Source organism: Alligator mississippiensis, chromosome 5 (genome assembly GCF_030867095.1).
Source record: "Alligator mississippiensis isolate rAllMis1 chromosome 5, rAllMis1, whole genome shotgun sequence".
NCBI lineage: Eukaryota > Metazoa > Chordata > Crocodylia > Alligatoridae > Alligator > Alligator mississippiensis.
In genome coordinates this window covers 97818363-97890451 of record NC_081828.1, presented here as the reverse complement: position 1 = coordinate 97890451, position 72089 = coordinate 97818363, and the positions used below count along the sequence as shown (strand labels likewise).

Below are 72089 nucleotides of genomic sequence, written 5' to 3'. Positions count from 1 at the left end.
CCATCACAGTGAACATGAGAGGGCTCATTCTCAACAACACAGTACAGAAAAAAAAATCAGTCTATTGTTCTCTAATTTCTTCCTCATTGCTCTGAAAAAAACCCATAATCCCAGGTGTCTCATTCTCCATACAAGCAGATGTGGAGGCTCATAAACTTAATTGCAACCTGAAGAAATGAGTTGCTCTGAGAGCTTTCTGTTGCCAGGGAAACTACATCTTTAGTCTGTGTATGTTTATGAGAGCTTTCTCCATAGCTGTCTGAATCTTATATTGTACCATTTGAAAGAAGAATACACAGATAAAGAAAGAAAAAGAATAAAATATATCTACTTAATGCAAACCTTGGTTCCTTGAGCAATGCTTAGACAAAGGTAAGAGCCATTCTTTCTTTTCTAATACAAGCATAATGTATAGGTTAGTGCAATGTAAGTGACAGTTACAGCCATATGATGAACTGCAAAGTTGCCTGATAAAATGTGTTTACTTTGCATCTTTGACCATCTTTCCTATACTCTGCTCCCTATTCCAATTCTTTTGGAAGACTCTTGCTAACATCTTCAATATCAGTTCGATGAAAACACTGCCATAAAAATCTTGTCTCCTTTTCTTCCTGAATATAGTATTTTCTGCCCACATATTCTGGTTTGTAAAGCACAATGTGGAATTCTCCACCCTCAGTCACTGACAGGTTTACGGTCAAATAGTTTATGAAAGAACAAAGCTAAAAGCAAGAAGTCTGTATCTCTCATGACAGAATCTGTGACCCTCTTTCTGATGGAACAGAATGGACATATCTAACATTGCTTGAACACAAGATACTAGACCATACAAATGTAATAATATGTATGGCATAACTATTTCAATTGTTAGAATTGTGTGGAGCAGCCCCAGCTGGCCCCAGGTCAAGATGATGTGGAGGGGCTAGCTGTGGCATGGAGGTGCTTCAGTGAGGGCTAGCTGGCAGACAGCCCATTCACTGAAGTACCCTTGTGCCCAATGAGCATCTACAAGTGCCAGCCCAATGAGCATCTACGTGTGTTGTGGTGCGCTAAATAATGCCACTGTACGACAGTATTTGTATTGGGCAGTACTATCCTACAGTGACATTTTTTCATTTACTGCAGCCTATTAGGGCCATACTTGTAGATGCTGACATTTTATTGTGAAGCTAATTAAACAAATGTGCTGTAAATGTCTCATGTAGATGTGCCTAGTGAGGACCTGATTGGAGTAAGACTTTACATTTGAGCAAGAATAGAGAGCTTTTTCCCTTAATTTGTTTTGTAGAGATTGCAGGGCTTTTCTTTACATCATTCACAAGTTAGGCCGACCATTTGTAAACAATGCCATGTGGAGTAAGAAAAACCTTAAGTATCTAAATATATCCGTCGTGGGCCAGTAGGGGGTTGTGGCAGGGCACTGTTTGTGCCTGCCACTTTAAAATCAGAGCCAAACAGCCAGCAGGTGCTTGATTGCAGCAGCCATTTTAGATCCTTGGCTGCCTATATAAAAAGTTCAGTTTCCTGCTGTCAGGCCAGGCAGCAATGTTGCCTGGCTGTAAGGCTTCTTGGAACACCCTGGAGGTAAGGGAGGAGCTGTAGGGGATGGTTAGGAGGCTCCTGGTCCTGAGAATGACCTAAAACTGCACCCTGCCAGGAGTGGGTGGTCTGGTGGGCTCTCAGTGGTGTGGGAACCCCCAGGCCAGTTACCATCCTGGTAAAAGGTGGGTTGGGGTGCCTTACCCCCAGCTCCCGCAACCAGGTGGGTCACCTCATGGTAGGGTCCTGAGGGCGGACCCCAGGAGTGAGAGTGGGGTTAGAGGCTCAGAGGCCTGACAGAGTACTAGGGCTTAGGACCAGGATGGTCAAAAGAGCCAGGGCCCCACTGCAAGGGATGGCCAGAGCTAGGAGGGCCTGGATTTTCCAACTGGCCTTGGAGATGAGGCCAGGGCCTGTATGACCAAAGGTCCTGGGGGGGGGACCACACCCAAAAGGAGAAAATAGTTTCAGGGAGCTAGTTAGCTTGAATGAAGGTGGGGTAGGCCGCCTGATTGGAGGGGTCCTGATAGGAGGATTCTGGGGCCCAGTGTGGGGCTGGTGAGAGTAACAGCTGGATGCCATCTGTGCGGCATGGGCTGTGGTGTACAGAGCCGCAGATAATGTCCCCTGGCATCAGGGCAAGAAATGGGCAGCCTCCTACCTAGTTAAGATCTTCAATTAATTAACAATAAGGCATGGCAGGAAAGAAGGCGGGTGGTTGGCCTAGAAAACAGGTAGGTGGGGCTTTGGCAAATCGGCCCTGAGAAGACCCCTGTTACAAGGGTACTCCTGCACTAAGCCACCCACCTAACTGCATCCAACCACCTACCAAGATCTGAATGCCTCCCTGAGGCCACCTCTTGTCTGGCCAACCCCCTTCCTAGAGAACACCCACAAGCCTGGGGGTACCACCATCACCCAGGGGATCTGCTCTGTTTTCAGCCCTGTGCCCCCTGGGGTACACAGGCCTTCTAGACCTTGAGGGTGCTTAACCCCACGAAAAAACTTGGGGTGCTTCCTTTAGCCTGAAGCACAAAAAATAGCCTCCCTTAGTCAGCTGGGCCAAGGGGGCACCAAGGCATAACTGGTCCCTCTCGCAGCCAGGCCACCATGCTATGTACAGTGGAGAACTTTATTGGTTAAAGAGGAAAGGCTTGGGGAATGGTATAGGTTAGAGAAGAATCAAAGAACAAGCAAACAGTGTGGCTAAGTAGCTGTTGAGCATGCATCTATATCACAGTAAACTATATATCTAGGTAGGTTTCAGGTAAGTTGCTCACAAATATCATCTAGAGTCTGATTGAGCTTTCCTCTGGAGGCAGGCAGTTAATGGTGGGTCACTGAGTTTCCAGAGAGATCCCCATCTCTTTGACTGGTCAGTTACCCACATGTTCTCCAAAATGGCTTTCTCCATACCTTTCCAATGTGGCAGTCTCCCAGCTCTCCAACACGGCTCCCTCTTCCAGGAAGAAGGGATCTTAAATAACTTTTTGTGATCACACAACTAGGTTCCCACCAGGAACAGCCCCATTGCCTGAAGTCCAGTGCTTTCAAATGACCCAGGGCGAGGAGGATACTGTAGCAGTGTTTCACCACAATGTCCAGTTGTTATTGCTTGGGATAAAGTTTTGATGTTTCCTGAACTATTTATCTTTAAACCTGCCTAGGAAAAGAGTAAATGGCTTCAGTGCAATAACAAAGTAGCAGTGGACAAATACTAACTCAGGAAGATTATTGTAGGACAAATTAGAACCTTCAACTCTCTATCATTGACAGATGTTAGACTGCAGTCTCTTCATAATGTTCCCAGTTTGTTTTCTGATCTTGGGCTGAGGGTGGGAGAAGGCAGTGGAAAGAGAATACTGGGCAACATGCTGCTCTAGTTCTGGAGTCCTGGTGGGTTCTTTGTGAAAACTGGTGGTGATCTGGGATGATGAATGTACCTGAGGATATGACATTGCCATTCAATGTGTAATGGTACAAAGATATAATTCACTGTTGGGACTGAAGAGCAGTGGAACACACTCCAGCCTCTTGATTTCATTGGAATATCTCAAAATCCTAATGAATCTATTGCACAGTTCTGATTTTTTTTTTCTTTCCTTCACAAGTGTCAGATAAGAGGAGGGCTTGTGTCTTAGTTTCTTGTCAGGAAAGAAGAGCTAATCATACATCATGGAACTTGGCTCATGTTCAGATTTGTAGGGGGCTGATAACTTGCATTATTAATGAAATACTCTATTGTTCTGTGTTTATTTTCTAGAACACAAGGCTAAGCCTGCATCCACAATATTTGTCCATGGACTTGACATGTGTATACCTCCTGCATGCCTAATTATCTAATCTGATAATTTTCTCCAAGTTAAAGGAGTTTGCCTCTGATTGTATTTCTGGGATGAATTTTGTTCATTTGGACTGATAAATTTAAGAAAAGAAAATTATATTCAATGTTAATTCTTAAATATTGCTAATAAAATACACCTTTCTGTAGGAAATACTTGATGTTTGTGCAACAAAATTATGTAGAAACTGAATTTGCTCTTCACAAGTAAACATTTAAATTAAACTTGATTTAGGGCAACTATATAGTCTGAGCTGGCTCTTGAATCTCAAAGCAATCTGAAATGTCATTTTGAAACAAAAGTTCCATTTGGTCTGAAATTAAGTATTCTTTTCCTGCCTTGAATTACATGAGGAAGAGACATGGGTCCCATTTTGCTTGAGAATAACTGGGAGACCATATGGTGTAATGGCAATAAGCCTATTTCTCATTACCCATTGCTGGAACACCCAATAATTGTCTTGTGGACAATTGATCTTGATCAGAATTCCAAAGATTGATCAACCTGGCTGGTATTAATTCCCCCACAGTCAAGTTCAGAAAGAAGACGTATGTGTAGCTTCATTGGTGAAATCAGGTAATATTAAAGTGAGTAGGGAAACTTGAAAAGCACTCATATTGGGCATGATATAAATTCCTAAGTATGTAAGTAGTTTGGAGGCAAAACTATCCTCAAAAATAACTCTCCTAGCCATACCATTAGATCTTTTGCAAAGGCTTGTTCCAGTTGTATGTTTTCTGTAGATAAATAAGAGTCAAATCTCCAAATCCCTCTATTGGACATTTTTTACTAAGTTTAATTTTTTTTAAAGAAATATGAGATGATTAAAACCTGCCACCCCTTTTAAGTTAAGGTGATAACTATAGTGAGCAATGTCCTTATATCAATGTAGTATTAAAGGGTGACAGCAATAGAAGGGCATGATACTTGGATACAGAGGCCATGAACACTACGGTTAGGAAGAGAACAACATTTTTTAGTGTAAAATTGAAAATGGGAACTGGAGGTGATAAATAAAAAAAAAAAATACTACAGCAGCAGAAAAAGCATTGTTGCAATAGAAGCTTCTAAGGGCACAACCACACATGCAAGCACATTAGCTTGCAGTAGCTCAAATAGAAGTGGTGAAAATTTGAGCCAGGGCTTTTTGCCTCAGCACAAATACTCGGACGTGCACCATGGCAAGGGGGGGGGGGGGTGTCTTGGCCCTGCTGGGAAGTAGGCCTCGGCATGGCTGATGGTGGGGGGTGGGGGTAGGAGAGGAGGAAGGTGGCAAGGACACACGAGGCACATGCAGGCCTTAAAGAGGAGCAGGCTCGGGGAGAAGCTCCCAATTTCGCATGGCATGTGTATGACTTACGTGGTCTTGGTGACAGGTGGCTGGGTTGAGTGACAGAGCTGGACCCAGCCTCCAGGGGGAGTGAGGGAGGGTGGCAAGGTCACTGAGGTGTGCTCTTCACCAATGTAGGTGACACCCTGGGCTGCCCCTCCCCACTGCTACTGCTGTTCAGCTGGAGGAAGGGGTCCTCTCATTTGGGACTCCCCTCAGGCATGGTGGTGGCGCTGGCTGTGCCTGAAAGTGTCTGCCCCTCGCTGCTGTTGCTCCTGACACTTGGCGATGGTAGGCCAGCAGGTTTAGAGGATGGCCCTGCTTCCAGGGACTCCGGCTGAGTCCCTGCAGTGGCTGCCCCTTTTGCTGCCCTTTGCCCAGCGGCAAAGGAATAGCAGGGGGGCTCGGTGGCTGTGGGCCTCAGGATGTGAGCTAGATCCTCATAGTGGGGCATGGTGGTGCACCCCACTCCTGACTGCCAGTTGGCATCATGGACAGCAGTAAATTGCCACTGCAATGCCTTGGCCTTAGTGTGACACTGCTGCCACATCTTACAGTGCCCCCACTCTGCAATCTGGGCAGCTATCACTCAATAGATATGTTCATTATGGTGACCTGCTCCAAACTGCTGGAGTGTGTCCTTCTGGCCCCAAATGGTCAAGTGGTTGGCCACCTCCTCTGCCATTCAGGTGGATTCCCCGTGCTGGCCCTGTGCCAAGGTCCCACCAGTTGCCTCACTGGCAGGGATCCTCAGGTTTTCTGTGTATAAATTTCAAAACCTCAGCTTAACAAATCCTAAAAGCATGTATTAGAAAGCAAACCCCAAAACCCCATGAATTTCCTCAAGTAAACTGGAACCCCACTTTATACACATATATATAAAGGACAGCGAGCAAGAGAGAAAAAAAAGCTAGGCAGTGTTTAATGACATCTGGACAATTTTATGTGGTGGGGGGTGGGTGGGAAGAGACAGCCACATGCGCGCCCCTGTCCCCTTCCCACAACCCCTGCAACTGCTGGCATCAGGCAGTCCCAGGATCCTCACAGCACTAGCTGCCTGCTGCTGCTGGAGTCTCACAGTGGCTCCAGCTACCACCTGAGTTCACCTGTTGCACGTGGTGCATGCCCGCAGGGCCCAGCTGTGCCACTGTAGGGTTGGGGGGTTCTTGGCAGTGGGGTTGGCGCCCCCCCGCCCCACTCCCACCCCTGCTGCACAGAGCTCCAAAGTTGCTTGCAAAAGGCAGCTGGGGGACCGCCCCTGTGCTGGCTGCCATCTCCTGGCAGAGTCAGCCAGCAGCACCCTCCTGCTTGTGTTTCACATTTACAAGTGGCACATGCTGGTGGCTGCACCATGTGTAAGTTTGGGGGAGTTCTTGGGCGGGTGTCGGGGCCAATATGCACCATGTGTGGGGTCAGGAGGCTTTTGGGTGGGGGGACACACACTCCTGCACCAACCCCTGCTGCACACAGCCCCACAGCTACCTGCACAGGGCAACTGTGGGACCATCAGTGGCAAGTTGTGGGCCTACATGTGGTGCCAATCTAGCACAATGCCACATGCCCCACCTAGCATGGTGGGGGCAAGCACCGGCCTGGTCCTGCCCGAGGCAATGGCATTGGGTTGGGTCAGCACCCTGCACCATGTGCAGTGGGGAAACAAGCGGTGGCAGGAGCCACTGGCTGACATTGCTGGGATTCGAGGAAGCAAGGTGGGTGTTGGGGAGGAGGCCCACACTCCCACCCCAAAGAGCCCTGCAGCTGCCTGGGGGGGCGAGAAGAGGCCCACACTCCTGACTCTCAGAGCCCCACAGCTGCCTGGGGGGGAGGAGGAGGCCAACACTCCCATCCCACAGAGCCATTATATGGCAGAAGTAGATGGACACATTACTGAAAATAGCATTGCTTTTCTGATTAGGAAAGAGCAGTATATAGGAGGTGGTGAGACATTATCTATAGTGTGCTAATTGTATTGCTTTGTTGAATTCCTTTTCAGCTTAGTCAGGTTTTAAAGCCATTGTTCTAATTGAACCTTGATTACATGGAGTAAGGTGCTGCTTAGCATGAGTAAGGATGTGAGCATATAGTTTCTATTTCTGTGTCTAGACTGAGGGGAAAACTTTTCCCAAGTTGTGTTAGGAGGTGTAGGCAAGGCAAGTCAGACTTGGAAACCTGGGGCTAGGGAGAGGGGACTCCATGGGGTGTGGTCTGTGTGGTGTGCATCCTGCATAGTATGTGGCTTGGGCAGTGTGCATCTCCCAGTCCCTCAGAATTTGAACATTCCTGCAATAGATGATGGATCACACAGTACTCATGCAGTCATACCTTGGCTGTGTAGTTTCTAAAAATGGCTGAATATTTTTAAGGGAGAATACTGGTCTTACAATATGAGATTTTTCACTTCCAGAAAATGCTGTAATAGGTGCCTTTTGTAATAAATCGGAAACAGGTGGGTCAATAAGAAAGTTAGTCATGACTACACTGCCTCTCTGCCACAACTGGATGCACCAGTCACCTGAAATGCATTCCATTTTCCACAATTCCATCATCTTAGCGTCCCCCACCCCAAAAGAAATAAAAGTTGGTGCCTATGATCCTCCTACTTACTCCTACTCTGCAATCACTGGCTCCCAGAGATGAAGCAATGTTGCTAACTTTGTACGTATCTAGGGACCTAGGAAGATGTCAGATCAAAGGGTCACTCTTCTCCTAAATCAGTTGATTTTACAGTAGTCTATTTGGATGTACTGGTCCAGAAACCATTCCAGTTTTCTTGATGGCCCCTTAAGTAGCATTCCTACATGATCATATCACAGATAGGCATGTTACTTTATCTGTGAATTCATATAGTTTCCCCATTTGGGTTGCAATGTTAGGTAGCACAATCAGTGGCAAGTTTGTTAGACTCAACACAAAAATGGCAGTGTATAGTGTGAAAACATCAACCTGATACTTGTTCTACTTAAGTTTCATGTTCATTTTTAATGCACGTAGTACAGAACAATCTTATTTCACTCTGGGCTTTTGTTCTTGTTCTGTTCCTAAGGAATGGAACAGGTTCTTGTTCTGTTCCTAATCAGTTATATCCAGATCCTAATTGGCAGAGTCGGCACGTCACTTTGTTATGCTTTGGCTGCTGGGACTTTTTGAAGGAGGAATTGCTTAAACATAAAGCCTACCAAAAGAAGATTTATATACATTCCCCATGAAAAGGAAATATTCAAGAACAAAGCAAAATGTCATTGTATGTATTTGTCTTATCTTGAGGAAAAATTAATTATAGTCCACCTCTTTTGATTTCTGTTTCAATGGGCAACTGAACAAGTGATAGAAAACTACTTTTTCATTTTTTTAAAGATGTAGGGTTCACTTAACTTCTAACCTTTTGTGAGATTAACTTTTTCTTTATACAGTATATCCTGCTCTAAACCAGCATCTTTTGTTGAGTTATTATACCTGCACCTTAGATGCTTTGAGTATACTGTAATTTCTAGCTACTGTAATTCTCAGTCATTCCATTCAACACTTGGTTGGATACATCAGAAATTAGAACTATTCCAGCAGGCACTATCATTTTGTCCATAGTTTTGATGTCCAATAACTGTTTTATTTTTAATTAGACATCTGAACCTGATTTGAATATTTTTCTCTCCTCAAGAATAGAATGAACATGACTGTTAGAATAATATAAGCGTAATCCCCATATAAACTGTGATAGGCTCTATGGAAATGTACATGTAAAATAAAAGGTAAAGTTCTATGGGGACAGAGTATGCAAAATGAAGAATGAATATCTGGAAAACTTAGCAGGCTGCCTCTAAGAAACTGAGCTCATGTAAACTATGATACTCATAGGCTTATACCTGCTGTAATTTTGGTGGTTCACACTGACACAACCTATACAATTTTAAGTTCCGTTCTGAACTGTGAAGTGCTATCGTTCTTGAGTGAGCAACATTTGAGATGTGTATATATTATCTGGCTTCTGTCACAACCCAGTGATTTTGGTGCCTCGGCACGGTGGAATTTTCCCGCCACATGAGAGCCTTTTGCAAAGTAAAGGCTTTCTGTTGCTGCAGAAAACCCCCGGTGCAAGAGAGTTCCCGCTATTCGAATGTAAATTTGTGTCCTGCTATTGGCCAGCTCTAAATTATGCACACGTGGCGGCTAGTGATTGGCTTGCTAGCCGTTTAAAATTCCGCGCGACTTCCGCCCAAGTCGGAGAACTTTGAGCATGCTGCAGAGTGCTTCTGAAGAGATCTGACTCGTGGCTGAGCTAATTGATAGACTGATCACCTATCGATTTTTCTCCCCGTTGCCGAGTGCAATCCCAGACGTATCCTTTTCCCTGCCGGCAAGATTTGTAGACGGACGTGCTGGCCTGAGCCCTGCCAGCTGGAACAACTAACGTAGTTGTTCAGACGACCGGACCATTTTTGTCGCAACCGCAAGCAATGTAAGTAAAGTTTTACAACCATAAAGCTTTCTCGGCCCCTCTATTCACCAGCCCGCCCTGACGAACGAGTAATTATTGAATCACCTCGAGTCGGCTTTCGCCGTCCGAGACAGCTTCATGACAAACAAGGAGTGGCATTAGAAAGGGCTGCCCTCAACACAAAGTGACTATGGGCACTGTAACAGGGCAAGGAACAGCCCTGTTCCTTTGGTGCTACAAAGTTGTGACTGTGGGGGAGAGTCAGGTCAGGGACAGGGCAAAGATGATTACTTAGTAGGCACAGCTGGGGAGAGGGATTGCATCAGAGGTGAATGTTGCCTGATTGAGAGCCAGCAGCTACTAAAGTCCATGGCAGGGAGCTATTCTGTGAGGAGAGTCAGCATTGGAATGAATTGCTGATAAGACCAGGTGAAGGTAACAATGGCAACCGGTGAAGCAAAGAGGTGAGAGAGAGAGGGGGGAGATACTTACCAGGTTGATCCTCAGGTGGAGAGAAGGTCCCTTGAAGGAAGAATCTGCTGATACCTGAGAGGGAAAGAGAGAGAGAGAGAGAGGGAGAGACTGGAGGTGAATGGACAGACTCAGGGAGCGGGTTGCATGGTGGTGGAGGGTGAAGGAAGACAGTGCTCTGTGAGAACAGCTGGGGTTATCCACAACCTGCTGGAAATTCATTAATAAACCATTTTACTTTTATCCTGCTTCTGGGGTGATTTACTACACCCTCTCTCATTGGGGAATTAACTTCTTATTCTTCCATTATATCAAAGCATGGCAGATGAGCCCCGAGGAGAGAGATTTCATTAGCTAGCCCCACATAGCCACAGGCACATCTCCACAAGATGGTGTGGTGCTGTAGTGACATGTTACAGTGCCATAGTCCATTGGCAAAAACTGTGATGCCACTACTACGTGGCATCACAGTTGTTGTAGCAATGCAACAACTCATTATAGCATGTTGCAACAGTGATGTACCAGCCAAAAATAACCGTGTGTGGCTGGCACAGCACAGAATGGGCTGCTACTGCACCATTTCTTAGTACTTCCAAAGGAAGTACTAAATGATGGTGCAGTAACAAAGGCACCCTACCCTATAGCCACATGTTCAGGCCAGTGTGTCCTTTAAACCCACCACAGGGTGGAGAAAAGCCAAGTTTATATTTGGAAAGGAAATAAGATCCTGTTTATGCACTGCACCTTCTCTTGTCTTGATACAGAAGAAGCTGAGAGGTTGTAGACATTTTTTAAGTCAGAGGGGGTATGTCTGCACATTCAATTAATACTCATGAATAAACTCCAGAGCTGATTACTTCAGAGTTTTTTGCTCCCAGGCATGCCATTTGAACATGCACCTGGGAGCAATCAGCTCCAGAGCCATCAGCTCCAGAGTTTCATAGATTTCATAGACATTAGGGCTGAAAGGAACCTCAGGAGATCAATGAGTCCAGCCCCCTGCCTCAGGTCCACCACCTCTGGAAGCAGACTATTCTAGGCCTTGGGGGCTCGGACAGTAAAGAAGTTTTTCTTTATGTCAAGCCTGAAATAGTCTTGGAGGAGTTTGTGACCATTTGACCTTGTCATCCCTTGGGGTGTGCTGGTGAACAGGTGTTCACCCATATCCTGATGTACACCCCTTATATACTTATAGGCAGCCACCAGTTCCCCCCTGAGCCTACGCTTTTCCAGGCTGAAGAGTCCCATAGCTCTCAGTCTCTCATCATAGGGCCTGTTCTCCTGCCCTCTGATCATATGCATGGCTCTCTTCTGGACTTTCTCAAGCTTTTCAATATCCTTTTTAAATTGTGGAGCCCAAAATTGGATGCAGTACTCTAGCTGTGGCCTCACCAAGGCCGAGTACAGTGGGAGGATGACATCCTGGGATTTGCTTGAGGAGCATCTATGGATGCAAGCCAGAGTTTTGCTCTCTTTACCAGCTGTGACACTGCATTGGTGGTTCATATTCATCTTGTGTTCAATAATGACCTCTAAGTCCCTTTTGGCTATGATGCTAGCAAGCATAGCACTGCCTAGCCTATAAGCATGCTGTGGGGATTTTTCCCAATGTGGAATAACTTGCATTTTTTGGGGTTAAATGCCATCAGGTTTTCATCTGTCCATTTTCTGAGCCTGTTGAGGTCAGTCTGGATCACTAGCCTATCCTCAGGTGTGGACGCTTTGCCCCAAATTTTGGTGTCATCGGTGAACTTGGCCAGTCTGCTTCTGACACCAATGTCTAAATCGTTAATAAAGATGTTAAAGAGTATAGACCCAAGGAAGGAGCCCTGGGGGAGGCCACTGGTCAAGGTGCACCATGATGATTTACTTCCATTGATTACCTCTCTCTGGGTCCAACCTCAGAGCCAATTCCCCGGCCATCGGACTGTGATGTAGCTGAGCCTGCAGGTGGCCAATTTTTCCATAAGGAGATCGTGGGACACTAGATCAAAGGCTTTTTTAAGTCAAGATATATGACGTCAATCTCTTCTCCCTTCTCCAAGTGATATGTTACCTAGTCATAGAAGGAGATGAGATTGGTCAGGCAAGACTTACCTGCAACAGACCCATGCTGACTGTCCCTCAAGATGTTGCCATTAGCCAATTTTGTCAAGAATGGTCTCTTTGATATTTTTTTCCCAGGTCTTTCCTGCTGATAGGCTTGTAGTTCCCTGGATCTACTTTACTTCCTTTTTTGAAGACAGGCACCACATTGGCCTTCTTCCAATCTTTGGGCACTTCACCTGAGCGCCATGAGTTCTCGAACGTCCATGCCAGTGACTGAGCTATGATGGCCCTGGGGTGTACAATGTCTGGGCCAGCTGACTTAAAGAAGTCCAGCCCCTCAAAGTGTTTCTTTATATGGTCTACAGTGATGTAGGGTAACAATTTTCCCTCACTCTGGCAGTTCTGTACCATGTTGAGCAGGGTGATCCCTTGGGGCTGGTGAAAAACCAATGCAAAATACCCATTAAGCAGGTCGCTTTTTCCTGGGTGTCGGTTGTCAGTTGTCCCATTTGGTCTAGCAGGGGTCCAATGTTACCTTTGTTTTCCTTCTGGCTCCCCACATATCTAAAAAATGACTTTTCTTGTCCTTGATACGTGTAGCCAGTTGGAGTTCGGTCGCAGCCTTGGCTTTCCTAGTTCGCCCCCAGGTCCAGACCAGTGCCGAATACTCCTCCTTTGTGGTGACTCCAGTCTTCCATCCTTTATAGGTTCATAGATTCATAGATGTTAGGGTCAGAAGGAACCTCAATAGATCATCAAGTCTGACCCCCTGCATAGGCAGGAAAGAGTGCTGGGTCTAGATGACCCCAGCTAGATGCCTATCTAACCTCCTCTTGAAGACCCCCAGGGTAGGGGAGAGCACCACCTCCCTTGGGAGCCCATTCCAGACCTTGGCCACTCTAACTGTGAAGAAGTTATTCCTAATGTCTAGTCTAAATCTGCTCTCTGCTAGCTTGTGGCCATTATTTCTTGTAACCCCTGGGGGCGCCTTGGTGAATAAAACCTCACCAATTCACTTCTGTGCCCCTGTGATGAACTTATAGGCAGCCACATGGTCACCTCTCAACCTTCTCTTGCGGAGGCTGAAGAGATCCAGGAGCCCCAGTCTCTCCTCATAGGGCTTGGCCTGCAAGCCCTTAACCATAGGAGTGGCCCTTCTCTGGACCCTCTACAGGTTATCCACATCTCTCTTGAACTGTGGCGCCCAAAACTGAACACAGTATCCCAACTGCGGTCTGACCAGCGCCCAATAGAGGGGAAGTATCACCTCCTTGGATCTGTTCATCATGCATCTGCTGATGCACGATAAAATGCCATTAGCTTTTCTGATGGCTTCGTCACACTGCCGAATCATGTTTATCTTGGAGTCCTAGTGGACTCCAAGATCCCTTTCCACTTCCGTGCCACCAAGCAGGTAATTTCCTAGGCAGTAGGTATGCTGGATATTTTCCTCCCTAGGTGTAGCACTTTGCATTTCTCCTTGTTGAATTGCATTCTGTTGTTTTCTGCCCATTTGTCCAACCTGTCCAGGTCTGCTTGTAGTTGTTCCCTGCCCTCCGGCATGTCTACTTCTCCCCACCTTTTTTGTCATCCACAAACTTGGACAGAGTACACTTCACTCCCTCGTCCAAGTTGCTGATGAAGGCATTCAAGAGTATCGGTCCTAGGACCAAGCCCTGCGGGACTCCACTGCCCACACCCTTCCAGGTCGATACCAACCCATCCACTACGACTCTCTGGGTGCGACCCTCTAGCCAATTCACCCAGAGTAGTTAAAATCCAGAGTAGTACTCATTGTTTAACAGGAGGACAAGTTCCTCTTGTTTGTTTCCCAAGCTCCTAGCATTGGTGTACAGTCATGTAAGAGTTCCATTGGAGGCCTTAGTCTTCCCTACACTCCTAGGAACACATTTTCTCAGGGCTGGGGTAGGGGTGGGTTCCCTTGAGTGCTTTAGCCTTCTGGTTTTGCAAAAGTTGCCCAATGGGCTTGCTGTGGTGGTAGTCCCCCCTCCCCCCCCCATCCCGGGTATAGTTTAAAGCCCAGTCAAGCAGGTCAGCCATTCTGGCTGAGAAGAGCTCCTCCCCAGTGCAGTGAGGTGGAGGCCATCTCTTTCCAGAAGACCACTGCCTCTCTCACTAAAGAGCAGACTGTGTTTATTCATGAGAAGCACCTAGAGGCTAGTTGGAGTAGCCCCAGGAGACCCTGCGTGGAGCTGCTCTGGCTGGGCTGAATGAGCTGCAGAGGGGTTGGATGGAGCATAAGGGTGATTTAGCATGGGGCTATCTTGAAGGCAGCCCCTGCACTGAAGCATCCACGCCCCAGGCAGCTGGGTCACCATCTACATGGGCTGCTGCACATGAAAAAATGTCAAACGTTGAACTGTACTACTACTAACTGACTACTGACTGTCTCTGTGTCATATGCACAGTAACACATTTTTGGGCAAATCCTTATATGGAGTCCTTTCGGTGCCACCTCCAGTGCTGTTGTCCTGATGACACCTTAATGTCTTATTCAACTGTGGTTTCTGCTGTAAAGCTTGCTGTATCAATTTATCTTCTTTTGTTCTTCCTTCAACATTTTGACTATTTTACATGGGTAGAAGATTATTTTTAATTAGGTGAGACCCAAAAGCCTTTAACTTGCAAATAAATTTTATTATTATTTGGACTTAGATGATGTTCTTTATTAGTTGATCCAGATTTAAAAATATATCTACTAAATCACTATTTTTCCTATGGCTCCAAGGATGGAGAGTCTACAATCTCTCTAGGTAACCTGTTCCAGTGGTTTACTACCTTCCCAGTGAGAAAATTCTTCCTAATATCTAACCTAAACTTCCTTTGCTGCAACTTGAGACTGTTGCTCCTTGTTCTGTCACCTGCCACCACTGAAAATAGTCTAGCTCCATCCTTTTTGTAACTCCCCTTCAGGTAGTTGAAGGCTGCTATTAAATCCCCTCTCAGTCTTCTCTTCTCCAGACTCCAGTTCCTTCAGCCTTTCCTCATAATTCAAGTGCCCCAGCCCCCTCATCATTTTCAGTGCCCTCCACTGGACTGTTTCCAATTTATCCTTATCTTTTCTGTGGTGGTGGTGGTGGTGGTGGTGGGGAGGCAGGGGGTCCAAAACTGAACACAGTACTCCAAGTGTGGCCTCACCAGTGCTGGGTAGAGGGTAATAATCACTTTCCTTGTCCTGCTGGCAACAATTCACTTGATACCAGCTGCCAACTAGACATTGAATCATTGATTACTACAGTCTGAGCCTGATGCTCCAGCCAGTAATCCGTCCATTTTACAGTCTATTCATCCAGCCTGTACTTCCTTGGCTTCTCTAAGAGAAAGTTGTGGGAGACCATATCAAAAGGCTTGCTAAAAATCAACGTATACCACATCCACTGGTCTCTCTGCATCCACACAGCCAGTCATCTCATCAATCAGATTGGTTAGGCATGTGCTTAGTAATGGATTCCTTGAGGATCTTCACCATGATTTTGCCAGGAACTGAAGTGAGGCTGATTGGTCTGTAATTTCCTGGATCCTCCTTTTTTCCTTTTCTTAAATATGGGCACTATATATGCTCTTTTCCAGTCATCTGGGACCTTTCCCAATTGCCATGAGTTTTCAAAGATGATGGCCAGAGGCTCTTTAATAACAGCAGCGAACTCCCTCACCACTCTTGTGTGCTTCCCATGTGGCCCCATGGACTTGTACATGTCTAGTTTTTCTAAGTAGTCCCTAACCTGTTCTTTTGCCACTGTTGGCTGCTAACCTCCTCCTCAGACTGTGCTGCCAGGTACAGTAGTCTGGGAGCTGACCTTGCCTGTGAAAGCTGAAGTGAAAAAGGAATTTTTTTTCTGCATCCTCTGTCACTAGGTTGCCTCCCCCATTCAGGAAGGGACCCACACTTTCCCTGATCTTCCTCTTATTACTGACATACTTATAGAAGTCCTTCTTGTTCCACTTCACATTCCTTGCTAGCTGCAACTCCAACTGTGATTTGGCTTTCCTGACTTCATCCCTGCATGCCAGAGCAATATTCTTATGCTCCTCCCTAGCTATTTGTCCAAGTTTCCACTTCTTATAAGCTTCCTTTTTGTGTTTTATTTTGCTGCAGAGTTTGCTAAGCCAAACTGGTCTTCTGCCATACTTGCTGGTCTTCTGGCACATAAGGATGGTTTGTTCCTGCACTCTCGGTAAGGCTTCTTTAAAGTACAGTTGGTTCTCTAGACTGGCTTCCCAGGGGATCCTACCCATGTGCTCCCTAAGTGAATCAAAGCCTCCTTTTCTGAAGTCCAGGGTTCTTACTGTCCTGCTTTCCATCCTTCCTTTCCTCAGGATCCTAAACTCAATCATCTCATGGTTACTGCTGCCAGCATTTGCACCAGGAAGTTGTTCCCAACACTCTCCAAAAACTTCCTGAATTGCTTGCTTACTGCTGTATTACCCTTCAAGCAGATGTCAAGGTGATTTAAGTCACCCATGTGAACCAGGGCCTGTGATTGAGAACCTTCCTCTAGCTGTTTGAAGAAAGCCTCATCCACCTCTTCCTCCTGCTCTGGTGAGCTATAGTAGAGCCCCACCATAACATCACCCTTGCTTACTCTTCTGACTCTAACCAAGAAACTTTCCACATACCTATATCCAGTTTCATACCAGAGGTCAGAGCAACCAGAGGTCTCAGGCTGTTTTTACCTAAATTGCAACTCCTCCTGTTCTTCTCCCCTACCTGTCCTTCCTGAACAGTTTGTACTCATCCATGACAGTGCTCCAGTCATGTGAGATTTCCCACCAAGTCTCTGTTATTCCAATCAACTCATAGTTTCATGACTGTGCAAGGACTTCCAATTGTTCCTGCTTGTTTCCCAATGTGAATTTGTGTATGGGCACTTGAGGTAACTAGTTGATTGCCCTGATGTGTCCGGAAGAATGAGAAACCTCTTATGTTGCTCCTCACCCCTGTGTTTGCTGTTCTTCCAGGTCACCCAATTCCCCACTTACCCCTGGGCTTTGGTCTGTACTGGCAAACCTAGGGTAAAGTCCTCCTCACTAGGTTAGAGAGACTGTCTGTCAAGATGCTTTTCCCTCTCTTCATCAGGTGGATCCCATCCCTTTCTAGCAATCCATCTTTTGGAACATCATCCCATGGTCAAAGAAGCCAAAGCCCTGCTGGTGACACCACCTATGCAGCCAGATATTGATCTACATGATGCACCCACTCCTACCCAGGCCCTTCCCCTTGACAAGAAAGATCAAAGAGAATATCACATGAGCCCCCATCCCCTTCACCCTTACACCTAGAGGCCTGTAAACTTCTCAGGGTCTCTTCTGGCAGTACCATTGGTGTCCATGTGGATGAGCAGTGTCAGAGGGCTGGATGAATCTCAGTAATCCTTCCATGACATCTTAGATCTGGGCTGTGGGCAAGCAGCAGACTTCCTGAGACAACAGGCCAGATCATCAAATGTATCTTTCCATCCCCCACAGAAGGGAATCTCCAGCCACTACCACCCAGTGTTTGTTCTTGGTGGTGGTGGTCTCAATCATTCCCACCGTGGGGAGGCCTACCTGGCCTGTCCTCCTTCACCAATGGAAAGTACTCCATGCAGGACACCATATCTGTTTTCCAGACAAACTGCTGCAGTTGAAGATGAGGATTTCTGCTTGCTGCCAAAGGTCACAAGCTTCCAGCTTCCACCTTCCTGGGAGTCCATGTCCTCTCCCTTCTCTAGCACTGCCTCTTGCAGGTCTTTCTCCACAGTCCCAGAGGTCAACTTCAGCACTGAATTGATGAACTCCCCATGGCAAAGGATGCCTTAGAGCCTAACCACCTCTTTCTGTAGCTCTCTTGCCTGTTTCCTGACAGACAGCACCAGGAGACATTGCTCACACCACAGGCACTCCCCCACCTGGCCACCGCTTTCACTAAGCTGTTAAAATAAGAAGTCATGGTGAGTTTTAAAATAAAGTTACTTACTATTTATAGTAAGAGGTAATATTTTGAGTACATTTGCATTTGAAACACATATTTGATAAGTGTAAGATTTTTTTTTATTACAATTGTTTTGAAGTTACTGTTTTTAAACAACACTGCTGGAAAGTTCCTGTACAAATTGTATTTAAGTGGGGAAAGTAATTTATGTAAAACTTGCACATTCCATGAGAAAATTCTTAGTTATGGCCAAAATTTTCAATTTTATCAACAGAAAATTATAATTTTGTTGTTAACCAGATCAAAATATTTGAGTTTCTTCCAAAATAAAATAGCTTTATGGGCTGTTGCTGTAGTTGTTGTTTGGCTATATTATATCCCTATAATTTACTATAGGTCATGTCCTTTTCTCAGCTGTGTTGCTTATGACTTACCACAATCTCCCTTCTGATTGGGCTACCATAATACATAGGTACCCTTTTGCTGAGGAACCTAACTCATACAGAAGACCAATGTCCAAATGAGCTGGGACTGAACTGCAAAGGGCATGAGGTGCTGTGTCAGCAGGACATAGTCCATGTTCAACTGAGGTGAAATGAAAGATATGAATATTTTAAACTACAAATTATGGTTCTATAAAACTGAAAAGTTTTGTTTGTTTTTGGGATAGCACAGAGGTTGAAATATCAGAATTTCCCTAAAAATATAAAAACTTAGTTTTGAGAAGCTCTAATATTTCATTTCAGGATGTGGTAATGCACATAGTTAACTTTCTCTTAAATATACTTTCCAGGCCATATTGGCGTCTATACACCTGCTCCACAGTGGAGGTGTGGGCACTTTAGAGTGGGTCTGAGAGCTGCTCTAATTAAAGTACCCACAGGGTCATGTGAATTCAGCATCCCACTCTTCAAAATGGCAGCAGGGTGCTTTAGTTAGAATGCCCTCACCACCCTTTTGAAATGCGGGGATGCTGAGTACACATGATGCAGAGGCTGCTAGATCATCCTAATTAGCATGCTTCTTAATCATGATTAATTGAGTCTGCTCTGATGCATGCTAATTAGCATGTGTCGGAGCAGAGTTCTGACATGTGTATAGGTGCCCTACGTTTTATTGCACTCTGGTAATCTTAAAGACTTCTGAGACATTGCATGGTGCATGATATACATAACACATTCATTTCTGGCCTTTAAAGGGAATTCCATTTCTTCCTCAATGTAACATCACCTGGAACTTGTATATATGTCAACATAGAATAATGATGGCTTCTGGAATAGATTCATTTGCCACCATACCACTAGTGTGAAGGGGCTTCCAGAATGTCCCATTCCAACTCTTTATAGGGTAAGAATGAATCACAAATGTACAATAATCTTACTTCTTTGCCTCCTAATTATATATTAAGAAGGTGTGTAGAGGAAATTTTGCTTCATCCCATGGTCCTATTTATGTTGACATTCAGCTTCAGAATAAGGTAGCAAGCCAAGGTGAAGAACTTGTTTAACCACACACTGGGCATGTGTACACATGTATTTACAATGATCCTGAGTAGCTTGCTCCTGGGTCGTGTCTACATGTGCACTGTGATGGTGGACCTTACGATGCCTCTCTGTATCCTCTTATAATCTCCCAAAGAACTGTAAGTACCCTGACTTTCCCACCTGCCACGTCTTGGATATTATTATATGTTCTAATTTATGATGTCACTCATCAGGAGGGTTATTATATATATTTATTTTATTTTACTTAATTTTTTTTTTTTGGTGTCCCTATTAGGAGTCCCGGTATTATAGAGGAAAACTTCACATGCCTTCCGACTATTCACATACACTCCCCGATATGTATATATATTCATAATCGGGTGCAGATTTACACTTGTCTTTATTTTTATTCTTTATAACACTATACAAACTTTCTTTATCTTTAAACAGAAGTGGTCCTTTTATCCATTTTTTTATCAATTATATCAGTTTTGTAGTTCTATCTATATACTGGTCTTACATAACTATTATCAGTTCAGTTGGGCTGAACTTGGTAGTAGGGAACAAAGTCTTTAACTTTGGTTCGTCTGTTTATTTTTTTCTTGGGGCAGAATATTCTCTTCAAACCCCATTGTATTCTTTCTCTTTATTTCTGTTATCACAAGTGTGTACCTTTTATCTTGCACGTGCCTGAAGCCTTGAATTCCTGTGGTCAACACTCAGATGCCTTCTCTAAGCTTGTGAGACTGAATTCACTCTTCTCTTTTTTTTTTTGTTTACTTTTCAGTGTGACTGTCAGCCTCATCTTGTGTGCCTCTTCAGGGATCCACCCCTCTTTCTCTGAGTTCCGCTTTCTCCGGCGCCGAGAGAAATCCTGAGGTAAGTGTATCTCCTGGGGATCTTCTTTTTCCCTCCCTTTCTCCGTCAGGTGCTCTCTCTTTATTTTCTTCTGAGACTCCTGTCTTCTCTTTCTTTTCTTTTCCCAGAGCTTCTATCCTTATATGGTAATAGCTCCAGAAGCGGCGTTCCCCGGCTCTTTTTGCCGCATCACTGTTTACTCTTTTACATGCACATTAACTAATCCCTCTTAAATTTGCTGACTGCAGTTGCAAGTAGCAAATTTAAACAGGATTAAGGGTTTTTGTCATGCAGTAAATGCATTCACAAGTAGGATGCACATACTTACTGCACAGTAAACTATGCTAATGAGCAGTAATGTGTCTCATGTAGATGTACTCACTAATAACTTTAATACTAGCATTTTTAATAATTGAGACAAAGTATTATCAATGCTGTCTTCAAGTCTGAGGAACTGAGATTTGAATTTAGATGTCTCACTCTGAATAACTGAAATGGAATGAAGAATTCAAGCACTTCCTACTCATTGGGCCTGCCTACATGTGTGCTTTAATGTGCAGTAGACTATTTTAGTGTGCATTAAAGTGTCATATAAAAAAATGACATTATAGTAATTCACAGTAAAATAGTCTACTGTGCATTAAGCGTCGCTAAAAAAAAACGCAAACTCACTACTGCACATTAGCACAGCCTAATGTGCATTAAATTAGTACCTCACATTGGAGGTACTAAATTTCATGTGCATTAGAAAAGGAGCATTAATGCTCACTGAACATTAGTGAAGCTCGAACTTTCACTTGTATCTGGGGCCTGCAAGCAACCTAGTTCAATAGCAGTTTCCCTTAAAAAAATGTTCGTGGGTTTCTTTGATTATTTACTGTTATACTTCCTAGACTGTGCTATACTTCCTGGACAGTGTGGGGCTTATTATGTGGCCAGGGCTGGCATAGCTGACAGCTCCGCAACCTAGCTCTGTACATTCAGCTAATGTTCTGTCTCTAAGTATGTCTGACTCGAAGGAGAACTCCACTCTGGAATTGCTGTGTTCTGCTGTTACCTGCTAACCTTTCCCTTCACTTAAAACAGGTACCAGATTACACCTGTGTTCCTTCCCACCTGGTTAACAGGTCTGACTGGGTTTGAACATCTGTAGTTCTTTTTTTCAGAAGCCTGTTACCTGGTGCTTAAAACAGATGATAGCTTTTCTAAAACTAAATATTATTTAGGATTAAGAGCAAGGATGAATCTTAACATAGGAGAAATAAGAATAAAAAATATATATACACACACACACCTATTTTCCTAAGGTTTGCAATACAAAGAGCTTCTTAAACCTGATCAATGTTTTCAGACCTTTTAGTGCATGTCTGCCAGCCTATTACTTACAAACACATTCCTGACAATGCCCCCACTTCTACACTGAGAATTAACTGTTTATGGTAGTTTGACCTTAATTTAGTAAAGCAAATCTTGTTATTTGATTGGGACCTGAAAGAAGAATCTTCATAGCTGATCATTCAGGCATGGTAGCCTAATGACCTCTAATGAATGGATTGTCAGGTTACTCATCCAAAATCATTATATTATTTTCCTGTCATTTTCCCAAAAGCCTTGCTGTGGAACTAAATTTTCAGTTTACTCAATAAACAGTGCATTAATTTAGAGCTGGATTCACAAAGGATCACATTATAGACAAGACAGTGTTCAGCATTGTCACATCCAACTCTTAGATGTCTGGCCACCTAATGCAATTCCCAGCATACAAGTAATTGCACTCATACAATCTATGAAGAGAATTACCACTTAAGAATGATATCAACAAAAGATGGTTTGCTAAGTAGGGAGCCATAGAAGGTAGCCAATAAGAAGGAGGGAGCAGGCATGTTTTACATCCTGCCTATCACTTATATTCCTTATCCTGTACTGGAATAAAGTGCATTGCTTTACATATGATTGTCAGTACTGAATTCTCTTTTGAAGACAGGCACCTGAATGTTTGTTTTTAAAGAATAGTATTTTATTTTAGATAAAATATTCTGTGTTGTAAGTTCCATATTGCCCCCTTTCAGAGTGAATAAGCTAGCCCCAAGACCATAGTCATATTTACTTTTGTAGAATGTAGTTATTGTATTCAAAGATGAATATCTTCAGCAAGAGGGATTGAAACTAGTTGGAATAGTGGTTGTTGCACACTCCAGGGTTTGTATGAATCATAGTGTCGGGGGTTGTGTCTAACTTGGGGCGCGCTCCCACACTTTTTTATTTCAGATTGCATCGTATGCTAATATAATGGTATTTACCGACTCTCTCCTGCCACGTCTTGATTAATATACGATGTTATAAGTCAGGAGGTGTCAATTATTATCTACTGTCTTAAGAGCTGCCAATCTATTGTGAGGAAGAGGATCCTTTAAGGAATACACTTTTGTTTCCCCCTTCTTCTTGAAAGTGTCTAATGTGTCACCCATTAATGGTCAATTACAACTCTACGTCATTTGAGCCAGTTTTATGAGGTCTTTTATTTCTCGATATTTAAGCTTACATCTATTATCTTCCAGCTGTTAGCCAGACTATCATTAATTCTTTACATCAATTAAATAAACATAACTTGAATAGGATCTCGCTCGGATATAAATTCAACTCAACTGGGTTATGGCTTATCTATTACTTTTATGTCAGCCTTGTCCTCTTTGCCCTGGGTTCTAGTTTTCTTTATTCCTTTATTCCCTCTTGGGCATGATTCCTCTTCCTCAGGATTTACAGCATTTTACATCCCAATTGCCTCCTTTGTTTTTGTTTTCCTTTTCATTAGGTATGTATCTGTCTAACCATGAGACACATCATAAACAACAATCACAGTCTCAGTCCAGACATTCTCTCCTAGGGGGAGGCAATTTCCCTTTTGTTTTTGTTTTTTTTTTCTTGAAGGTTACCTCATTACCTCCCTTCATTGGAATGTCTCTCTCCTTTAATCTTTCACTCTCGCCAAGTCTCTGCTCACTGGGGCTTTTCTTTCCCCCCCTCTCTCTGACTCCACCTCTCTTCTCACCACTCCGTTTCTCTCCAGCCTCACCCTTCTCTCCTGTGGCTTACCTGAGCTGCATGGAACAGCTGCTCCAGAATCTCCACTCTCCTCCTGTTCCCTCACTCTCATTCCTTTTGGACCCTTCTCCTCCTGGGAGTCTTGTGTTTATTACTGTTGTCCCTTCTCACATGGGTAAAAATCCTTTCAGGCAAGGAAGGAAGTAAACCCATGCCACACCTATCTGTGTGAGCTAATAGATGGAGGTGTGTGCCTTCTCAGGTTGTTTCATGTCTGGGAGCCATCCTGTAAGTGCACAGTAGGACTTTTCAACAGATTGAGTTCAGCCAGTGAGAAAAGGAAAGAAACATCCAGTGTCTGCATCCTGAAAGGTGCAAGGTGTAAGAGAGATGCTGAATTGTACTTGATGCTGTCAGCACTGAGGTACTCCTGAATACTCTCAGAAGCAGAACTTTAGGCATGTGATAAGCTTCAGTATCAATAATTTGTGTGGCTTGTGGAGTTTGACTCTGGAGTTAGGAGCTGAGCAGACTTTTGAGGGCTGCACATTTTGAATGTAGATACTGAAAGGGGATGCCTAAATCCATTTGTACATCTAGTTTACAATAACAAGCATTATAATCTGGTAATTTACAGTACATACAGGAGTGGATTGTTATACATCAACTCCACATCCTTCAAATAGCATTACGTCAGATCAGTGTTAGGGTTTAGATTAAAGCTGAGAAATATGAAACTTCTTTCGGTATCATTTGAGGATTACAGTTGAACACATTTCTCTGTTAAAGCTAAAAATAAAGTTTAGGGATGTAGGGATGGATTAAGATATGTGCGTGGCTGAGTTGATCTCCAAAATCACATGAGTCTAATTGGTCTTTAATTGGTTTGGTTTTGTCTTCATAACCATCATTTCTCATTAGGAGAAGTGGGGCATTCTTAACCACATAATGTCATTTGAACCTTTTTAAAGTTAAACTTTAATTCTTTCCATGGTCAGCTAGTGTTGCACTCAATTGATTTCTGTTAATAGAATGTGGATCATAGAAGCAAATTGTGGGGAATAATGTTACACATTATTTAGCCTTTTTCACATTGTTAGAGTGGCCTGGGAGTTGGATGTGACCTTCCATCTTGCTGAATTGTAGCCATTTCTTGATCCCCAGAATAAGAGGGGTGTCACTTAACTACTGCCTGACATCCTTATGCTACTGTAGACATCCTTATGCTACTTTATAGGTAAGGCTAATTGGGCATTTTTACACATGCTCTGGGGGGTTGTGCTTTAATTAGATTGTCTCTAAAAGATGTTCTAATTAAAGTCCCAGAAACATCTTGTGTATCAGCATATCTGTGCTTCAAAATGGCAGCAGGTGTACTTTAACTAAAGCTTATCAATGTTACCAAATTTGCCCATTACTTTGGGGTGTGCTCATTTATTAGGGATAGTTTCTAGGGTCTTGGTGATTGTGTCAATGTGCTGCTTGTGTTACTATACGGAGCTGTATCTCTCCCTTCTGCAAGCCCTCACCCCCAGTGGAGCTATCTTGCAGGACTCAATCTCAATGGGACTGGGTTCCTCCAGGCACCAAATCAGTCATACACACAAACACACACAGATTAACGTGACACGCCTGACCTGGCCGGGCTGGTCAGCATGGACAGGCTGACACCCTCATATGGCAAGAATCAGTTCATAAGAGCAACAATAAAGTGCAGTCAGACACAAGCACACAGGTGAACAGAATCCCTGTGAATCCGGCTGGGTGTCCAGCTGACACCCTCATGGGCCAGCATTCAGTTCATAAGGGCACGTCTGAGTCCAACTGGGTCAATCAGCCTGTACAAGCTGATCCCCTTATGTGTTTCAAACTCAGCACGTCCCAATCTTTGGCCTCTTGATGAGCAGACCCCACAATAATTTGGGCTTCACAGGGATCTTTAGCATAGGTAAAAGAAGCGTTGCTGCAGAGCACGGGAGGAAAGAGAAGCAGAGAAGGAAAAATATACCCAATTACTACCAGTTTGACTATAAAAGTTATTTATTGCTAAGCATATGAAACATATAATAGTACTAGTAGTAATAGACATGCAAAAGAAAAACAAACACAAACAATTACAATACTACCCTGGTTTCACTAAGTATTTGGGGAAACAGCTCAAGCTTAACTTGATACAGTTCAGGTTCAGAAGTTTATCCCTAGACAGAAGAGAGAGAGAGAGCAAGTGCTGGGGTCTCACCTAGTCCAAGGTACTCAGGCTGCAAAGCTGACAGGCACAGTCCGTAGCATAATCCTTGAAGAGAGAGACGATCTGTTCTTCCAGCGTCCCAAGAATGACAGGGGATGGTGTCAGCACAGGAGTTTTCTTCTTCTTTCTTCTTCTCCTTCTTTCCTCCTACTTCTTTTTTTTTTTTTTTTTTGGAGCACACACACTTACAGATTTTTATACCCTCAGTTCAGCTGCTTTGAAGCACCCTCAGTAGTGTAAATCATTGTCTTTTCTATTGACAAGGGGTTATCTGGTTTGGACCATCTCAGGAAACTGATTGATAATCAGGAAACACTTAAGATTAGGGAGTAACCCAAATACTTGGGAGCCAGCTTGAGATTCCTATGGATGGCAGATATACTGATGGGATATCTTATGGTTTCTTCAGGAACAATAGATAGCTTGCAGCATCAGGATTTTGGATTTTTACTTGTTGTGCACAAGCCTCAGCTTAGCATGACTTTTCCAGATTTTACTATAGTCTTTTAACAGGCTTAAGACAATTATTGGGGTGCTCATAACCTTTTGTGGAAAGGACTCCCACCAGTCATCTCAGGAAAAACATGACAACACCTGGGATTAGGGCTCCAGCAGGCTGGATGCTGTGATGAACCCTTAACCATTGTTCAAATGTTGCCCATACCCCCTCTGACTCGGTCTCTTGCCTCAGCATTCCCTAACCCGGCAACCGAGTTTTAGTCAATCAAGTTTAAATAGGCCTCCCATAGTGGGACTGGGGAATGTACGGCCCGAGATGCCTATTAAATTTAGAGCTGTGTGTGTGTGTCTGGGGGGGGAAAAGTCCTTAGTAAATCCAGATTAGAACTGGTCTGATAAATGCTGAGGTGGGTGTGTGTGAACATGGGTTGATTTACATTTGAAGCACAGATTCCCCATCATGCAGTGCTCTCCTGCTTCTCTTGTTCCAGAATTCACTGCAGTCTCTGCTTCGGGCTTTCTGTTCTCCATCTCTCATGTAAATGAATGGTCATCTGGTTCCATCTCGGATGTAAATGAGACCTAGGGCAGTTGTTTCACTCTTATCACCCTTATCTGGTGAGGGTCTTAGGTGCGTCTCACTGCATCTTAATCAGTTTGATTTAGGTAGAGGAGGGGAGGGAGGGGGGGTGAGTCCTTGTGAGTCAGACAGACTGCATCCTGTGCCAGGGTTGCCCAAGAACACAGAGCTGAGATGTAACATCAAATGAACTTTAAAGTGTCATTGCTGACATTTTGAAACGTGGGGACACTGATACATGACATGCAAAGGCTGGCTGGAGTGTTTTAATTAGCACATTTCAGCTTTAAATTACTGTAATTACATTGCATCTGATCAGTCTCCCTGCATGTGTACAGGCACCTATTGTGTTCCTACCTCCATGTGTGTGTATGTGTTTGTTTTTTGGGGGGGGGGTGAGAAGCTGCTCATCCTGGTATTCTTAAGAAAAGACTTTTTTTAGTCTTCTCTTCTCTTTCCTTTGGGTTTCTCTTTAAAAAAGTGTTTATTTATTGTTGTCATCATTTATCAGAAACTTCTAAAATGAATGTCAGGCCTTGAGTAGGCACTGCGAGTTTAACTCCACCCCCACAAGGTTGGGGATCCCCCAACTCATCTGCTACGACTTGTTGGTATATGTAAAGAAGGAGGGGGTTCAGTGGTGTTCTCTTCCCCTATAGACCCAAAGATGGTGTGCTGTGGTATTCCTCAGGGCTCCACCTCCCCTACACCCCATTCACTCGCCAACCACTCGGATATTCAGATCTTTACCCCGATGATATGTTAGCCCCTTGACTGTGGGGTCTGGTGTTGAGTTTGATAATCTGGCCCAGTGCTGGGATGTTAATAAGCCTGAAGCTTCAGTCTCTGGCCTCAGGGACCTGAGTCTCAAGCATCTGGCATCCTCCCTGAGAGGGACACTGAAGTCTATGCCTGTAGGTAATGTTGCCATTATTTAAGTCTGGATGAAAGCATTAGCTCTTGTGCCATATTGAAAAAATGGTGAATGAAACATCTGGTGTGTTTCATTGAGTTGAAAACACTTGCTGAGGTCAGATTTACTGTGTTAAGAGCCTTTTGCTTAGGGAAGATTTGAAGTTACTGGAAATAGCACAGCTTTCCAGTAACTGCTTTCATGCACACCTGCAGCCCTGACATCTCCCAAGACAATCAGATTCAGCAAAAAATTTATCCATTGCTTAAGTTAAAAATGTAGCTACCCTGTGTTAGAGTATGATTCCATTTTATATAGAGTAGGGCTGCTCAACTTCTAAGCAGCTGTGGCATGCATATTCAGTGGGCTGCACCAGTGGGGGTCACATTAGGGGAAGGTGTGGCAGAACCATGTATTCATAGATTCATAGATGTTAGGGTCGGAAGGGACCTCAATAGATCATCGAGTCTGACCCCCTGCATAGGCAGGAAAGAGTGCTGGGTCTAGATGACCTCAGCTAGGTGCATCTCCAACCTCCTCTTGAAGACCCCCAGGGTGGGGGAGAGCACCACCTCCCTTGGGAGCCCGTTCCAGACCTTGGCCACTTTAACTGTGAAGAAGTTCTTCCTAATGTCCAATCTAAATCTGCTCTCTGCTAGCTTGTGGCCATTATTTCTTGTAACCCCCGGGGGTGCCTTGGTGAATAAAACCTCACCAATTCCCTTCTGTGCCCCCGTGATGAATTTATAGGTAGCCACAAGGTCGCCTCTCAACCTTCTCTTGCGGAGGCTGAAAAGGTCTAGGTTCTCTAATCTCTCCTCGTAGGGCTTGGTCTGCAAGCCCTTAACCATACGAGTGGCCCTTCTCTGGACCCTCTCCAGGTTATCTGCATCCCTCTTGAAGTGTGGTGCCCAGAATTGCACGTAGTACTCCAACTGCAGTCTGACCAGCGCCTGATAGAGGGGAAGTATCACCTCTTTGGATCTATTCGTCATGCATCTGCTGATGCATGATAAAGTGCCATTTGCTTTTCTGATGGCTTCGTCACACTGCCGACTCCTGTTCATCTGGAGTCCACTAGGACTCCAAGATCCCTTTCCACTTCTGTGCCACCCAGCTGGTCATTTCCTAGGCAGTAGGTGTGCTGGACATTTTTCCTCCCTAGGTGCAGCACTTTGCATTTCTCCTTGTTGAACTGCATTCTGTTGTTTTCTGCCCACTTGTCCAACCTGTCCAGGTCTGCTTGCAGCTGTTTCCTGCCCTCCAGCGTGTCCACTTCTCTCTATAGCTTTGTGTCATCCACAAACTTGGACAGAGTACACTTCACTCCCTTGTCCAAGTCGCTAATGAAGCCATGCCTCAGGGGTGGCTGTGATACCCCCTGGTGGTCACACAATTCCTGCCTCCCAACTCTGGTTCCTTGGGGTACCATACCTTTTCCTCACCTGCCACACCTGGATGGAACTATTGTTAATTTTTGGGAAGGCTGCCCAGGGTTCTTGAGTGAGCCCTTGTCAACTATTGCTGGCTGGTACCTCTTGTACCAAGCTGGCCTCCATTTTTATCCCTTGAGCACTACGCTATGGCCCACTGGCCCTACAATGCCTCAGGGTACTGTATGTCTTATGGTCTATTTGTGGCCCCCCTCCACCCTTGTAGCCATGCCTGTGCCTTGCCAATGTCACTTTAAGTTGTTCACAGGGCTCTCTGGCCCATTTGTTAAACACTGTGGTTGGTCAGTCTGGCCCCTGGCCCTGGCAAGGCTTGCTAATTTTTCTAGGCCCCTGGCCCTCATTTAACTTCCACCTCTTCCACCAGGCTTTGGTCCTCGTGGCTTAAGCCTCCTACAGTTTCTACGTCACTGTGTGGTAGGCCTGTGTGAATAGGGAACTATTCAATTCAGATCCAGTTTCTGCCAATTTGGATGCCGGAGATTCGATTCAGAGCTCCAGATCAGTTTTCCACTTTGATTCAGAGCCAGTTCGGAGATTTGGCCATAGAATGTAATGGGAAATCAATGAAATATCTATAACTTTGCTGTTTTTTGGCTGATTTGGATGAAACTTGCAGGAGTAGTAGCCTCTGTGGAGAGCATGAAGTCTACCAGTTTCAAGGAGATAGGTGCAGGGGTTCAGGGGAAACTTCATCCCAAATTCTTGAAAGCAAAACTCATGTCACTTGTACATGTTACACTACAGTGGGGTGAAAACTGCATGGATGGTAGCCCCTGTTGAGAACACAAAGCCTGCCAAATTTCAGTGAGATAGGTGCAGGGGTTTGTGGGAAACTGCATCTCAAATTCCTGAAAGCAAAACTCATGTTGTATGTGTGTGTGTTAAGCCACAGGGGGGTGAAAACATCAGGAATGGTGTCTCTTACTGAGGCCACAAAGCCTGCCAAGTTTCAAGGAAATAAGTGTAGGGGTTTCTAGGAAACTGCACCTTAGGCTGCTCACAAGCAAAACTTGTGTCACGTGTGTGTTACACCACAGCAGGGTGAAAACTGCAGAGCTGATAGCTATTGCTGAGGCCACAAAGGCTGCCAAGTTTCAAGGAGTTAGGTGTAGGAGTTTCTGGGAAACTGCACCTGAAGCTGCTGACAAGCAAAACTCATGACATAGGTGACAGAGTGTGTGTGTGTGTGTGTGTGTGTGTGTGTGTGTGTGTGTGTGTGTGTGTGTGTGTAAGTCACAGGGGGTGAAAACTGCAGGACTGCTAGACCCTGATGCAGCCCAAAAGCCTGTCACCTGTCAAAGAGATAGGTGCAGGGGGAGTCTGGCTTCTGGGGCCCTGCATCTCTGGCTGCTAACAGGCAAAACTTGTGACGTGGGTGGGTGACACCGTGCATGTGTTAAGTGTGCCCTCACTGGCACTGGGCCCTCTACACAACACAATAGTGTGCCCCAGTGAGGTCTCCTCCTCCCCTATAGCCTCAGGCTGGTCCACCACTTCACATAAAAACAGGTAAAATAACTTTGTGACTGACTGAGCACTAGCAGTAGCACAAGCAGCAAATCATGTAGCCACACTGTCAGAAAACCCTTCTTTCCTCTCAGGTAGGAGCTGCTTCTTCTCTAGCATGTATGTTAAAGTGTGCTTTCACTGTGCAACACTGTGTGTGTGTGTGTGTGTGTGTGTGTGTGTGTGTGTGTATACGTACGTACGTACATACTCATGTTCAGGTGCGTCCTCACTGGCACTGGGGCCTCTGCACAACACGGCAGTGTGACCCAGTGAGATCTCCTCCTCCTCTTCAGGCTTGGACCGGTCCACCACTGTAAATGGTGGCAGGTCAAAATAACTTAGCTGGATCAACACCAGGCAGCATCAAAGGTACCCAAATGGAACTGTCACAGAGCCTTTCTTTTTATAAAGGAATTGACAACAAGAAGTAAAAATGTTGTGTTGTGTTGCATATATGATGTTATTCATGGTGTGTGATGGCTTATCGTGTTTTTATGTCTATATGTTTATTATGGAAAAAAAGGAATAGTTAAAAAATATATCTTAGGAAGCTTTAGGTTTGAAAAACCATTTGCCAGGCTGAGGAAGTACCTGCAGTTGGTCCTGGATGGAAGAAATAGTGAAGAAGCCAGAGACTGGCCTGGTACACAATGCAGGGAAGAAAGCCAGTCAGAGAAAATGGAAATGGGGGCATCAGGAGGTGAGGGACAGGCTGGAGTGGGAGGTGGGGGTGGGAAAGGGGGATGTAGCAGCTCAGGTAAAAGTGCAGAGTTACCTGAGGAGTCAGATGTCTAGCAGGTTGCACCATGTCCGAATACCACTGTCTAATCTATATTGAGTCCATGAGTTTCTGTACGTACTACCTAGGAGGCTGATGAAGTGCAGTTCATAGACCCAGCTCTGAAAAGCGATTTGTACATTCAGACAATCACCTAACCTCATCACCAAAACTGAAGCCAACTTCCTACAGCTCAAAACACAAAACCTGCCAACTATCTCCACTACCCCAACAAACACCCCACAAACTGCACACCGGAATCTATCACACATGGACTCAATATAGATTAGATAGTGGAATTCTGACACACTGCAACCTGCTGGACATCTGACTCCCTAGGCACCTGCACTGCTACATCCCCTTTCCCCCCCCCCACCTGCCACACCAGCCTGTTCCTCACCCACTGATGCCTCCATTTCTATTTTCACTGACTGGTTTCTTGCTTGTATTGCAGGTGCCAGGCCACCCTCTGGCTTCTTTACTATTCTTTCCATCCAGGACATATACTGCAGGTATTTTCTCAGCCTGACAAAGGTTTTTTCAAGGCAAAAGCTTGCATCATGTGCAGCTAAGCTGAGCACACCAGGAGCCTCACAACTGCACTGTAACCAGAAAGTGTCATGCCTGCCAAAGACATGATAATGTAGCAGAAAGCCCCCTTTTCCTCTTGCCTGCATTTGCTTTCCCCTCTTTGGATATGTTTCTCCTATTCTACCTTTTCTCCCTTCCTCTTTCTTTCACTATAAGATAAGGAATTGTATTTTAATTTTTGTGTGTGTGTATTTTGTATCTCCCCTTGTATTTTGGTACTTTTTATCTATTTGTGTGCCATGGCATTACTCTTGTAGCTTATATTTTATACTCTTCACCTTTTAACTAAATGTGTTTTAGTTTTAGAACCTATACCCTTTTAGTTTTAGAAGTAAGTTATACGCTGTAACAATGTTAACAAGGGCAGGAATCAAACTGCTGCTTCCCTGTATCAGGCGGGACCCTGAAGGAGCGAGTGAATCAGTGATTGAATGCGTAACACAGTAGCAGGTGGCAATTAACACCTAGGGAAACTGCAGATCAACCAACGGAAGAAATCAATAGGAGACAATGTAGGAACCGGGAATCCTCTAAACTACATTGTTCAAGGGCTAGAAGCCCTGGTCTGAGTGAATCAATGCCAGGGACCAACTTTTGGGGCTGAATATCTCCAGATCGACAACTCCCAGAGCCCTATTCAAAATTCATCAATGTACTCTCAAACCTGCACGTACATGTGGATGACCCCTGGGGCTGACAGATGCCATCCAGTAGCCACTGAGGGGGAAGTCCCATGAGGGTCAAAGACCCTGGATTGGGCAAACCTGAAAACTGAGGAGTCACCAAAATCTGCCAAGGATAGATAAAAAGCAGTGAAAAGTGACCCTCAGGGGCGCCCTCTTGATCTCCAACTTGACCAGCACCTGACCTGTCCAGCCAGAAGGACCAGTCAGTGACCCCCTTCTGGAGGATAACACCACGCTGGAAGAAGCCTCGACTGGCCATCGACGGCAGACTTTTTTACCTTGATTTTCCTAGATAATGCTATACTTGTCTCTTGTTTTTTCCAGTGTAAATGTGTCTCTTCAAGCCCCAAGAAAGACAGCTTAGCTTCCTCCTCCATTGTTCTGAAGCTCTGCAGAAAGCACATGAAGTGCAAAAACTAAGTATATTAGCACATTTACTTTTTGGTTTATAATCAAGACTAAACGTTCAGATACCTTTCAATGCATTTTTAATCCAGAAAAATAGCTTGAGATCATTTGTTCCTACAGAATTTAACGGTGCTCTCCTTATTCTAAATTCATTAGCAATGAAATTGACCTTTCTTTTCATCAGCTGCTGATTGAAAATACTGTATTTACTCATATATAAGAGGACCCTGTATATAAGATGACTCCCCAATAATTAGATTCTATATATGGAAAAAGTATGCATTTTAAATAATTTTCCAGGTATAGAATCTAGTTTTTGACAGCTTGCCTTTAACTTGTCCCCCTTCCACGGTTACAGCTGGGAAAATAAATCTGGGGGATCAGGGAGACCACTTGTCCCCTTCAGCTTCTTCCCCCTGCAGTCTGTCCCCCTCCCCCCACCGTCCCTGACTGTTAGACCCTGCTCTCCCTAAGCACATGGAAATGAGAGGGAAATTTGAAAACACTGACCTTGAAATAAACATACCTGTACTAATTTGCATATTGTGCCCATAGACTTAGTTAATCCAGAGTGATGCATTGTACCTTTTCAGAAACTGCTGCAAGTTTTAGCACAGGTACTCCATAAACACTCTTTTGGAACTCAAGTACCTACTTATATAAATGGGCACTTATGTACCTACTTATATATAATGCAAACTATGCATGTTTTTAATCCAAAGCCAAAAGTCTTGTGATTTACCATGTAGTTCCTTGGGCTAGGTCCCAGCAGAGTCAATAGCATGGTGATCTCACAGGTCAACCATTCTCAGTATGTACGTGTATTTCAGATTCCCACCACAAAGCATCCCTGTGCTAATGGACCCCCCCCCACTCATTACTAGACCTGGATGTTCTTGTCAAGAGTCCTGGGATCCTCCAAAAGTATATATGCAGGTGAGGTGCAGGACAACTGGTCTGATTCCACCTCATGGAGTGAAGGAATACTTTGAAATCTTGTAGGGGAGCTCCTGGATAACTGGAAAAGAGCAAACATAGTGCCCATCTTTAAGAAAGGGAAGGAGGAGGATCTGGAGAACTATAGAGTGATCAATTTCACCTCAGTCCCTGAAAAAATCATGGAGCAATTCCCCAAGAAATCCATTTCTAAGCAGTTGGAGGAGAAGAAGGTGATAAGGGACAGTCAGCATGGATTCAGCAAGGACAAGTCATGCCTGATCAACATGATTGCCTTCTATGATGAGATGAATGGCTTGATGAATGCAAGGTGAGAAATGGAAATTATATATATTTACTTTAGCAAGGCTTTTCATCTGGTTACCCACAACATTTTTGCAAGCAAGCTAAGGAATGATGGGTTCTATAAACGGACCGTGAGGTGGATAGAAAACTGGCTGATTAATTTGGCTCAAAGGGTAGTAATCAATGTCTCAATGACTATTTGGCAGCTGGTATCAAGTGGAGTGCCCCAGAGGTCAGTCCTGGGCCTGGGTTTGTTCAATATTTTCATCAACAACCTGGAAGATGAGATGGAGTACACTGCCAGCAAGTTTGTGGATGACACCAAGATGGGGGCATAGTAGATATACAGGAGGATTGGAACAAAATAAGTCTCATGGTGAATGTCCACACATGCAAGCACATGCACTTGAAGTGGCTCAAATAGAAGTGGTGCAAATTTGAGCTGGGGCTTTTTGCTTCAGCACATGTGCTCGGTCATGCACTTTGTTGTGGAGCAAATTGTGCCACTTGGGGCAAAATAACCCTGTCTGGCTCCTCCCGGATCTTCAGCCAGGGGGAGCTAGAGCCCAGGGCCAGCACCTCTGCTGTCCCCAGCAGTATAAAAAGCTACCTTGTCCTGGCCTCAGCAGTATAAAAAGCAGCCCTGGCAAGTAGCTCAGGGCTACTAGCTCTTAGGAGCTTCTGTGGCCCAGCCACTTGGTACCTGGGGACATTACTTGTTGTGCCAGCTGGACTGCTGAAGCAGCCCTGAGAGTTCCCTGCACCCTTTACCCACTGCAGCAGTCTGGCAGTGGGGGGTGCTGCTTGGCTGTGACCTGCTATGCACCTGCCATACTTGGATGGGGACTGCAGTAGAGGCATCTGCCCCTCTGGGCCATCTGCCAGTGAACTGCAGTTGCAGTGTTGGCCTTTGTGTGGCACTACTGCCATTTGTGCCCCCTGCCCGGCCATCTGGGCAGCTATCACCTGGAAGATGTTCTGGGTGTGATGCCCTGCTTTGAACTGTCAAAGCATGTCTTCCTGGCCCCATTTGTCCAGGAGGTCAGCCACAGCCAGATGGGTCCAAGGTCCCAGCTCTGAGCAGACAGGGTCCTGCCACTGGCCTCCCTAGCAGGAATTCTGGTGTTCCCTATTGGAAAACTGAAAAATCCCTGATAAAAAATACCCCCAAATCCATGTTCCTCCACAAGTAAAACAAAGGACCTCTATAAAAACAGAGAGCAGGACAGAGACTGTGATCAGCAGGGGTTGGGGGCCTCAGGGGGCTGGTGGGGGCTGGGGAGTGGGTGGGGTCATTGGGGGTCCCCCCCCATGGTCCCCATGGTCCTCTCCCCCCTCTGTCAATCACCCCAACCCCTTACTCACTAGCACCGGAGCCCTGGTGCTGAAACACGTGGCCTGGCCCACTGCATGTTTCAGCATGTTTCAGCACCAGGGCAAGGGCCAACCATAGAGATGCTCTGGCAGCCAGAGCATCTTCATGGAGGACCCAGTCTCCAGTTGCCTCAGGCCATGGTCAGGGACCACGCCCTGCCCTGCTTTTTTAAGCATCAATGTTTTTAGACCCCTGGATATCCACACATGTTTTTGTTCCCACAGTGTCTATTGCCCCACCTCAAAGGGGTTTGAGGCAGGGTAAGAGGCACGTGCATGCTCATGTGGATGCACCCATGAAGTTCTTCAATGAGGAAAAGTGCAAAGTCCTGTACTCAGGACAGAATAATCCCATGCACTGGTACAGACAAGGGAAGTTTAGGTTACATATTAAGAAAAAGATTCTTACTAGGAGGGTTGTAAAGTACTGGTACAGGCTACCCAGAGATGTTGTAGACTCTCCACCCTTAGAGGTTTTTAAGACTCAGGCAGACAAAGCCTTGGCTAGGATGATAGGGTTGGGGGTGGTCCTGCTCTGAATAGGGGGGTAGTCAAGATAACCTTCTGAGGTCCCTTCATAGAAGTAGGGTCAGAAGGGACCTTGTAGATCTTCAGGTCTGACCCCCTGCCTGGGCAGGAAGAAAACTGGGCTCAAATGACCCCAGCCAGGTAGGTATGAAGCCGCTTCTTAAAGACCCCCAGGGTAGGAGCCAGCACCACTTCCCTTGGAAATCAATTCCAGATCCTAGCTGTCCTAACTGTGAAGTAGTTCCTACTAATGTCTAATCTAAACCTACTCTCCAACAACTTGTGGCCATTATTCCTTGTTATCCCGGGGGGCGCTAGGGGAAACAAGGTCTCCCCCAAACCCTTCTGGTCCCCCCTAGTGAGTTTATAGATGGTCACCAGGTCCCCCCTCAGCCTTCTCTTGTGAAGGCTGAACAGGTTCAGGCCCCGTAGCCTCTCATTGTAGGGTCTGTCCTGCTGTCCCCAGATCATGCGGGTATGCATTTGGTTGCAAACAACTGCAAGACCCCCTTCCCCTTCCCTCCCCGCAGCCCACTCCTGAGCTGCCAGGCTCGGGCCGCCCAACCCCCCTGGGCCCCTGTGTGTCCGTGTCACGGCGGGGCATGTACCTTGGAACCTGTGGCAACCCTTGCAACCCTTCTGAGGTCCCCTCCAACCCTAATTTTCTATTATTGAAATCATGGTTGATGGGCTGTAGAGGGATTCTGGGTGAACTGTTTGGAACCCCATTTGGTGCTTTTTGCCAGACATTTAAGGTTGTGACTCACTGGAAATCAGTAAATCATTGGACATGGAAAAGAAAAGAAAGGTGTAGCTCAGGTGTGGGAGTGAAGAGGAAGTCAAAATATATTCACTGTAGTGGCTCACCAAGACTTAGAAAAGAGTGGGCACAGAAGGGAATTGTGTTCTATGGGCATTACCATATATCTTATTCTGATGGGCTGCATTAACCTATCATTGTGGTATGTTCTCATCAGCATGTTTGTCTCATATGGGCCTAGAATTTATAATCAAGCTCAAGGTTGACAGCATTAAATCAAGTTCATAGTTGGTTTCCATTGCTGAACATATGCTGCTTTTGGCAGTAGTTTAGTGATAGACAATGTATTTAATGTGATTTTCTTGTATGTGAATGTCAGGCGAGAGGATTTTTTTCTCATGCTGATTGAGGAAAAAACCTTGTCTTGTATTCAGGTATATATGCTAACTTTCTTACTGCAAAACATTCAGCTAAGTCTTTAGCTGTTTAAGTTGTGAAATGACAGAAGGCAAACAGGTGAATATTTTTGTATGATTTTTTCCTTAATCCTACACCAAAGCCTTAACCAAAAAAAATTAATTATTTTACCACTCACTACTGAGTTTGTACCACTGTTAACAACTTAGTTGTTCATTGCTTCATGCAGTCATTTGGAAATTACCTTTAAACTTCAAAACTATACTTTCTCTAAACTGGCAATGCCTAGAGTATGGAAGGGTTTGAATGACATCTGGATTAAAAAATTCTGGGAGTTGAATGGGTTCATCTACACAAGATGCTAATGGCGCAGTTAACTAATTCTATTGAGCATTAGCACAGCACTAAAAAACCATGCCCATTAGCATCACTTAAAAAGCATTGTTACGCCCCATTGTATTTTACCAGGTTTAGCATTCCATGTTTTTCTGTCTCATTGAAAACAGAAGCTAGTGGACCAGATTTAAATTGAAAGCTAATGATGGAATCATCACAGATACAAGATGTCATTATTAGGTCAAAACTATTTGAAGATTAATTGCCCAATTATGAAAGCCTAAGACAGTATTGTACAAACATGACACTTTTCCCATTAGCTTTTCCCTTCTCTTCAGGCATATGATGCTGGCTATGTGATTTATTGTGTAATCTTTTTAAGTAACAGTAGCAAAGAAAGAACTGAGTATGTACATCACTGAAAATATTGAACAAGCATAGATGACCTGGTTGTGACAGCACAAATGGATTTCAACCTTTGCCAGACAATATAAAATGTTAAGTAAATGTATAGCTATCTGTCCAAGCATCTGAAATCTGCCTGTCGCTAAATAGATTGGATTGGACTCTTCTGCACATGGATTTTCTATTTTGTAAACAAATGGAATTAAGACTATGTGGGATTGTCTTTACAAGACAGGCTGAAACAACATAGTGGCACAATGAACTGTAGAGTCTTCTCTGATTATTATTTCTAAACATTTAACTTCTTATTTCATTCCTTTTCTCTGTCCTCATCAATTCTAGCTTCCCTGATTCTTCACTTCTTTCTGCCAACCACAGAAAACTACTAGCCATCTTCTCTTTTCCTTTTCACCTTGCTCCATGACTCCTACCAATGGAGTCATCAAATTGGGGTGGGGATCTGTGACCTGAATGCTGCTTATCTTCTGTTCTATGGATAAGTGCTCAGGGGCATGTTCCTTTTGGGTTAAAACAAACAAACAAACAAAAAAGGATCCCAATTCCACCCTGGTCACTGGAGGTAGGATTGGTTTTCAGAAATGGATTCCTTTCAGGGCCATCAGCTCATTTCAGCAGCAAGCTCATTTGTTCTCAGACTCTGCTCTGCAGCATTAATACTCTGTAGATTAATTGTCCAGGAGTGATACTGTGTACAATGTTTGGAAGAAGTAAAAATAACCATTTCTCTCACTTTGCTCCTGGAGTGGAGGGACAAACATACAAAAGGAAATCAAACTGAAGTAATCTATGCTGTGGGTCACATGTGTTTTCCATCTTTGGATCTACTTTAATGAAAACAGCAGACATGCCACCTGTCTCTGTCTTCCACCTGGCAGATTCTCTTCAGGGGTGAGGTTGAGGGAAGATGGTGATTGTTAAGGCAGAAAAGGTTCTTTCCTGCTAATCTCTCTTCTGCTACATCTCTAGATGATCAAAAAGGCATTTGTATTAAAGAGGCAGGGTGATGCAGTAGATACATTAATTGTGTATTGGAAAATTGAAGTTCTCTTTCTGACTTCCTTCTCAAAGTCTATTGAAACATTTTTGCAATGCTTCCCTTGCTTTTTTCCTCAGTATGTCAGTAATGATTTTCTGTTTGCTAGGTTCCTTGAAGGAGTAGAGCCTGGTGTTGTGCTGTAAAAAAAAAAAAGTAGAAGTCAAAAAGATCCATACTTGCTAGCCAAAGCTGGTTCCTTGTGTTTATAATGTTGACAGAATTTTTTGGAGTTAAAGCTCAGGTGAGTCTTGTCTTGGACTGTCTGTCCCTGCATGATATTTTGGTTGGTTTATTATAGTGGCATTCAACCTTTTTGCCTCACAGACCAGATAAATGACACACGTCTGGTCCATGGGACAAATTAGACTTCGGGGCCCAGCACTGCTCCCCCCTGCCCCACATACTGGGATTAGGCCCTAATGTCTGACATCACCCCAACCCAGCCCTGCATGTTGGCATGGAGCCCCTGATCCAGTGCACAGGGCCCAGGGCTCTGTATGTATCTAGGAATTTGGCAGCAGGAGAGCAGTGACACTACTCTCCCAACACTAAATTTCCAGGTCTGTATAAAATCCCAAGGGCTGGATGACATAGAGCTGTGTCCCAGATCTGGCCAGCAGGTTGAGGGTTAAGCAACACATCTCTTGTGCTTTAGGTTACATATCTGCAAATTGTGGCAAATATCTACCCACCTCACAGTATCATGGTAAGGATTAACTATTGCTGGTAAAAACTATTAAGACAACTACTTAAAGAACTGTATATTCAACAAACTGAGAAGATTTTGATGTAGCTGAGGAAAGCTGGTTATCTTTCCAGCCAAATGCATGTTTAAAATGATTCTGACTAACCACTGAAGGGCATTTTAGTACCATGGAAGCACATAGAAAATTATTAATGCTGTTAGCAGAAAAATTATTAATATATTAGAGAACATTTTTTCTTGCTTAATTTTTAGTATCTGTTTAAAAATGCAAAGCCAACACATTTGGACTTTAATTTAGTATTGCTACAATAAGCTTATGAAAATTAATTATAAATTTAACAATTTATAGTAATAATGTCATAAAAATACTGGAATTCCCCATAAATAGGCTCTTCTCTAAGCCAAGATTAACAATGTCCTCCTTCAACCTGTGTTTTCCCTAATTAATATTTATGAGTCATTTGCAAACAAAAAGGATATATATTGCTTTCAACTTTCAGATTGAGGAAGGAGGAAAAGGATAGGAAGAAAATGGGAAGAAAATAAGAAGAAAACAGAAAAGTTATACAAGGGCATACCATTTTCTGGCCATCTATAATTATAGGTGATGCAACTCAGCTGGTGCATTAATAAGAGCTCCCTGGTTCTTTTGGCAGAAGAGGAGAAGGGAACAACCTGTGCCACCAGACATATTGAAAAAGTTGAGCCATACTCAGCCTAGTAAGATTTATATAAGGTGTGTCTACACATGCAAATGCTGTGGGGTGGGTTTACTCTAGAGTAATTACTTTAGAGTAAACCCATCCTGGGCAGGCGTCTACACATGTGAGGATGTGAGAGCAGATTTGCTGCTCATGGCAGAAGTTTGTTCCTGCCCCCTCCAGCCTTGCTCCCAGCCCCCTCCAGCAGCCAAAGTCTGTCACGGTGCACAGGGCCAGGTGACAGCTATCTCCTGGCAGGGGCTGGGAGATTGCTCCCTGCCCCTGGGAGATGCCTGCTGCCAGGACAGGCTCCACCACCAGAGCCTGGGTGGGCAATGTCTCCTTACCTCAGCAGCAGGGAGGTCCTAGTCCTTGCTCTGTGATTGCAGAGTGGGGACTGGGAGATTATTATCTCTTGGCCCCCCACTCTGAAATCATGGAATGGGGGCTGGGAAATGATTGTTTCCAGTCCCAGCACCATAGTCATGGAGCTCGGGCTGGGAGCTCCCTGTTACTGAGGCAGGGAGACATTAACCCCACCTGGGCTCCAGTGGTGGAGCCTGTCCTGGCAGCAGGCAGCTTCTGGGGGGCAGGGGCCAATCTCCCACCCCCTGCTGCGCATATCATAGTATCATAGTGCTTAGGGTTGGAAGGAACCTAAACAGATCATCAGGTCTGACCCCCTGCCCCAGGCAGGAATGAGTGCTGGGGTCATAACACCCCAGCCAAATATCTATCCAGCCTCCTCTTGAAGACCCCCAAGGTAAGAGAGAGCACCACCTCCCTTGGGTGTCCATTCCAGAGCCTGGCAGCCCTAACCATGAAGTAATGGCTCCCGATGTCCAGTTTGAACCTTCTTTCTAACAATTTGTGGCTGTTATTCTTAGTAACCCCTAGTGGTGCCTGGGGGAACAGTCTCACCCAATTTCCATTGGCCCCCCCTGGTGAATTTTTAAATGGCCACCAGATCCCTTCTCAGCTTTCTCTTGTGGAGGCTGAATAGATTCAGGCCCATTAGCTTCTCTTTGTAGGGCCTGACCTGCTGCCCCTTGACCATGTCGGTGGCCCTCCTCTGGACCCTCTCAGTGCTAGCTCTCTTGAAGTGCAGCGCCCAGAAATGGATGCAGTACTCCAAATGTGGCCTGACCAACACCGCATAGAGGGGAAGGATCACCTCCCTGGATCTGCCTGTGATGCATCTGTAGATGCATGACAAGGTGCAGTTAGCCTCACTGACTGCTTCCTCACATTGGCGGCTCATGTTCATCCTGGAGTCAACAATGACTCCAAGATTCCTTTCTGCCTCTGTGTTGACAAGAAGGGTGTTCCCCAGCCTATAGGTGTTTTGTTGGTTCCTTCTTCCTAGATGCGGTACCCTGCACTTGTCTGCATTGAATTTCATCCTATTCTCATCCATCTACCTCTCTAACCTTCCTAGATATGTCTGGATTCTGTCTCTCCCCTCCAGCATGCCCACCTCGCCCCACAACTTGGTGTCGTCAGTGAATTTGGACAGTGTGCATTCCACACCCCCATCCAGATCGCTGATAAAGATGTTGAACAGTACAGGGCCAAGCACTGAGCCCTGGGGGACTCCACTGCCCCCATCCCCCCAGGTTGAAAATGGTGGTCCGCCACCACTCCCTGGGTGTGACCGTCTAGTCAATTTGCCACCCATCTGACTGTGTAGGCATTGATGCCACAGTCACCTAGTTTTTTTGAGAGAACATAGTGAGAAACAGTGTCAAAGGCCTTCTTAAAGTTCAGGAAGATGACATCCACCTCGACACTCTTGTCCAGGTGACCAGGAGCAAGTTTGTTCCCAGTCAGCCATCCGTATGTATTCTATTACACAGTATTTACTCATGAGCAAATTTGCTACTTGTATTTACAGGGATAAAATTTACTTAGGATTAGACCAAATTACTGTTCAGTAAACATTTGCACATGTAGATGTTGATGCTTACTGCTCTGATGAATTTGCTCTAATCGTGAATAAAGTGTCTCATATAGATGTATCTATGGAGTACCTCTTGCTGTGGTAGATCATCCTTGAGCATTGGGTCTGAAATTATGACTCCATTTATTCTGTTCATGTCAAGGAAAAGCACTTTGTTCTTCTTGTGTAAGAGGACATAAGCCAGCCCACTCTGTGTGTGCGTGCGTGCGTGTGTGCGTGTGCGTGTGCGCGTGCATGAGACAGAATGGGAGAGAGAGAAAAAATAATCAAAGGCCGCTAAATGTTATAGGCTTTGCTGCATCAGTAACTTTAGTCATCAACAACTTTCATGTATGTTGTGAATTTCCAGTGTGACCTGAAAAACCTTGTGAAGTTTGAGTACACCAAAGGTATAGTCAGGTATATGTAGCTGCACAGTGTTTCCAGTAGGAAGCAGGATTTAACACATCCTGCTTTTATACAAATTAGCAACTGAAATTGCTCCTGTATGTGCTGAGGCAGGGCTGAAGAAAAACAGGTACCATTTGACGCAATAGGGGTCCGCTAACATTTAGGGTGAGAGATGGGACCATGGTGGCGATGGCAGGATTGGGCATGCTGAGGAGTGATGCAGTGGGTAATGAAAGGTAGGTTGTGGGAACATGGGCTAGCATGCCAGTGCTTTCCTTTGGACTGTGATGTACCAGGCTGTCTTGGGGTCACCCTGTGCCCAGTGTCACAGATTCCATAGATTCCATAGACAGGCTCTTGCTTATGTGAATTGATGACATAATTCATTATTTAATGGCAGTAAAGCAGGAAGACTAGGTACAGACATTCAGAAAGTCTGAGGCAGAATCAGTCTAAATTACACGGTTTTCTGTAAGTGGCATAGTTTAGATAGGTAGCAAACACAACACACATTTGCCCTTTGAGGCAGCAGGGGGAAGGGAGCAAATCTTAGACCAGGTTCTGCCATTTATAAGCAGAACTTTGTATGTTGAACTTCTGTTCTGTTTTGAGTATAGACTGGTTTTGTGTGCTGGACTTTTGTTCAGTTACGGGTATAGACTAGTTTCTGATCACTTATACCAGTAAGAGTGTAAGATATGTACTTGGCTGAAGAGTCCTTGTGTCAAAATGCCTAGGCCAAACCTTAAGCCAGTGGGAGCCATTTTCCTTGCCCCAAACTCCTAATTTTTCCATCGTATGAGTTGGGGTGGAAATGCTTTTACCTATCTTGAGGTGGTTGCAGCACATGCTCCCATGACCTTCAGGCTTGATTAATTACATTTCTACTTCCCTGGGCTACCAGTGATGTTGGTCTATCACTTGCAGTGTATTAAAAAGGCAGCAGTAGGGGTTGTCCATAGATATAAAGTCTTGTGGTTTTGTCCAACCTGTTTCTTTGGCTTCTTATGAAATGGCAGTATAAATGTTATTAGTGTGTAGAGCTCTGACTGGCACTGGCTGTAGTTATGTTTGAGGCCTCAACCGCATAGATTGTTGTACCTGCTCTCCTCGCTGTGTTTAAGGGTTGTCACCATTGTGACTGAAACCAATAGATAATTGAGCTCTTGCAGGAGTAGGCCATGGTGCTATTGGAACTAGTTTCACCTTGAAATCAGTTAATTTCTTTCCTCCCTGATTTTAAGGAACAAAACACCTTAAAATAGTTCCATAGGACTTTCTACATTCTGCTATTGTTGTTTTTTGTTTTTTTGCTACAACTATTTTAATGATGTTGAGCTAGGGAGCTTATGTTAACATATCTTTTCATAGAGAGAGGTACTTTTATAAGTACAATATTTTTGAGGGCCACTTCAAATATTATTTCTACAAGGGCCCCACAACTTTGGAACATGCTCTTGCCTGTCACTCCCCCATCCTCTTCTGCACAATAAAAACAGTAATTTAACCTTCAAGGAAAACACTAAGGCAGGGGTGGGCAAAATAAAGCCCATGGGCCAGATCCAGCCTGCCAGCTCATTGGATCTGCCCCACAGGCTGGCACCCACCAATTAATTGTATCTGGTAGGCCTGTGTGACTAGAGAACTATTCTATTGAGATTTGGATTGAGCTGATTCAGAGCCCATCAATTCGATTTGGATTGCTTTTGCAAATCGATTTGGAAGATTCGGTGCTGATTTGGAGAGATTCAGCCATAGAGTATAATGGGGAATCAATGAAATATCTATGACTGTGTACTTTTTTGGCTGAATCTTGCAGGGATGGTAGCCCCTGATGTGGCCACAAAGCCTGCCAAAACTCATGACATGGGTGACACTGTTTGTGTGTTAAGGCACAGTGGGATGAAAACTGCAGGCCTTCTAGGCCCTTCTGTGGCCATGAAGCCTGCCAGCTGTAAAGGAGATACATGTAGGGGGAGTCTGGGTTCTGGGGCCCTGCACTTCCAGCTGCTGACAGGCAAAACTCATGACATGGGTGCTTGTGCAACTGACTGTGTCTGTCTTAGGGTGCAAAGGGTGAAAACTGCAGGCCTGCTAGGCCCTGCTGTGGCCACAAAGCCTGATATCCCTCAAGGAGATAGGTACAGGAGGGTATGGGGCCCTGCACCTCCAGCTGCTGACAGGCAAAGCTCATGACATGGGTGGGTGACACTGTGTGTTAACGTGCACCCTCACTGGCGCTGGGGTTTCTTCACAATATGGTAGTGTGCCTCAATGAGGTCTCCTCCTCCCCTACAGCCTCAGACTGGTCCACCACTTTACAGGACAACAGGCAAAATAACTTAATGACTCAGCACCAGCAGCATCTCAGGTAGCCAAACTGTTAGCCCTTCTTTCGTCTCAAGTAGTAGCACATGTGTCTGCTAAGATGCAACCTCGCTGTGCAACTGTGTGTGTGTGTGTGTGTGTGTATTTGTGTTCAGGTGTGCCCTTCCTGGTCTTGGGGCCTCTCAATAACATGGTAGCGTGCCCCAGTGAGACCTCTTGCTCCCCTACAGCCTCAGTTCAGTCCACCACTTTACATGGCAACAGGTAAGACAATCTGGTGTCTTTTTAGTAGGGCAACTGTATAGGTAGAGAAATGTATTTTAGCAAACTTTTGAGCTGAAAAACCCTTTGTCAGGTGGAGGAAGCACCTGCAGTTTGTGTGTCTGCTGGTCCTGGATAGAAGGAATAGTAAAGAAGCCAGAGGCTGGCCTGGCATGGAATGTAGGCAAGCAAGTCAGTCAGTGAAAATGGAAATGGAGGCATCAGGGGGTGAGGGACAGGCTGGAGTGGGAGGAAAGGGGGATGTAGCAGTTCAGGTAAAATTGCAGAGGTACCTAGGGTGTCAGGATGTCCTGCAGGTTGTAGTGTGTCAGAATTTCACTGTCTATATTGAGTCCATGAGCTTCTGTACCTACTAATAGAAGTGCAGTTCATAGACCCAGCTCTGAAAAGTGGTTTGTACATTCAAACAAACACCTAACCTCGTCACCAGAACTGAAGCCAACTTCCTACAGCTCAAAACACAAAACCTGCCAACTATCTCCACTACCCCCACAAACTGCACACCAGAATCTATCAAAGACAACAATACCCAACTACCGGTGGGGGCACAGGTACAAAAAAACCCTCCGTCTCTCAGGCCTGATCCTGAAAAGGAACAATTTACAAACCACTTTTCACAGCCGGGCCTATGAACTTCACTTCATCAGTCTCCTAGGAACAGAAACTCATGGACTCAATATAGGTTAGACAGTGGAATTTTGACACACTGCAACCTGATGGACACCTCCATTTCCATTTTCACACCCTCTTCCCCCACCATACTCACAAATATCTCCCACACCCGTACATCCACCCACACCCCCTCACGCAACCCACCATACCACCACACCCATCCAACACTTCCACACACCCCACACACAACCACACCTCCACACACCTCCACTCCACACCCACACATACACCCTACACCCACATATCAGGGCAGGGGAGTGCGTGGATGGAGTGGAGGGGGAGGTGGTGAAGGAGGTCAGCTGCTCACAAAGCCCCACCGGACAGGCACAGGACAGACAGGTGAGGTGGGAGCAGCAGCAGGAACCAGCGCAAGCTTGGTGCAGCCCCACTGGATAGGTGTGGGACAGAGACCAAGGGTGCCAGGCTTGGCTACCTGGCCCTGCTCCCCTGTCCCAGAGGCTTCTCTTGCTATCCACTGGTGGCAGGTGCTTTCCTGCCCTTTGCAGCACACTGCAAGTCTGGCAGGCAGCCCTGATACCCCTCCCCTCACCTGTGGCTGGTCTGGGCTCAGCCACGTCACAAAGAGCGGGCAGAGAGGAAGCTGGCAGAGGGGAAGCCCCCTACACACACACACACCCAACCCACCCAAATCCCAATCACACCCTACACATGCACCAACACCCCCTCACACACTCCACCATATCCACACACCCACCCAACACTGTCCCATACACTGCACAACTCAACCACACAGTACACCATCCCCACGCACATCCACACATACACCCCTGCCCCCACCTCACCATACCCACACCTGACACACACACATCCTCCACCCTCACCATACTCCTACACATCTCCCACACCCATACATCCACCCACACCCCCTCACACAACCCACCCCACCACCACCCCACCACACCCATCCAACACTTCCACACACCCCACACACAACCACACATTCCACACCCCCTCTCACTCCTCCATGCACCCCTCCACACCCACACATACACCCTACATCCACATATCCACACATATACCTACACCCCATCACTCATCCCACCTGCCACTATACCCACACCCACTTCCAACACTGCTGTACACACCCCAGGCCCCCTCTTACCCCTCCACACCCTCCACTGTACCCACACCCCCCACACCTCAACCACACCTACACACACACCACCCCACACATATATCCCACACTCACACATATCCCACAACCCACACACCCCACCTGCATCATACTTACACCCCACACACCCCCAACCACACATTCCCTCCCACATATACCCTGTACCCCATCACAAACAATATATAAGCAACACTCCCTGCCCCAGAGGAGAGATTTCCAGTGGCAAAGGTCAGGAGTTACGTGGGGTTGGAGTTCCAGTTACCAAATGGTGAACAGGAGGTGGGGCACCTGTCAAGGGGTGGGTTTACCCATGCAGCCCTTGACATCTGACCAAAACTCATTAAGTGGCCCTCCAGATGAAATAATTGCCCACCCCTGCACTAAGGGCTGTTTCTCTCTCTCTGTATCTTTTCTCTTCCTAAGACATTTGATAAGAATAGCAAAAATAAATAGAGTCTACTCTCTGTGGCTGCTGGACTATTTAATTGTGGAAAGTTTATATTCTTACACTTTAAGACTGATAAAATGTCTTCACATTTGGCCCTAGCTGGTTCTTTTTTTGAAATTAGTAAATGTATAAAACCTGATATTCATGGGACATCTCTTATCTGAACATCTATAATTTACCATAGCAGGGTACTGGAGGTGACAGACAGGTGAAGGCACAGAGATGTTCCAGATACAGTTTCAAAGCTCACTGAACTGTGAAGCGGCTTGTGCACAGACTCGCTCTATCTGTGGCACAGGAGCATAACTACGAGTGGGCAAGAAGGGCACTCACTGAAGGTGTCAAGTTAGGAGGGCTGCAGGTATCAGTCTGAGTCTGTGGTCCACCAGAAACTTTCAAACAGGTTTGGCTGCTTTTGTGGGTTGGTTGCAGTTTGGCCAGGATTGCTTAGAATTTCCTAGCTAAGTAAGTTTGCTGCACCCTGCTTCCAGTCTTAGAACTGCCCTCTTCATCCTGGATCTCAAAGCTCACATAACTGTCACCATTGCCATTCTCAGAACTGTGTCCCCCATCTGCCTCACCCAGGCACCACTGCAGGGTTTGCCTTGTTAGGCCATTGATATGTCACAGCCCAAAACAGCAGGCCTTAACCCCTGGATTTCAAATTCATAGATTATTAGGGGCTGGAAGGGACTTTCATCAGGTCCAGCCCCCCTCCCCCCCCCCCGCTTTAGGCAGGAAGACAACTGGGGTCAAGTGACCACAGCAAGGTGACTGTTCAGTCTCCTCTTGAAAACCTCCAGGGTAGGTGACTGCACCACCTCTGGAGGGAGTTTATTCCACAGTCTGGACACCCTGACTGTGAAGGAGTTTTTCCTGGAATTGAGCCTGAAGCGTCCTTCCAGGAGTTTGTATTCATTGGTCCTGGTGTTCCCCAGGGGTGCCCTAGTGAACAGTTGTTCACCAAGCTCCTGATGCACTCCTCTGATATAGCAGTAAGCCGCTATCAAGTCCCCTCTCAACCTTTTCTTCTTTAGGCTAAAAAGGCCCAGGTCCCTCAGCCTTTCCTCGTATGGCTTGCCTTGCAAGTCCCTCATCATACTGGTGGCTCTTTTCTGGACCACCTCAAGTTTTTCCACATCCTTATTGAAGTACAGTGCCCAGAACTGGATGCAATACTCCCCCTGTGGTCTCACCAGTGCTGAGTACAGTGGGAGTATCACTTCCTTAGTTTTACATGACCTGCATCGGTTGATACATGCCAGCGTGTTGTTTGCCCTGCAGCTGGAGTACTGTGTCCAGTTCTGGGCACCCCACTTCAAGAGGGATGTGGACAACATTGAAAGGGTCCAGAGGAGGGCCACCCGCATGATCTGGGGACAGCAGGGCAGACCCTACAATGAGAGGCTATGAGACCTGAACCTGTCCACAAGGCCTGTGATAATCTCCAGAGCAGAGTTTTCAACAGCGGATCTGGAGGAGGGCCTGAGGGAAAACTACAGTTACAGGTAGAGCCATCCTGCACATGGGGGAGCCTCCAAGGAGACTGTGAATGTTCATAGCGTTGCAGGGCAGGCCAATGCATAACAAAGACTGGACTAAGGGATTTTGTCTTAATCATTGCAATTGGGATCTTGAGAACCTGATCCTGGGTAAAGAGGACATAGATAGAGCCTGACAAGAAGGCTGAGAGAAGCTGGGGTTTTCTTTTTCTTTTTTTTTTTTTTTTTGCTGTTTCTTTTGATTTTGAGCACAGGCCAAGACCAGGCCTGGAATGGTGTACCTAATAGAAACCAAAGGCCACCCTAGGGTAGAGGGCCAAATAAGACTGCAACAGGCAGCACAGTGACCTGGCTGCAGAAGAATTTGGTGAGCACCATCTGCAGAGGCTAGGCTGGGGTAAAGGGGAGGTTTGGAGCCCCATAGAAGAAACAGGGATCGAGACCAGGCAGGATCACCATGGTCAGTGCCTCCTGGGAATATAATTCATCAAAGTCATGGCAGGAGAGAAAACATAAGACCAACTTCCTGGCAGACCAGGTGATCCAAAGCCAAGGTCCATCCTGTCACCACCTGTAGGCAGACAAGCTCAGGGCAGTGGTAGTAAGCCCTACAATACCTATCACCGTCACACTGACCTAGCCAAGTGTCCCTTCCAGTCTATGTCCGGGTAATTGAAGTCACCCATGACTACCAAGTCCCTTGCATGTGTGGCCTCTGTCAGTTCTTGAGAGAACTCCAGATCCAGGCCCTCCCCTTGGTTCGGTGACCTGTAGTAAATGCCCACAGTCAGGTCTTTCTCACCTCACACTCCCTGTAGCTTGACCTAAAGGGTTTCAAGCTTCTTATCTTTGGGCCATTGTCAGCCTCCAGAGAGGTGTACTGCTCTCTCACATAGAGAGCTACCCCTCCAACTTTTCTCCTTATTCTGTCCATTCTGTGCAGGGTGTAGCCCTCTATGGCTATGCTCCAGTCATGCAAGGAGTCCCACCAGGTCTCCATGATCCCTACCAGGTCATATTGCCTACTAGAGAGCAGGAGGGCTAGCTCCTCCAGCTTATTCCCCATGCTCCTGGCATTGGTGCACAGGCAGCTGAGGCCCTCATTTTCCTGAGATGCTGTGGGAGAACCATTTGGTTACCACTTTCTGAAACAATTGTACTAGTGGCCTCCACAAGGGAGCTTTCATGTGTGCCAGTCCCTGGGCATGCTCCACTTGGCATTTCCCCATCCCCCAGGAAAGTCAGTTTAAAGTCCTGTTCAGCCTAAATCTAGGACCTTAGACCACTTGGCCACAATACCCATGGGTCTCAATGAACTATATGCACTGAAGAATTGACTTCCTTTTGTAATCTTTTTATAAAGGATATGCCAGCAATTTTTAAAAAAATAAATTTTATTTAAAGTATTTCAGTTTATTGGTTGCAGCTGATATGCTACCTCTAAACAACTTGAAAAAATATTTCTGAATATTTACTTCTTGTGCATAATTCAGTTGCCATGTTGTATGGTAGCTGACTTGCATGATCAAGTATGGTTTTTGCTTCAGGTGAGTGGTGACTATACAAAAATATCTGGCAAATAAAGTTTTTTATGTGCACATAGTCATTAAAGAAACATAGTATAAATTCTCACAGAAAAAGAAAATGAAAGAGATCATGAATTAAGGTCATATGACTTGATAGTTGTTTTCAAGTGTGCGGTCAGAATTTACTTAGGCATAATGTTTAAAATTAGTTTAATTTGGGCTTTTAATTTACATTCTGTAATGGAAAAGCTCAAATCCATCATAGTACCATGTGTAGTATTTGCCCAATAGGGATGATTAGCATTTCTGTGATGATTCCTTTATCATCACAGAAATGCAGTTGTCTGAACAAAGTAACTTAGTACCTACAGTGTTCACAACAGTGAATCTGGAGCCACAGATATAATGCAAATAAATAAAAAAATATTAAATTTGAATGTTAGAGATGCTTTTTTTTCCACATGAACAATAGACAATCTGCAGTGGGGTTTTTTCATTGCTACTACAATGAATTGTAAGATTTGCAAGGAAGTGCTTATATTCTTTCCTAAAGTTCCAAGGAAGTTCTAAATACATTCAGATACTCCTCTGAGAAACAATAATTATTTTGATCCATGCATGCACTTCATTTTTTGTGGTAGAATATGTCACCAGAAGAGTAGATTAGTCTGAGTCAACCACATATTACTTTTTCAAATATTCAACAAATGTCATGTGTAGGTTTAGCTGTGATTATTTAAAATCATTCTAATGGAGGCAGTAAATAATGGAACGGCAACTCATTGATCTTAATCTCATTTTTATAACAGTAATGTTTTTGAAAAAAATACGGTATAAAATAAAAAATATGTAAAATAAGTAGTTAATTGTTTCTGCAGATTCATTCTGAAGGCCTGTTTCAAGCCAAAATCCCCACCTGCATTACACAGATATGGCAGTAATTTATTCCAGGATGGTGTTCACAAAGATAAATGTAAAAGCCCATCTCACAATGTCTTCCTTAACCTTGGAATAGATTAGATAAAATCCCCTGGTTGATAATAAACCATATGATTTGTTAGCTTTAGTGATATCCTGTCAAATAGTCATACTCTCCAGCACTGTAATAATGATCTCATATTCAATTAATTAAATTAGAAATAAAGGGTGGAATTACAAAGGAAGGTTCCTGGTAGAATAGTGAACCAGGAAATAGGCTGGACTATCTTGATATTGCTGTTATTTAAGGCAAAGGCCAAAAATCTTCCAGGGCTTTCAATATCAGCAGGATCAGGTCCAGTAAACAACTTGTTTCTTAACTTACATTTACAATTCTGTCAAGCTGAACTTTTCAAATAATTGTCCAAAATCTTTGCAAAACTGTAACTTGTAGTACTCTGTTTTTTTGAATTGCTGAAATGTTGCAGCCAGTTCTGTCAGAAGTTCTCATTAGCTGTATCTGAGCTTGTACTAGTGTGTTATGGCAGGTAAGTGGACAGCCATTGGCAGTGTAGATTGTGTACTGCATTCAGCCATGGTGTAAATTTCTATAATCTGCCAAACAAGAATAGGGATGATTGAAGAAAAGGTAGGAGGAATGCAAAAAGCAAGAGCCAGTTTTCACTCACAGCAGTACTAGTGTAAAGCTGAAGATTTTTACTGATGATCAGTTCAGCTTCTTTGGATAAAGACTGTTGAAGAAAAGAGCACAACTTTGACCATCTGTTTAAACATTGTGATGCTGAGGAAAAAGCTTGTATGGGGTAGTAAGCACCAAGAATGGAAACAGGATATGTATACAAGTGGAAGGACACAATAAATGGGTTAACAGTCCTGTATCAAAGCTCTTAATATATTTAGTTAAATAGAAGGAGCACCTGCATCATAACTGGAGTGCAGATTGAATAGCTGGAGTGACTAAATTTCACATTTCAACTCATATTTATTAATCAAAATGGAAAATACAGTGTTGAGATAAATATGTTAACAACATTGATAAAAAGGGGCTTTTTAGAAGTGGTTTGAACAACTGCTTATTCACCAATGATTTTGTCAGGGAGTGATCTTTTAAGCATTTGAGACCCACCCTAGACATGTGCATTGTTTTCCCCAATAAAATGTTTATAGGTTATAGCAAGGTCTGTTTGGAAGCAGAAGGCAGGGAATAAATGAAAATGACTTCTCCAACTCTGGAGAGACTGAGGAGAAGACTGGATTTTTGAAGGGCTTTTTCCACAGAAGAATTAGTTGATTTCCATGGCCTTCCAGAGAAAATCTGGAAAGGGACCAAAGACTGTTTTTGGAAGGACTTTGGGGAAAGGCTGATTTACTGTAGGGGCCAATAAAGTGGGTAGGGGAGAGATCCAGAAGATCTCCCTAGTGAAAGTGGATCAAAGCATTGATTTTGCAGGATGAAGCAGAGTTCACAGGAAGTCTAAACTGAACATGTGTTTCCTTGTCTTTGGGCTGAGAAGAGGAAGAGGAAATTGATTCTTAAACAAATTCATACTGCACTCAAGTGTGAGCTTACTGTGACACTGGCAGGGAGCCCAGAACAGGAATGGCTCATGAGTTGCTGAATTACTGCTTAGCTTGGAGCTTTGCCTTTAAGGGGAGACAGGTCTGCAAGGACTCCATTACAAAGGAAAAGTAGATCATAGAGACCAGTGGGGGCCAACATTTTTGCCAGGCATGCTACAAAGTAAGCCCAAATCTCTCCCTGAGTGATACTCTGATCCTCTTTCCTCTCCTATTTTGTTGCTCTGCTTTCTGCTGCCTACCTGATCTGACAGGTGCTGCACACTCAGGTTGCCCTTGCCTCCTGTGTAGATCTATGAGAAGGATCTGTGGCCTAAGGATTGTGAAGGCATATCTCTTTGTTTTGGACCCAGGGTTACTGCAGAAGATTGTGACTTTGTTTTGTCCAGATAAAAGTGCCAAGTCTGCCAGACAAAAGCAAACTAAGGTACTGAGGTTGGGAAAACTGATGTGGGTGGCATCCCACAGTATCAGTACCTGATACTGTAAGTTTCCCCTGTCCCTGTCACAGCTGTGAGGCTACAAATATTACTCAGATATAGTCCCACTGGGCACATCTACATGAGACACTACTGCTCAGTTATTACTGTGCATTTATCTTGTATTAGCAGATAAAAGTCTAGAGCTCCCCCTGGTGTTGGCAGGGGCCCATTGTAGGGCCCCATGAGATAGGAGCAGTTTGTGGCCATGGGCCATGTGTAGATGAAATGAGTGGTGTGTGCATGACACTTTAAAGCAGCTGAAATGCTTTTGCACCACTTTAATGGTGTCAGTGTTTGCATGCCTTGGTGGCATATTGCACATTAATTCAAGCTGCTGTAGGAAATTTGGTGGCATGATGTGTCTTAAATGACTTGGGGCACAGCAAACTAAAACTTCTCCAAGGAGTTTTACTTTGCTGCCCCTACAGCTGCGGAGCAAAGCACTAAGCTATACAGGAAGCCCTGCAGGCAGACTGGCAGCAGCCTGGGAAAGCAGCTCCACCCAGGAAAAGCAGTGAGCCTGATCTTCCCCCGCACTCCCCTGGAGCCTGCCTGCTTGCCTGTCTGAGCTGTGTGGGGGCCTGGTGCTTCCCTCTGCAGCTGCAGTGACCCTTGAGACCACCTAAGCCAGATGCCTGCAGGCGGGTGCCACCGGGGGAGGCGGGGCACAGCTGCTGTGGAGGGAAGCACCAGCCCCTCGCCCCCACATCCTAGGGACTGTTCCACTTGCTGACAGCATGCCCTCCCCTCCCTGCCGGAGAGGCAGGTAAGTCAGTGGGGTGTAATTGGCCCTAAATTAAGCAGTGTTTTTTAAAACCTACCACTTCAACTTAGGCCCCCCATTTCATCTACACATGCCTATAAGCAGCAAATCTGCTCCCCCTTCCCTGTGTGTGTAGATGCCTGCCCAGGAACATTTACTCTCAAGTAGTTTACTTGTGATTAAACTGATCCCAGATCAAATGCAAGTGTAGACTTGCCCACTGAGTAGTAAATTTCACAGGTTTGAGCTCTTTGGGGAAAATTGGTGAGGCAAAGAGTTAGGGAACCACTGAAACACAAAAGCCTTTCTCTGCCATCATTTTAGGTTTATTGAATCAGCAGCTTTTCTTAAAATAGAAAGTTAACATGAACTTTTGCCATAATGCATTAGCATTCTCTGTTATAGATTCCACATTAAAGATGAAAGAGGAGGAAACTGAAGTATAGCCCTTGCGGTACAGAAAATGTCATTGCCTAATATTTCAGAAGGGAATTGGATGAAATCAAGCACTGTAATGGCAATAGTAAATGACTGGTATTTGGTATATATTTTAATAATGGTTTTATGTCATTTTAAATCTAGTGTTTGTAATTAGTAATTACTTAGTGTTTGTAATTCTGTGTTACAGAACTGAAGTCCACAATGTTTTAACATATTAAAGTGGTGTAAATCTATTTGTAAAGACAATTTTGAACTATAAAGGAAGTGCCAAGTAGACACGGATGGGTATTGATACTTGAGAATGTGGAGGAGGTAAACCCTTTTTAAAAGACTAGCTGGAAGAAAAATAAATAGACAAAACGTCAGACTGGCATAGAATTGGATGCAGGGAAATTATCTTTTACAAACTAAGGCAGAGACTTCATACTGTGTGGTTGGTGTCAGTTCATTACACTTCTACTGAAGTTAAGAACTTCTACATGATCAGCTTTCATTATTAGATTTCTTTCTGTATGATTTGACATCGTGTGAAGTCATAATTGTGATGAAAGTAACAGGTTAAAATCTTAAGGTTGTAAATAGAAATTGAAAAAAGTTTCCTCTTATAAGGGTAAGAAATACAGGCAGTCCTCAACTTACGTCAGCTTGACTTGTGGTGATCCACACTTCTGGTGCTCTGCATTTTACGCCCCTGTTATTATTTACGGTGCTGATCCTTGCATTTACGGCAGGCAACAGTTGAGGCACCGGGGCTGGTGTGGGACATTTACCAGTCGTAAGCTCAGGAGAAACAGGGACAGGGGCTGGGGACTGGCACCAGGGACCTGCTCCACTTCCCAGCCCCAACACCATATGCCTCTTCACTCCCAGAGGCATGGCAAGGCGGGGCTGGGGGCTGGCATGGGCTCTGCCAACTCTGGGGAACTGCTCTGCACCCCTGCATCACCTTGGGGAGTGGAGCAGGTCCCTGGAGCCTGTGGAGCCCACGGAGCAGTTCCCAGCCCCCGTCCCCACCTTGCCATGCCTCTGGGAGCAAGGAGGCACAAAGCATTGGGGCTGGAAAGTGGAGCAGTTCCCTGGAGGTGGTGGAGCCCACATCAGCCCCCAGCCCCAGCCCCCGTCCCTGCCCTTACCTTGCCTCACCTTGGGGAGGAGACACTACCTGCCCTACATGAGGACTGAGGAGCTTACCTTCAGTAAGTGTCCCACACCGGCCCCAGTGCCTCCCTTAGTTACTGCATTGCACTTTAGAAAGCTTTGTACAGTGTATATAATTTATCGGGGTATATCATTTATAGCTGATGAAATAGTTGATTTAAAAGCTTTCTAAAGTGCAATGCAGTAAGTCGAATCTGATTTTCCCATGGAACCAATGTTATAATAGGTGGTTACATTCCTTGATTTCTATAAAAAGTTGGGTTTCATTCCTTACCAATGAACCCCCTATTATAACATTGTTTCTATGGGAAAATCAGATTTGACTTGCATCGTTTCGACTTACAACACCTTTTCCTGGAATGGAACCTGCTGTAAGTGCGAGGACTACCTCTACATTTATTAGGAAAGAATGCTTTTGCAAGCCTGTGCTGTTGTATGTAAACCATGTGACAGTGTGTATTCTTTGCTTGACCGATTTCTAGCTGTTTTTTTTAAATGTAATATGAAGATGGACGCTGGAGTATAGACTTCTTGACCTCCATGTAGCCAGAATCTAAAAAATACAAAGTTATGATAAATGTGTCTCAGCAAATGTTTTCATACTTCTAGGCCTAGGTGGAAAGAAAGGTGCAATGGTTACTGAGGTTCCATAGTATGCATTTTTAGCAATGAAAAGGATAAATCCAAATTATTTTGCTAAGGAAAAAGCTGAAAAAATTGGGGATGGTAGCCAGTAAAATGACATTTCTAGAAATTAACCATGGCTTGTTTGACAAGGTTTTTCGGGTAAATCCAATATCTTTTATTAGACCAACTCAAATAGTTGGAAAAATTCTTCTTAGCATGGTTTATTTGGATTTTTTACTGTCCAGTAGCTACAAAAAAGCAAGGTCATTTTACATAGTGCATTCTGAGTTTATTCAGTCGGGTTGCTTAGTTTAAAGTTTCATGACATTTCTTCTGAATGGTTGAGCCTGTGCTCTGTGTTCATGACACTCCATTTGGATTCTCCAAGGGAGAATCTTCAGTACAAAAATGTGTTTCTCTGTTTATCAAGGCCTTCAATCTTCCTTTGGGAATTTCCTTGTTTATGTAGACTAGTATGGGTTTATTTTTCCAGTAATTGGGAGACTAATTAAGCTTCACATTTCTAGGCAACATACATCCTGGAAACTAGATCATGTTTAGACCATTTTTCTTGAGAGACTAAAGAAAAGGGATATCAAAGCCTAGTAGTCTCTTGAATTCTTAGTTCCCATAGGCTGAGACATTGGTGTGTGATGCATCAAAACAGACTATTATTCCTCGTAAAATAAAGTCATATTAATATGATTCTTGCCTATAATCTGTTTGTGTAACATCTAACCCTTTCTAAAGAAAGTTTTCAGGGCAAAAGAACATTGCAAAAGCTAGTGGCTTAAAACTTTTTAGTGGAAATAACCCTTCTCTAACATAGCAAAACTTCAGAGATACAAAATTGCCTGAAATTAAATGGTAACATATTTCTATGTGAAATTTGTTGCACCTTGTATGAGTTTGTTTGGTATTGTGGCACAGAAAATTAATGTAAGGTAGAAATGAATTTACTGGGTATCTTGTCTGATCATAATCATGTTTGTCCCTAATGCAATCAGTCAGTAAAAGTGAAAAATTGGTGACTAGGAAGTAAAATAACCATGATATTTCCTTTTGTGTTGCACTAAAGAACTCTTTGATAGTAGTCAGTGTTTGTTCCTTAGCTTGCCTTTCACCCCTCTTCTCCCTCTTTATCCTCCTCATCCTCCTCTTCTCTCTGCTGGAACTGCATTTTTGTATTGCACTAGTAGCTAGACACCCCAGTTTGAAGTCAGGTTATAATGTGCTACAGATAGAAGATGGCAATTCCTGCTGGAGAAGGTTAATTTTTAGGAATGAAAATAAATATTTTCCCAAAGGCCAGAGCCTAGCAGGTCAAATTCCTATTGGAGAAAAAATTGGTGACATCAATGGTTCACTGTATTCTTAGTGTAACTGAGTGTGTATGCAATAAGGTCCTCAGACAAAAATAATTGCCAATAGCTGTAATAAACATGTTGGCTTATGTGTCTCCATCTTGTATATATCCCCCGTTATATAAAGTTTGGAATGAATTTTGGGTAACCATGTTGAGAGACAGGTTTGCAAGGCCAGATTCCATGTTTTTGCTGATGTAAAAAATAAAGCACTTGAAACCTGTTACTGTAAGGAATAGCACTCATTGTTAGGAGTCAAAACCTAACTGATAAACTCTGAGGCCATCCTAGTTAAATGGTTGTTAAATATTTATAACTTAGCTGAGGAGGGGGTCTTCATGATCAACCCCTTTTATTAACATATACACAATCAAGTTATAGATAGATACATGTCATTAATTGTATATACATGATTGAAAAATGGGGAAGTGGGGAATCATGGACCTGAGATGCTGGAAGAACTGAACAAGAGCTCAGAGTTCCTGTTGTCTGGCCTACATCTGGCCTTCCAGCTGTGCATATGTTTCTGCCTTTCCATTGCCAGATCTGAATGCTAGTTACATTTACATTTGGTTTTCAATAAAGTGATTTTCTTGAGAAGATAGGGGCATTCTCTCTCTTTATTCCAGGGCTCCATATGATGAAGTAAGCTCCCTTTGTCTCAGTTTGGGGATAGAGGGCTTACCTTCAAGAATGTTCAAGCTATCCTGTATTTCAAGGATCAAACATATCCCTGGTTCCCAGGGAGAAATCTCTATTAAAAACTGACTCTAGCTAGAAATTAAGGCAGCAAGTTCTCTTTGGCTGCTTTGCTTTAAACTCTGCACACCCTCATGCCAAGCCCAGAACATGCCCAAAAGAGGCATTGTGTTAGCTGGACATGGCTTGCCCAGTGTCTGTATAGATTAGGCACTTTAGTGGGGATTTTGGGGGCTTTTATCTAATAGCTGATTGAATGTGGCTGTCTCTAACTTTTGACCTCTAGGCAAGTACAAACTCTTCAGTGGAGACAGCATCAAAGTGAGCTATTCCACAATCTAATATGGAGAGAAGATGTATCCCAAGGTTAAGATGCTGGAGTAATTCAGTTTTTTTCTGCTGAAAGCCAATTAAGTTGTTTACCTGCAGAGATTGTGTTTCTGTTGTAGAATTCCAGTTTAATTGAGGCTAGATTGGTATCCTATATAGTTATGATCTGAGCTGTCAAAACCTCTCAGGATGGTAACTAGTGGCTGCTATTCTACTAGTGACCTCAGCCAGACTTGGAGCAAATATTGTAGATGAAGCAAAGACTAGTCATAATTACACTTCAGGTTATATGACATTTGTTGCCCTTGCTTTTCCTCCGGCTTCCCACATATCTAAAGAAGGGCTTTTTATTGTCCTGGAAACTTGTAGCCAGTTGGAGTTCCATCGCAGCCTTGGCTTTCCTGGTTTGCTCCCTGCAGCTGCGGACCAGTGCGGTATATTCCTCCTTGGAGGTGGATCCTGTCCTCCATCCTTTATAGGTCTTTCTTTTTAGATGCAGGAGGTCTGCTAGTTCCTTGTTGAGCCAAGTGGGCTGCTGTGCCCTTTTGCTGCCTTTCCTCTGAGACGGAAAAGCCTTAGCTTGTGCGTCTAGGATCGCTCCCTTGAGGAGCAACTACTCTTCCTGAACTCCCCTACCCTTGGGGTCATAGTCCCTTAGGGCTTCACCGACAAGTCTCCTGAGCTTGTCAAAGTCAGCTTTCCTGAAGTCAAGGACTTTTTCATTGCTGACTGACTTGCCAGCTTTGTGGTGAATAGTGAAAGTGATCGGCTCATGGTTACTGTCTCCCAGCTCCCCTTTGATTATTACGTCACTGACTAGATCATCCCCCTTTGCCAGTACCAGTAAAAGGACGCTTTACATTTTGTCAGTCCATAGACTTCTTGAATCAGTTAGAGCTCATGTGAGGAAGCTTTGCAACCATTTGAATTTGGCTGAGTGCTCTTCCTGGGTAGTGGAAGTCTCCCATGACAACCATGCACAAGGAGTGTGCAGCCTCAGCCAGTTATTTGGCTAATTGGTGGTCAAACTCTTCTTCCTTATTAAGTTGTCTGTAGTAGACTCCTACTATTGTGTCCCCTGTGCCATGTTCACCACAGATTTTAACCCAGAGGGTCTCCAGTCATCCACCCTGGGTGCCAAATATCAGCTTGCAGGGATGTGTAGATTTCCTTGACATAGAGAGCTACACCCCTGTCCCTTTTATCTGCGGAATCTCTCCTGTACAGGGTATAGCTGTCTATACCTGTGGCCCAGTCATAGGTGGAGTCCCACCAGGTCTCTGTGTCCAGTTTCAAGTTTCAAGTTTATTCAAGGATTAACTCCCAGTTATCTTGGTTATTTGTGATAACTCCATGATAACACTGTCTACCGTTTTATATTTTCAGAGACTCTCCATTCTTCTCAGTACAAAAATACCCTGGTGAAACTGTCTGCATTCCTAGTGGTAACATAAGGTAAATACAAGTTCCCAGGCTTTAAAATTGCACTCTTAACTTTGTATTATTTTTAAGAAAATATCTAAAAATCGAACATATTCTAAACATTAACTGGTTTATAGCTATCAGTTACGCATGAAAGATAGGTATAGCAATTTTGTTTTGTTTTCCATTGGACTTCATTACTACTTCAGAGGAATTACTGCATCTGATCAGTATTACGGAAGCAAAGAGGTGCAGGAAAATGTTTGTCTCACTTTTTTCATGGATTTCCATGGGTGGACTGTGAAACTTTTGGTGCCTATCAAGAGATGGATGTCCAAGAAATAAGCAATTTGATGTCCTTTGGTTCATAATTACTTTGTGGGAAAAGAATAGGTTTGAGTGGTTTAGGTTGCCTTTCTTGGCCAGAAAAACATAATACCGCAGCTCCCCGCCCTCAGAGAAAACAAACCAAAAAGGCTTGAGCAAGCAATTTTTCATTTTTTCAAAGTCTGCCACAACAACTCTTCCTTTAATTTTTTCAGTGCCAGCAAAACTGGAATTTTTATGCCCAGACTCGGTGAACTAAGCTTTGGCATCGCTGCTCTCAACAATTTTCTAAGAACTAAAAAGGACAGTGAAGGAAACAGAATTATTGTTCCCACTTGCTAATGAATTTCTACTTCTCTTTGATACGGACTTTCCTGTACAGTGGGGATCAGAAGTGGTATGCTTATCAGAATGACCTTTTGTGCTGCTGAAGCAGGGAAGGAGTTTTAACTTAATTCCCCTGCTTCCCTCCCCTCAGCGCTGCTTCTGACAACCCCATGTTACAGTTGCCTTCTCATTAAGCAACCCCCATATCCCTCCTCTTAATGAATTCCAAGCCTCCATTGTATGCTTCATATTTGCATATATCCCTAATTTTTTCAGTGGAACTTAATTGCAAATTATGCTTTTGGAATGGGGAATGGAAGGAAATAAGCACTGAATTATAGATACCTATTGGACAGCTAGGATTTGTACTGCAAACCCTTGCTGATGAAGCCACATTGCTTGTTGACTGATCCGCCAGAGTACCATGTAGTGAGTGAATAAAAATTCGCTCACTACATGGTACTCTGTCAAAGTCCTGGGAATAATAAATGGATGCTGAACAGCAATTATATAATTACTGTTTTGTGCATTAGTCAGAAGATGCATGCTTTGCTGATGTAGTCATTTTTTACAGATTTATTGTATATTTTAATTATACTGTTTTTTTAACAGCTAGATTTTTGCTTACTTTACTGATAATTCTACATATTTCTCTAGATGAATCTTAATATGCTTTTCTGATTAAGATGCATGATGCTGCTTTCTCTAATGGATGAGTGACATATTTCAGTGGTTCTGGTTCTGACTACTTCACTGCTCTCCAAACATTTCAAGTGATATCAAACTTCTCTTGTTCAAGTGATATCAAGCTTCACAGTTTGGCCTGCGGTAACCAGAATTGGTCATTTCAGCTCCCAACATAACCTCTGGAAATTATAAGTATACAGCAAGAGAGAATAAATCTGACATTTGTTGCATGCATGCCCCTGCTTCATCTCAAACAGGTATTGCTTTCTGGTTCCTTTTTTCTGTTTGCAGCCAGCATCACTATCACATGATTAGGCTAGAGAATGAAATAGCGTAGCAGTGGCTTGAAGCATTTTGATACATCACCTGTACCTGGGCACTCAGTATTTTGTCACATCTCGTGGGATTTGTTGATTCAATTATGTCACCTTTAATTTTTGAAGTAGTAAGCCAGAGCGATCTGTGAAGGTCCATTTACTTCACAGCTGCTGTCCTTTGGCTTCAGAAAGGATGGAAATGGCCCAGTGTTTTGAGTCCTTGCTGACCAGACTGCATTCTGTATCAGTCACTAGGGCTGTGCGAAATGGGCCCCATTCAATTCGGATATGGTCCAAATCAGGGACAGTGACTTGATCCATTGATTTGGATCACTCCCCCTGATTCAAGTCAGCTGAATCTGAATCTGAAGATTTGATGCTGATTTGGTGAATCAGCGATTCAGACACAGGCAGAGCTTTAAAAGTTTTTTTCTACGTACCTTCAGGTAACAGCATGTCTTGTGATCACTGCAGTGCTGGGGCACATGGAATGTTCCACAGGAGCACAGGGGGCTCTCTGGTACGCTTGGCAGCAAACCCAGAAGTGGACTGGAAGTACTTCTGGTCCACTTCCAGGTCCGCCACGGAGAGCACTGGGGGCCTCCTGTGTTCCCTTGGCTCAGTGATTGGCCACAGAGGGACCCTGGGTGCCCCCCTCCCCGACCCAGGAGGCACCATTTGCCAAGCTGCATCTGCCCCAGCATCACAGCGTTCAGAGCCCCTGTTACTTAGAGGTATGTAGAAAAATAATTTAAAGCTGTATCTACATCTGAATCTGTCCAAATCTCTCCAAATCGATTTGGAGAGATTAAAGTGCTCTGATTCAATTCGGATTTGGAGATTCAGCCACTAAATCGGGCCAAATTTCCTCCAAATCAAATCAGGGACTGAAGCTTCGCACAGCTGTATCAGTCACTAGGGCTGCAGGATATAATTCTCCTGATATGTTTAGCTCTTTGAAAAATCTTCACTGTAGGATGTTTCAATTCTTGTTCTGGACACAAGATGGTCACTGAAGCAGTTATAAATAAAAATGCAGTGTAGAGTTTGATGCGTTGTATTGGAATAGTTAGTTCTTCAGTGTTGACTTGCATAAGAAGATTTCATGTTCCTATTATGAAAAGATAAATCAAAATGGTTTAGATTATTCTGGAAAGTAATCAGCATTTTTCATTTTAGAAGCTAATTCCACACAAGCTGAGTTAGATTTTGGGCACTCATCATCTTTTTTTGATATTTCAGTTATTTATTTGCTATTTCACTGCAAAGAATAAATGCACATGCTAGTTTTATCAGATTTTTTTTCCCTTCACCATCCAGTGAAGAGTTAAGAATGTAGGAAGGAAGGCAGAGGGATAATGCTCTGGCATTCTTTAAGCAGAGAGAAGAGAGCTATTCACATTTCATGCAGGCAATGGATGGTTGCAATAGGAGAATAGGTGGTGACATTAAAAAGACAAGAATTCTTGAATACCAACACAAATTATCATCAAAGTACCACTCTCTAAACCTTCAAATGGACAAATGAAGGGAATTTTGAATGCTAGGCAACATTTTGTTGTTCCCTATACAATCACAGCCAAAATGTGCAGACATATTTTTCTAGGTCAGGACCTTACTAGTCTCCAGTGAATTTACTCTCTATCATTGCCACCATGGTGCATGATTGTGTCATAGTTCTTTAAATTTTTTTGACTTTCAGACTGTTTAAAGCCAGTGGTTCTAATTTTAATGTTTTGTGTCACTTCTAGATGCTTCTGGATACTTGGTTTTATAAGCTTTTTCTTAGCTAATGAAAACCTCTTTCAGAGGTCACTCTGGTTTCCCCTCCACCCCTATGTTGGAGAGGTTTTCAGCTACTGCTGCCACCAGGTGATAATGTTTCTTTCTTCAGCTGCTTTATTTTGCATCCATCCCCAATTGATCCTAAAGAAAAAATAAGTAACTAACATACAAAACCTAATTGTGATGTAGGAATACTGCATATGTCCTGATACATGTACAAACAAAGGATTTAAAGGGTTTTTTTGTTTTTGTTTTTAATTTAAAGCCTTCGGTAGTAACATAGCTTCCTCTCTGTTGCCCAAAGGTACATGATTTACCTCTCCCAAATCTCATTGCTTTTAGCTAGGTCTGTGCAGAAACTCTTTCATCAAACAATCTTCTCCCAGAACAGCCACTACTCACCAAATATCCCTGGTTACTAGAGTTAGAGAGAAGGAGAGCTGTAGTATGTAAAAATGGCTAATATTCATTTAAAATAACTTCTGAACTCACTGTTGTGGTTTTAGGAGCCCACACAATTCTGTCATAATAGCAAGTGTATCAGTATGGCTTGTCCTAGTGGGAGCTAGCTATAGTTGGAGTCCTGGGTCCTGAATGACAAAATTTTGTGCCATGATAAGATGTTGCTTTAATGTGTGTGGTACTTGTTAAATTGCTTTTAACAACATTAACAGCTTTTTAACAACTTTAGAAGGTCCTACCTAAGGATTTCTACTGAGTTTTTGAGGCTTACATGGTGAATTCTTGATTTCAGAAGTTTGGTCTGGTTTGTGTATGTAAAAAGGAAATTACTACTATATATAATAAGTAGATACCAATACATGGGCACCATTGTTTACAGAAGAAAACATAACAGCCATAATCTGGGATAAGGCACTTTGGGGGTGGAATTATGGCTGTCATACGTGGTCTTTGGCATATAGCATAGGTACCAAGGTGAGATGGCTGTAGGTTAAATAGAGGTTTTATTAATTACTTGCCTTTATAGGCTGATATAGAAAAAAAATGCTGTATAACAGCATGCACTCATCTATTTATAGGAGAACCACCACTGAGCAAAGTAAGCAATGATAAACCTTTCACATCTATGAGGGGGCATGTGATATTTTGTCAAAATTTTTCCAAGGGTCAGTGTCACAGAGTGAAAATTAACTTAAAACTTTCCTTATGGCATTTCTGTGGGATCACATTTGTCTGTCCACTTGGACAAATATAAAGGATAACGATCATATATCAAGTTGGGCAATACTGATGTAAGTAAAATTTGCTAATGAAGTATTAGAGGTGGGACTTTCAGAATGAGATGACTGTTCTGAGGCAGTAATGTTCTGCCATTAATACATGTTCTTTTTGGCTCTTCTGCATTGCTGGAGGCAGTTTCTATAACGTAAGTCTAAGAGGTGGCAAGTTTCACTTTAGATTCTCACAGGGGACTTCTGCCCATATTGCAAATCCACTAGCTTGTTAATTTATGGTTTTCTAAATTCAGATTTGTCCTCTTTAGCTTGACACTATTATGGGGAGTATCATAATATGGACACATGACTGATCACTTCTTGGCCCCTTGGGCTAAGATCATGTGTAGTCTTCAGGCAGCATAAGGATGCATACTTTTTTTTAATGATACTCCTACAGGCTAAGAAATTGTTTACCCATGACCTAGATTGATGACAGCTAATAATACAACACTTTGTACAACTGTCCATGTGGTATTTTGAAAACTATGTATTCCATAGAGAGATGCACAAGATTGTGTATGCACCACACAGCTTCTATGAATAAGGGAGAATCACTAAACTATATATCCAGGAAGAGATTCAAAGTACCCTATCACTCACTATTCCTTAGATCTTCAAGCAGTATATGGCATTCTTCTAACCAAATGCTTAACCAGTGCAAAATACTTTTTCTGCAACGCTAGTTTCCTCTGCCCCACTTTTGACTAGGTAGGCACTTTGACATGCACCTACACCATTAAACATGCAGAATGTTTACTCTTTGTTATTCAGCACAGCCATGAGACATAGTATACATGATGAACTGTATGGAGTTAGAAGAGTAACAGCATCAACTTAGCTCAGACAGCATTAGCAGTTAAGTTTAAAATATTGGGGAGTCAACTTTCCAGAAGTACTTAAATATAATCGCTCTTTCCATGAATCCCTTCATAATCCCTTACCATCATCTGCTTCTAAAATGTCACTGCACTATTTGAGTCCTCCTTTCACTTAAATTCTGTACAGCATTGCTCTATAAAAGTTAAAGGTTAACATTTTAGTGGTGGAAAGAATCTGAGTGATTTTCAAGACCTACACTAAAAATGATAAAAGGGAAAGAACTCCAGTATATCATAGGATGCCCTAAAACGTAAAGGTATAAAATTAATCAAGAAGTTCATTCCTTTGCTGCCAGACAGCTGGCAAAAATTGAAGGAACAACAGAGAGAAGCCAACTTATTTCTGCATCAGGCTGCTAGCATTTAAAATACTGGGAAGAGAAGAATAAGAAATTCTGTATCCCTTCTTGAAAGTATCCTGAAATTCTGTAACAGTATCACTAATGTTTGTCATAATCTTGACTAGCATCTTTGCAGAGATGGTTAACATTTTCTTGTGGCATACAGAGTGGTCCAGTTACTCATTTAAATGTAAAAATGGTACTGTCTTGGTATATTTCTTTTGAGTGGGTGGGATGGGGAAAGTAATTTCTTATGAACATTTGAGCAATCCAGTCTTACTTTCACAAATGGACTTTAAAAAGTATGTTTTTTTAATACTGCTCAGACATATGTGTATGGAAATATATTAAGAGACTGGACATGGAAGTAACTTTCTGACAAACACCTGTGGGACAAAGCCAGTTAAACCAGGCACAGCTCTGAGAATCACTTAAACAAATAATTTTTGTTTGAAATTACTGTGTATGAAGATGACAAAAGAAAATAAAAATCGGAGTCTATATGAAGCAACTACATTTAACAATAACCTAATTTATCTTACAATAAGTCTTGCTCCAGGGCATCATTATCTGGCAAAGAATAAAAGTGTATTAAATTTTTTAAGTTGCCTTTTCTGGTACTTCACCTTAAACTATTCTTTGCATGAGGCATGAGGAGGTGAAGCTTGAAGCAGCTGGTCGAGCTCTGGATCGAAGTTATTTTAGGTTTAAGGGAGGAGAAACTATTGCTTGTGAAGAGTGGCTAATTGCTAGTAACAAATTTCAATATCAAATAAATACAGAGAACAGTTTGCTTTCTTGCCCAGAGTCATTCCATTTCAGGAGCATTCAAGCAGGTAATAACTTTTAAGTCAACATTAACTTGACTGTTGGCTCCACTCCCTTCTCTTGAGACTGTTTGAAGCCTCTCAGATTGCTGGAACTGGTTAATCCCCCAAGACACTATAGAAGAGGGACAATATCAGAAACTGAGCAGCAGGTTATACTAAGAACTGTGCTAGGGAAGCTGTTGTCATGTCTTGTGCATCATCATTGACTCCTGTGATTCCCAGGAGATGAGGCTCATCAATTTGGCTCTGCCCTCCTCTCCCTCCTGCCTCACTCATAGACAGGGCCTGGTGTTCATTGTTTGGCACTAATGAGGCTTTCATTAGCTCCTGGGAATTTAGTGAACATGCTAAGTTACCTCTGTCTCTTCCTAGAGGTCCAATTCTAATTTCCATTAAGGTTTGCAACCCGGTACTGTGGTGGAGAAACCCAGGTTTTTTAGAGTATGGATGGACAAAATTTACTACACATAGGGTTCAAATAGTAACAAAATTAAAATGAGCAGATGATACAAAGCAGTTTTACAGAACAGTTCAACTCTTCCTTTATCAAAATGTAACCCCCCCCCTAGGCCCCCACCCTAAAACAATAAAAACCCCAAAACCAAAACAAATCCTGGATGAATTGGAAATAGCTCTGATATAGAAAGGAACAGCTCCATATAGGTTGCATTTGTTTTTTTGCTTTACCAACACATGAGATACCTACAATATCCCATACTACTTAGCATTTGTCACAGAATGGTTGCTTTATGACTGAACACTACTGCTCTGGGAGTACTGTATTCAAATTTATACTGCTCTGGGAGTCTTGGGACACCATGTGTATGCTTTTTTAAAAGTCAGGAATCACAGTACACTGTCAACACTTTGTGCTAGGCTAACACTCCGCCAATTTGTGTTTTTTTTCAAGCAGACCCACCCCGACCATCACTTCAGAATATCAGGTTTTGTGTGATGCTCCACCCACCGGAACAAATTGTGGTGCTGTGAGGTCCATCCCGAAGAGGCCTCTGGGAGGAGGCCAAGCTGACAGCCTGAAGGAGGGGGTCAGCTTTGTGGAACCTGGAGGCCACGGGACAATGACCTAATGCATCTGCTGATCGGCCAAAAATAAGAAAAGGGGAACTGCTTTGAGCAACTAACGGTTCTGGAAAGTACCAGAAATAATGGCCACGGAAAAGGGAACTGCAGCAAGGCCTGAGGTGACCCTGCTTTGCAGCAAGAAATGAGGCTTGCTCTAACCCATAAAAGGTAAAAAAGGCTTGAAGCTTCGTATGATTGGAGGGTCCCATTGGGGTGGGAGACAGAAAGGTTTAAAGGTCGTAAGAACAGAACCTTGGGTGGAACTACTTCAGGGAGGACAAGGCTGAGGACTCGATAAAGGAGATAGTCTCACCACCCTGGATACAGGGTGGATTTCCCGAGACCTGTCAGGTAATAACAGGGGATAGGGTGTGGAGTGCCTTTTCTCCCTTCCGATGTGCTTGCAGCTAATGGATTTGTTATAAGATTATCCGAACAGGTGTTGTTGATTTTTCTTGTAATAAAAGGTAACAATTGGATTTTACCTGGTGTGTGACTTGTGGGTTACTCACCTACCCCTTTGGGGAGGGAGGGAAGGGAGTAAAGCTATGCTTTGTGTGCCCCTGCCTCTTGATGCTTGAGGCCGAACAAGGGGTGAATGAAATGCTGCAGGGGCTGTTGCAGGCTGGGTTGGTGGAACCCACTATCTCCCAGTGGAACTCCCTCTTATGGCCCGTGTGGAAGGCTAGTGGAAAGTGGAGAATGGTGATAGACTATCGGGAAGTAAATAAAAGAACAAAGAAATTAAGGTCAATGGTTAGTACCCTCCCCAAAATGTGGGATGTGGCCCAAAGAGCAAGTGCCTCCTATTTCATGGTAATTGACATTTTGAACTGTTTCTGGGCAATTCCTGTGTGGAAGGGTGATTGAGATATATTTGCCTTTATGTTCAAAGGAAAACAGTATCGGCTGTTGCACCTACCCCAAGGTTGGTGCAACTTGCCAATTCTAGCACATCAGCAGGTGCAGGAGGCACTTGAATCCCAGCTGCAAGTTCAGAGCTATGTGGATGACATACTGATTTGGTCACGCGCTCCTGAAGAGTGTGCAGACATTTCCTACAGAGTTTTACAAGCTTTAGGAGTGGCCAGGTTTTGAGTGGATCAAAAGAAGTTTCAATGGGTACAGCACTCGATAAGATAACTGGGGATGCAGCTGGATGCCCAGGGCTTGGGAATCCTGGAGCAAACTAAAGAGGCATTGGCTCAACTCCCCCCACCCTGCTCCCAGAAGGAGCTGCAGTTCCAATCGGGGTTAATGGGGTGGTGTTGGGTGGTGGTCCCTGACTTTGTGGCTCTGGCTGACCTGCTATATCAAGCATTGAAGCACAAAGATGAGCAGTGGGTGTGGGGGGAAGAAAAGGAAGGACTTCACCAAGAAATGCTGCAGGCTATACTAGAAAGCCCCCCCTCTACTCCTTCTGCACCCCAGCACTCCTAAGTATTTGGAAGCAGGAGTCTGGGGGGATACCATCAGTGCAGTGTTATACCAGCGAAGCCAACAAGGATGGGAAAAATGGGAATTGTTAGGAGCCTGGAGTCAGGGATTGTCCAATGTGGAGTCTTGTTATGAGCCTCTGCAGAGGGAAATGTTGGCAGTGGCCTTTGGGCTTGAGAAGGGAGGGAGGTTCGTGGGGGATGCTCCGTTAAAGATTTGAGCGTGGCCTGGGATTTTAATTGCTTTGAAAAAAGGACCACCTGCAGGGTCTCCTCACCAAACTCAGTGGCTGAAGTGGAGTTTACAGTTGGTTGGGTATCCACATTGGGAGGTAGGGGGCATGCTGAAAAAAATGGTACTCCCATGATTGGAAACCCAAATGGAAGGGGAGGTAGTAAGCCCCATAACATGTACTGACAGCTTTGACCCCAATGACCCCCATGCTTTATTTACTGATGGGGTGGCTGAAGGCCCAATGGCAACTTGGGCCTGGTACTGCCTTTTTTTAGAGGAATATGGAAAGGGGGGCATAAAGGGAAGCACCTAACTAGCTGAACTAAAAGCAGAAGAAGCAATTGCCTATGGAATTAGACAAGGATGGAATGAAGTGAGGGTGTACACCCATAGCTGGCTGTGCACCAAGGGAGCTAGTGAATGGATTCCCTATTGGAAGAAGGCCAGGTGGCACTTGAAAGGTAGTCCAGTTTGGGGAATGGAGATTTGGCAGCATATTTGGGAAATGCAGGATCACATCAAGGTGGCCATCCGGCATGTGGCTGTTCATTAAAAGGGTGATTCTTCTGAGGCATGTGCAAATGCCCGGGCTGACTCTCTGACTTGCCCCTCCAGTATTAGCTCCTTGGAGTAAGCTCAGGCAGTGCACACATTTGCTCATGAAGAGAGAAAAGGGCTTCGGAAAAGGCTCCAACAAGAGGGAAAGAATGCTACTGAGTCGGAGGTGCGGCAGGCCATAGAGGAATGCCTGGCCTGCAGTACCCACTGACAGTCCCCATATCCCGGGACAGGACAAGCAGACGTTCGAGTATTAGAGCCAGAAGAAGAGTGGCAAATGGATTTCATAGGCCCATTAAAAATAAGTGAGGGGAAGAAATATATTTTGGTGGCAGTGGATGTAGCCACGGGTTGGCCAGATATGTGGCCTACTGCCGAGGCTATGGGGGAGGTGGTGCTGCAGGCTCTGAAAGAGTTGGAAGCCCATTTTGGGAAACTGCACCGCTTGAAGACAGATAATGGGTCCCACTTCAAAAATGTGGGGATTAAACAGTGGTGTGAGAAAGGGAACGTGGAATATCGCTTTGGCATCCCTTATCATCCACAAGGTCAAGGAAAAGTAGAGCATTTGAACCAGGAAATAAAAAGAAAATTGAACATAGCCCAGGAGGTTTTTGGGAAAGGGTGGTTTCAGCAGATTCCTTGGGTGCTACAAGCCTTACAGAAACAGGGTGGGAATGGGAAGTTAGCCCTTTCACCCAAATGATGGGCCGACCCCCAAGGTTTCAGTGGGAGGAGGAAACAGAGTTGGGCATGAAACAAGAAAATGTGAAGCAATGTTGCGGCCCCCTGGTAGGGGTACAAGTAAGGTTCACTGTCTGTTCTGGGCAAAGAAGGGAATTGGAAGGTCAAGTTCTGGCTTGGGGGCAAGGCAACACAGTGTTAGTGGGAACCTCCCCCAATAAATACTGGGTTCCAGCTAACCAAAAAGTCCTTTTTCAGGAATTGCCATGAGGGCTGCGGTACTGTTGCTGATGATAGGACTGATCAGGATTGTGGGTGAGGCATTGTATTCAGACCAGTGGACCTGACTTGCGAGAACTGGAGGTTATTGGAGATTGAGAGTCCAGATGGCAACCGCTGAAGGCTACGTGGTCCAATGCTTCTTGCTCCTCCATGGCCTGTCAAGGATACGTAACCAAATTGTTCCTGCTGAAGCTTTGGAATTCCAGTATTTGCCCAGATAGCACCAACTGGGAGCAGGTTTGGCAACTGACTGATCCCATTTGGAGCCTCTATGGAGCACACTGGTGTGTATAGATTAACACCACAAAAACTAAAGGACCCTAGTTATGGGGAGACACCCATCGTGGGGTACATGTATCTGACCTTCGCGAGAACATTATGTTCCAGTATAAGGTGATGGTAAC

The 72089-nt window shown here is 44.2% G+C and overlaps 1 long non-coding RNA gene across 2 annotated transcripts; it reads left to right on the top strand.

Annotated features, from left to right (window-relative positions):
• The first annotated feature begins 20235 nt into the window (after positions 1-20235).
• Positions 20236-68974, top strand: LOC109282312 (uncharacterized). Of its 2 annotated transcripts, none has more exons than XR_002089254.2 (3): positions 20236-20458; positions 60642-60710; positions 68321-68974. It is a non-coding gene; the product is annotated as an uncharacterized LOC109282312 (long non-coding RNA). The 2 variants fall into 2 exon arrangements; XR_002089249.2 differs by having other exon boundaries at positions 68318-68974.
• Positions 68975-72089: the final 3115 nt, after the last annotated feature.